The sequence below is a fragment of the Mauremys reevesii genome, linkage group 1, assembly GCF_016161935.1.
Source record: "Mauremys reevesii isolate NIE-2019 linkage group 1, ASM1616193v1, whole genome shotgun sequence".
In the NCBI taxonomy this organism is placed as follows: domain Eukaryota; kingdom Metazoa; phylum Chordata; order Testudines; family Geoemydidae; genus Mauremys; species Mauremys reevesii.
In genome coordinates this window covers 111,519,147-111,573,850 of record NC_052623.1, presented here as the reverse complement: position 1 = coordinate 111,573,850, position 54,704 = coordinate 111,519,147, and the positions used below count along the sequence as shown (strand labels likewise).

At 42.5% G+C, this 54,704-nt stretch overlaps 1 protein-coding gene across 1 annotated transcript; it reads left to right on the top strand.

The window, feature by feature from the left end:
• The first annotated feature begins 14,652 nt into the window (after nt 1-14,652).
• Nucleotides 14,653-54,432, top strand: RAB20 (RAB20, member RAS oncogene family). Its single transcript, XM_039491097.1, has 2 exons — nt 14,653-15,456; nt 53,255-54,432. Exons 1-2 carry the CDS (start codon nt 15,288-15,290, stop codon nt 53,785-53,787), a joined length of 702 nt encoding a protein of 233 aa, XP_039347031.1. The 5' UTR covers nt 14,653-15,287; the 3' UTR covers nt 53,788-54,432.
• Nucleotides 54,433-54,704: the final 272 nt, after the last annotated feature.

The following is a 54,704-nucleotide window of genomic DNA, read 5'->3' as shown; positions in this document are numbered from 1 at the left end:
TCAGCTGGGGGCGCATGGACAAAAATGGGAATGACTCCCCAGGTCATTCCCTTCTTTAAGTTTTGTCTAAAGGGAGAGTCAGTCCTACTAAAAAAACAGAGAGGCAAACGGCCGCTCTGGGTCACAGCCCCAGACATCTCGCAGAAATGATGAGCTGCATGCCATTCTAGGGGGTGCCCCTGCAACAACACCACCCATTGCCTCCCTCCTCCCACACCCCTCCTGGGCTACCGTGGCAGTGTCCCCCCATTTGTGTGATGAAGTAATAAAGAATGCAGGAATTTGAAACAACATTGACTTTATTGCCTCTGCAAGCAGAGATCAAAGAGGGGAGGGGAGGGCAACCTCCAGCTGCTATGATATTCCAGGCAGGACTGAATCTCCATTAGACAGCACTTAAAGAAGAGAATGACCTGGGAGTCATTCCCATTTTTGCCCAGGCGCCGCCGGCCGACCTCACTGAGGCCAGCCAGGAGCATTCACGGGACAACAATGACGGATATCAGTCATAATGCACCATTTGCCGTCCGCAAGGCAAGGGAAGGGGATACTGCTGTGTAGCGCTGCAGCTCCGCGTCTGCCAGCAGCATCCAGTAGACATACGGTGACATTGAAAAAAGGTGAGAAAGGATTTTTTTCCCTTTGCTTTCATGGGGTGGGGGTGGGGACGGGGCTCAGCAAGAATTCAAATGGTTTTCAGAGAGTGCGGGAACTGTGAAATAGCTACAGTCATCAGTCGCCCCTCCCTCCGTATGTATCCCTTTCATTCTTTGTCTTTCTGGTATGCTTGTCTCAGCTCCTTAAGTTTCAGCACTGTGTCGAGTCCCTGTTGTGGCCTCTGTCCATCATAACCTTGGAGATTTTTTTCAAATGTTTTGGCATTTCGTCTATTGGAACGGAGTTCTGATAGAACAGATCCATCTCCCCATACAAAGATCAGATTCAGTATCTCCCGTACAGTCCATGCTGGAGCTCTTTTTTGATTCTGGGGACTGCATGATCACCTGTGCTGATCAGCGCTCCACGCTGGGCAAACAGGAAATGAAATTCAAAAGTTCGCGGGACTTTTCCTGTCTACCTGGCCAGTGCATCCGAGTTCAGATTGCTGTCCAGAGCGGTCACAATGGTGCACTGTGGGATAGGTCCCGGAGGCCAATACCATCGAATTGTGGCCACATTAACCCTAATTCGAAATGGCAATATTGATTTTAGTGCTACTCCCCTCGTCAGGGAGGAGTACAGATATTGATATTACGAGCCCTTTATATCGAAATAAAGGGCTTCGTTGTGTGGACGGGTGCAGCGTTAATTCGGTTTAACGCTGCTAAATTAGAAATAAACTCATAGTGTAGACCAGGCCGTAGATTTCCAGGTTTATTTTCTCTTAATGATTTAGAGAGTGAATTTACAAATAAAATTATGGTTTGTCTAACTGCCAGTGTTGCAAACTCAACCTGGGAGTTAAAAATCAAGCTGTGTTCTTTCTGGCTCACGCACCAGCATCGAAGCTTCTGCCATCAGAACTTAAGCCCCAAACCTGCAATCAGATTCACGTGGTTGAACTCCTGTATGCAACTAGAGCTCATGGGACTTGGCATAGGAGCAAAGATTTGCTGACAATGGCCCCAGTTGCAGGATTAGGATGTTAGTTAACCATTCTCCTGATGATATGTGAGCCAGGTCAGACTCTAGCTCACTCTCATATCATTAAATATGCCCTGCAGTGCCAACAGGAGTAAAAAAAATAATAAAATGTAGTGTAGGCACCAATCCTGCAACTTCTGTGAAGGCTGCTGTATCCACACAGAACCCAATAACTTCAGTGAACATCCATACAAAAATACTGAAAACATGTTTAATCTTTAACACCAATGGAAGCTGGAAAATTCACAAGAGAGGCAGCTGTGTGGACCTTAACATATCCCATTGTACCTAACAAACACAGAGTCATCTGACATTCCTTTCAATACCATGAAATCTAGATGAGATAAGGAGGAAGCAAGAGCCCTAATGAATTTCTTTGTTTTTGTTGTTTGTCAGGCTCCTAAAATGTGACTGCAGTTGCGGGCGGGGGGTGTCTCTGTTTGCGGGCGGGGGGTGTCTCTGTAAGGCTCACACTTCCTTACTGAGGCTATGTCTGCACTGCACTTTTATTAGTAACACTTTTGCCAGTCAGGGGTGTGAAAAATCCTTCCCGACCGACAAAAGTTTTTACCAACAAAAAGCGCTGGTGTGGACAGCACTTTGTTGGAGGGAGACACTCTCCTGACACCACTTGTTGGGGGTGGTTTTATTGTGTCAGCAAGAGAGCTTTCTCTAGTCGACAAAGAGCGGCATGGCTGAAGCAGCAGAGCTGTGCCACTGTAAGGTGTGCAGTGTAGACATAGCCTTAGAGAGACGAGGTGGGGGAGGCAATATCTTTTATTGGACCAACTTCTATTGGTGAGAGAGACAAGCTTTTGGGCTTACATAGAGCTCTTCTTCAGGTCACTCCACCCACCTTGTCTCTCTAATATCCTGGGACCCATATGGCTTAGAACAGCACTGCCTACTTACTTAACAGAACTGCTACTCTGTGTATTGAGTCATATCTGCTTACTTCAGTGATTAAGGCACTGATCCAGCAATTTCTTTGATATGGGTAGACTGCTCCATACCGCCAGGGCTCCATAAATTCTATGCAGCTGCTCTTCTGTGGTTCACTTTTGTAGCCTAAATACTTTCTTTTAGCATTTTTTTTTGGTAGTAATTACAGCAATCAGCCCAGAAAAGGTAGCAAAGAGCTGAGTCGCTCATATACCACAATGATGGATGCAGCATAAGAAGCAGTGTTACCAACTCTTGTGATCTGATCACATCTCTGGATTTTTGGTGAATTTCTTATAGTCCCAGCTCCTGAAATCAAGAGAATGCCTGACAATTTCAGCTTTCACTTAAAAATGTAAGTTTTTAGTTCTCTTAGTTGTGAAAATGTGAAGTGAGTATACTCAAAAGGTTCAGGAATCAAAAGTCAATAAAAAGAACTCCACATTTATTAAATAAAATCTATGTTTTTTTTCAGCCAGTCATGTGATTTGAGGGGCCTGACATGATTTTTGAATGCTTGGGGCTGGCAGTACTGAGAACTTTAATAAAACAGGAAAAGTAGAGCAATTTGTACACCATGGGCAGGTATGTTGTGGGGAGAGAGTTGAGGCAGCAGCCCATTTATGACATCACTCCCTTGTTGTTTTTAGGGCCTGATCCAGCATCTATTGGATTCAGTGGGTGTCTTTCCATTGGCCTCTATGAATGACACAGTGATAAAATTAATTTTTTGTATTTAATATAAAATAGTTAAGCAATCGAGCATTACAATAGAATCACACACTGTACTGTACTCACATTCTAAAATGAAATGATATTTGTAGGGATGATCAGTCCCTAAATGAACAGAGTGGGTATAACCCTTTCTCTAATGTTTCCTTGATGATGGATGGGCCTGTCTAATCTAAAATTAGCATGCTACTCTTTTTATAATCTCGTATAATAACACTCCTTAATCAACAATAAATCCACCTTTTCACCATAATTAAATATTTTCTACTTTTTCATTGGCTGTTTAAGATTAAACATCATCTTAATTAACATCTGCAGAAATATCCTGCAAAGAACTATCAATACAGACCACATTTTCATAAACATTAACAACATATCTAAAACAATTGTAAAAAACAGGACAAAAACAGGTTTACAATATGACCTGGGATTTATGTCCTCATTTATCTCTCTAACTTGCCTCTGAGCTGTCTCACTTTACTTCACTCATATTTTATCAGGCCTCACTTGACTATTGTCAAGCCTATTTTTAGGAATTAGATTTTTCAGCCTACTTACAACACATTTCTATATAACATAAGCAAGCCTCATCTTTATAGGCTACAGTCTCCACCTTTGACCAAAAAGTCAATTGCTATACAAAGAGAGACAGGACATTTGCGGAGACTTGTTTAGTAATGAACTTGTGAAGGGTTTTTCATGTTAAAGATTCAACAGTGAAATTCTTAAGTGCTTTGGGAGCCCTCCAGTTGCAAGGTTGCCAATTCTCACAATATTTGTTGTTTTTCTTAAAGACCCAGCTCCTGGAGTCAAGTGATTTTGTGAGAGTCTCAGCTTTCATTAAAAAGAAAAAAAGTAAACTTGTATTCTTCGTGGTAGCGAAAAAAAGTTTGAAAAAGTAGTAGAGGAGCAGAAGTATACCCTAAAGATTCAGATTTTGAAACCAGAAGGCAAATGTAAAGAACCTAACATTTATTATTTTAAAAATCATGATTTTTAAGATAATCTTATGCTTTTTGAGCACTTTGGGTTGGCCACATGGCAGATGAAAGGTGCTCTACATAAATGTAAGATCCACACTGGCAGTACAATGCTTATCATAGAATCATAGAATATCAGGGTTGGAAGGGACCTCAAGATGTCATCTAGTCCAACCCCCTGCTCAAACTAAATCATGTGCAACCATACATTAATAAACTAGTGTGTGCAAAGGCCATATTGATGGGACTGAGCAAAACCCTAAAAAAGCAATCTGATATGTGCATAGACCATATGCACTGATTATCCTTATGGTAAAGGAGCCAGGATACACTTCCCTTGTAAACCAACTCATATCTGACATTTCTTGGGTCCGGATCACTACTGTGTAACTCCTCTCCCCAGATACAGGTCACCCACGACCTTGGGAAATTCTATATTACAACAGCTTAGTTCCTTGAGTTTCTACATCTGAGAGCAATTTACAGGCTCTTCTTGTCTTCCAGAGTTTTTGCAGATGAGCTCTGTAATTATTTTAATGGTCCTTATTTTGTTACACAGCATCCTGAGGTGCTGGGCATAGGGAAGAGAAGGGCAAACACACTGTGCTCTGCATGATGAACCTGATTTCCTGAAATCAACAGGAACTGAAGGTACTTAACACTTCACAGGATCGAGTTTTTTGTTTACCTGAGCAATGCTACCACACATTACTGTTTTTGTGGGAGACTTCCTTTTCCCCATGGTTACCACTTACCTCCACTGTTGTGTGTCCTCATAACCATCTTCATATAAAGCCAGCCAGCCCTTCCCACACCTACTCCATTGTTAATGGCTGATGATCACAGAGGAGTGAGAATGCTTTTAAATGACAGTAAAGGATGGAGAGTATAAAGTAACGTATACTGCCTGAATCAGCCCGTAGTGCTAGTATCAAGGTCCAGCTGAACTGGATATTGGATTAGAGGGACCTACAATCTAATTTCATAGTGCCAAGGCTGTGGTTGGCATGATACATGTGAAACATCTAAAGAGCTGAGTTACAGGGACTATTCACTGCCACTGAAAATTTGTTGATGTCACTTCTCCCTGATCTGCCTGAATTGCGGTGTCCGGTTGAAATACATGGTCAGAAGTGCTGAGATATAGGTATACCTCTACCCCGATATAACGCTGTCCTCGGGAGCCAAAAAATCTTACCGCGTTATAGGTGAAACCGCGTTATATCGAACTTGCTTAGATCTGCTGGAGTGCGCAGCCCCCCCCCCCCCGTGTTATATCGGGTCACGTTATATCTGGGTAGAGGTGTATCAGTTTCACACAACCACAGAAGCTTCTTGCAGATACAGCATTTAATTGCTTGGCTGCATGCGATCTCTCCACCCAACATGGATATCAAAGGCATAGTATCATAGTTATATTGCCTATTATATTTTAATGTATTTGTTAACACAAAACATAAAATCCCCACTGTGGTTTCAAATGGCTATGGTATTCCAACCACTTTCTGCTCTAACTTCTGAGCAGCACTGTAAAAAGTCTGTGTTAAACATCTGCACTACCCTACCCCAGAGGCATCTGCATTTCAGCAGTAGGTAAGTATCAGAGGGGTAGCCGTGTTAGTCTGGATCTGTAAAAGCAGCAAAGAGTCCTGTGGCACCTTATAGACTAACAGACATATTGGAGCATGAGCTTTCGTGGGTGCATGCATCCGACGAAGAGGGTATTTACCCACGAAAGCTCATGCTCCAATACATCTGTTAGTCTATAAGGTGCCACAGGACTCTTTGCAGCAGTAGGTAAAAAGATCTCCATGTGCAGCAGAATCTTACTAATGTGCAAAAAATATTCTCACAAAAAAACCCAAAACACATTGGTTTCACTCCACTTAGCAGCCATGATTTAACAGCAAAGACATCAGTTAGTCAGGACTCATGACTCTTACTTTTCAGTACTTCTCATTATATAGGCAGTAAGTGAATAGGACAACATGCATGAGTAAGGATATGGGCTGCGGACCCCTTTACAGATTCAAGATCTCAGAGTACAGGATCCTTGGGGAAGGCACCTTTGTTTTCTTACCTGTCTGCAAATAGCCTGTCACTTCAATGATATACAACTGTATATTGTATACTGTGGTTTGAATAAAGGCAACACAAAAAGGACTCACTCAGTATGTATGAAACTAACAGTGGGTGGTATATTTTAAAGGGGAACAGGTCCAGTTACAATCTGATCCAAAATGATTTGTCATTTATTTAGCAAAAAAAGGAGACGGAAGGAAGAAATCTGAAAAAGTGTGAGAGTTACTGTACAGGTTAACAAGCATCCATCCATGCAGACCTCAGTGATCTGAAGAGAGAAAAACTGGGGAATAAGGGGGATGACAGAGAAAGAAAGGAAGCAAAAGAGATTAAGACACAGCAAAGAAGGCAAGTGTGAGAGAAGAATAAAAGAGTGAAAGGATACAAAATAATAGCAATACAGCACTCTTGGGTTCTACTTACCCCGGCTGTGCCAATGACTCACTGTTTGACTTTGGGCTAAGTCATTTCCCTACTCTGCACCTCAGTTTCCCAATATGTAACACAGGAATGCTGACTTACATACTAGGATGGGCGTGAAGGTTTCACAGACCGCCTAATACAAATTAAAGGTTCTACTGTACATAGACAGTAATGAGTAAGGCTACAATTTAGTCAAGGGTATTTTTAGTAAAAGCCATGGACAGGTCACAGGTAATAAACCGTTACCTGTCCATGATTTATACTAAAAATGCCTATGATTAAATCTTGGGAGTGGGGCGCTGGGGGGAGACACTGGGGAGCCGCTTCTGGGGGTGTGTGCGCTGGGGCCACTGGAACCAGCTGCCAGCGGCCATGGCCCATGATTGGTCTGACCAGCGTGGACCGTGGCAGCTTTGGCTGGCTGGCTGGGGACCACGGCCCGGGGCCATGGACTGCAGCTGTTCCGGCTGGCCAGAGACAGCTGCCCGGGGCTGCACCTGCTCTGGCTGGCCAGCTGGGCGGGGACCACTGCCTGGGGCCATGGATCACGGCTGCTCCAGTCAGCTGGGTGGGGTCCTCTGCCTGGGGCTGCAGACCATGGCTGCTCTGCCGGCCACCCAGAGACCACTGTTGGCCTGGTGGCTGCGGACTGTGGCTGCTCTGACTGTCCTGGGACTGCTGCCAGGGGCTCCTGGGGCAGTGGCCAGTGTGGCTGTCCTGAGGGCCACCTGAGCAGCTGGCCCCAGAGCCAGCTACTTGGGCGGCCCTGGGATCAGCCACACTGGCCCCTGCAGAAGTCACGGAGGTCACGGAAAGTCATGGAATCCATGACTTCCACGACCTCTGTGACAGACACGGAGCCCTAGTAATGAGCTTTGTGTAACCAGGGGAATGATCCTTGTTCCTTGACAGAACAAGGAGTAATGGTCTCAAGTTGCAGAGGGGGAGGTTTAGGTTGGCTATTAGGAAAAACTTTTTCACTAGTAGGGTGGTGAAGCACTGGAATGGGTTACCTAGGGAGGTGGTGGAATCTCCTTCCTTAGAGGTTTTTAAGGTCAGGCTTGACAAAGCCCTGGCTGGGATGATTTAGATTGGTCCTGCTTTGAGCAGGGGGTTGGACTAGATGACCTCCTGAGGTCCCTTCCAACCCTGATATTCTATGATCCCACTATTGTGGGGAACTTTCCTGGCTTATGCACTAACCCGGTAGAATTGGCTAAGGAAAGGATCTAAGTCCTCATTCCCGCTCCCTTTACCCAGAAGCCTGTCTGACCTCGAGGGCTCCCCTTCCACTCTCCTGAGTGACAGAGTTCTTGTAATACCCAAAAGGCTGGGCCCAGGATTCCTGGGGGTTTGACCCCCATTCTTGCTGTGGTCACTTAGGACAGGGGTACTCTCTCTGCTCTGGATGCTTCCCTGACCCCACTGATCATTGCATATAGTTCAAAGCAAATACGATTTATTAAACAGCAACTAATTAAAAAATAAGGAAAAATTAAAGGAAAACAAACAACCCTGCTCTGTGGACACAGGTGAACCACAAATAGCCGTCTCTGGAATATAAGGGAAGTTCAGTCTTTTCCTCACACATCCTTGGTCTTCTGCCCAGGCCCTGGCTGTGCTCCAGGGATGCAGCGAGTCAGAAACTTGCTCTGGCAGTGGCCACATGCCCTCAGGCTCCAGGGAGCAGGATACTTCTTCCAGTGAGCTCGCTCCCTCCGCAGTCATGCCTGCGGACAGGTCCGGTCGTCCCGATCCCTGACCTCCGCAGGCATGACTGCAGCAGGCCTGCTTGCATTTTAAGGCCTTCAATGTCCTTAGCTCAGGGGCTATCTACCCAATGGGACTCTGTGTTCAGTCTAGAAGATGCAGTTCTCAATCTGTGGATTTGTGTCTGGCCTGCAAGGCCTCTTGGCTGGTGGCAATTAACAGCAAAAATGTTTTAAAATAAATAAATAATATATAGAGGTGAGAAATAACAGCCCTCAACCCTATTGTCCCTCTGCAAATTTGTATACAAAGAGTCAACCCCTTACCTCTCTCTAAAAGTGCAAAGTTTAAAAAAGTTCAATGAACAGAAGATTGTTGTGGGCAGAATAGATCTAGAGAAGAAGTCTGGAGATAAATGTGAGGAGAGAGGGACAGGCAGTAGAAACAAAAGTGAAACTATTTGAGCAGCATATTCCAGAAGTATTGAGGTCTTTCTGAGTGTAGCCTTCATTGATTTGAGATCTACCATACCATTCTCTTACTAGAAGGGAAAACCTATAATGGCAGCAGGCTGTAAAAGAGACCCAGTTTGGGAATAAGAACCATTCAAGAAATATATGTTTGCTGATGATGTTTTAAAGAAATTCACACTAGTGAACTGGTGGAAGTCACTTAAGCACTTGGATTCAGAGACTTGTCTATAAGGTGGATAGGTGGATAAACTATTGGACAATATATGCTAGGTGGACTGTTAGGATAGACTATAAGGTGGATAGACTGTTGGACTATAAGGTGAATAGAAAGCTGGCTAGATTGTTGGGCTCCATGTTTAGAGATCAATGGCTCTGTGTCTAGTTGGCAACCAGTAATCAAGCGGAGTGCCCCGGGGTTCGGTCCTGGGGCCAGTTTTGTTCAACATCTTTATTAATGATCTGGATGATGGGATGAATTGCACCCTCAACAAGTTTGCAGATGACACTAAGCTGTGGGGAGAGGTACATATGCTGCAGGGTAGGGATAGGTTTCAGAGTGACCTAGACAAATTGGAGGATTGGGCCAAAAGAAATCTGATGAGGTTCAACAAGGACAAGTACAGAGTCCTGCATGTAGGAAGGAAGAATCCCATGTACTGCTACAGGCTGGGGACCAACTGGCTAAGCAGAAAAGGACCTGGGGATTACAGGGGATGAAAAGCTCAATATGAGTCAACAATGTGCCCTTGTTGCCAAGAAGGCTAATGGCATATTGGGCTGCATTAGTAGGAGCATTGCCAGTAGATTGAGGGAAGTGATTATTCCCCTCTATTCGGCACTGGTGAGGCCACATCTGGAGTATTGCGTCCAGTTTTGGGCCCCGCACTACAGAAAGGATGTGGACAAATTGGAGAGAGTCCAGTGGAGGACAACCAAAATGATTAGGGGGTTGGGGCACATGACTTATGAGGAGAAGCTGAGGGAATTGGGGTTATTTGGTCTGGAGAAGAGAAGAATGAGGGTAGATTTGATAGCAGCCTTCAACTACCTGAAGGGGGGTTCCAAAGAGGATGGAGCTCGGCTGTTCTCAGTGGTGGCAGATGACAGAACAAGGAGCAATGGTCTCAAGTTGCAGTGGGGGAGGTTTAGGTTGGATATTAGGAAACACTATTTCACTAGGAGGGTGGTGAAGCACTGGAATGGGTTTCCTAGGGAGGTGGTGGAATCTCCTTCCTTAGAGGTTTTTAAGGCCCAGCTTGACATAGCCCTGGCTGGGATGATTTAGCTGGTGTCGGTCCTGCTTTGAGCAGGGGGTTGGACTAGATGACCTCCTGTGGTCTCTTCCAAACCTAATATTCTATGATTCTATGAAGTGATAATCCCACTTTTAACAGCAGTAGCTTCTTCTGCCGGTGTAGAAGGAATATTTTCCTCCTTTGGTCTAATTCATTCCAAATGGAGAAATTGTTTGGGACCTGAAAAAGCGGGAAAGCTTGTTTTTCTTTTCCAGATTATGAACAAACAGGAAAATGAAGGTGAAGATGATTGAGTTAGCTGCAGAAGCCAATATTTTAAGTTTCTTATGTTGACCTGACTGACATAGTCAATTTAATTTTTTTTTCAAATATTTCATTTAACTATTTTAGTTAAAAACAATTTTAACAAAAACAAACCTCATTTTAAAAACTTTAATGTTTAACTAAATTCAAAAATTCATATGCTTGTTTTGTTAAAATATTATAAGTTTGCTGTTGAAGAAAAAAATCCAGAATATATAATGTTGTTGGTTTAGTTAAATAAAACAATTTAAATGTCTTTCTGGTGATGTTCTCCTCCTAATACAGCATGGCAAGAAAATCCTCCAAATATTAATGATTAACCTGTTGAACTGGAGATAGTTCACCTCTCAATGACTTTATAAATATCTGCTTCAATTACCTTTGGTAAATGAAATAACCAAACCACCATTCATTTTCTGATAGATCTGTAAAACTAATCTGAAAAGTTTTCAAAATAAATCACTTTAAAAATGTATCATGTGTACCTTCTAAAAATGAAACCTACATCTACCTCAGAGTTGTGAAGAATATGTATTAAGGTTATAACAACCAACAAGAATGCACTTTTATATAGAAATCCATGATTAAATCGAGTCTTACTGACTTAGTGATTTAAATCAAATCCACCCTGCCACCTGCCCTATCAATCAGGCTGACCTGGAGCTTTGGCCTCTCCCCATTGCTCCTGGGGACTGTCAATCTCAGAGTCCTGATTTCTCATCAGTCCTTCTCCTTTCTTTTGGTACTGGGAAATGGCCAACCAAAAAACTCCACTAAGTAAAGGCCGACAGTCCCCTTATATTTGGGCAAGTTTGTGAGGAAGGTGCTCTATATCCAAATGCATTTTCCAGAAGTCACAAGACCCACAAACCAGGGCTTTGGAGCGGAGTCTGGAGCTGGAGTGCGGAGCAGCTCTGGAGCCAGGGCTGGCTTTAGGCCGATTCGCCCGATTCCGGGAATCGGACCCCGCGCCTAAGAGGGCCCCGCGCCTTAGGCACCTTTAAAATTTTTTTTACTTACCCCGGCTGCGGTCTGCTCCGGGGTCTTCCGTGGCCCCACTCCCCTGACCAAAGCGCCGGCGGGAGCGTGGCTGCCCCACAGCCCTGCTCTCCCAGCTGGAGCTCTGGCTGGAGCACGGCAAGCCCTACCCTGCAGCCCCGCTCTTCCGGCTGGAGCTCCGGGCCCTTTAAGTAGCCCCCGGAGCCCTGGGGTAGTGGGTGGCTCCGAGGGCTATTTAAAGGGCCGGGGCTCCAGCTGCCTCTGCCACCCCGGTCCTTTAAATAGCCGTCAGAGCCCCACGTCCTCCACGCATTCCCCAGGGCTCCTGCGGCTATTTAAAAGGTCCGGGGCGAGGTAGAAGAAGGGGAGCCCTGGGCCCTTTAAATAGCCCCCAGAGCCCTGGGATAGCGGGGGGGCTTGGGGGCTATTTAAAGGGCCGGGGCTCCAGTTGCCTCTGCTGCCCCCCCTGACTGCAGCCAGCTCTGCACCCCCTGCCCACAGCCAGCCTCTGCCAAACCCCCATGCCCTGTCTCCAGCCAACCCCTGCCACACACCCCTGCAGCCCTGCTCAAAGCCAGCCAGCCCCACACACACCCCTGCCCGCACCAGCCCTGCCCACCCTGAACCCAGCCCCGCACCCCCTGCCCTGTCTCCAGCCAACCCCTGCTGCACCCCCCTGCCTGAAGCCAGCCAGTCCCGCACTCCCGTCTCCAGCCAGCCCCGCACCCCTTGCCCTGCCTGCAGCCAGACCCTACCTCCAGTCAGCCCCTGCCCTGCCTCCAACCAGCCCCATGTCCACTGCTGCCCTGCAGTTCCCAGGGCAGTAACCCTGCACACCTGCTTCAATGAGGGGGGCAGGGAGCAGCTGGGACCCACACATGTGCACACCCCCAGGGAGTGGCAGGCACCCATACGTGTGAAACGGCAGTCATTAATAACCAATCAATAGCATATATGATGCAATGTACATAATATATAATTTTATTATTTATATAGTTACAGAAAGTAAATAATACATGGAAGAAATGAAAGCTTTTTACATGGAAAAAAAGCTTTTTTTTTACACTTTTTTTTTTTTAAGTCATCCCTGCCAGGGCCCCGCTGAAAATGTTCGAATTGGGCCCCGCACTTCCTAAAGCTGGCCCTGTCCGGAGCAGTGGAGCTGCAGGTTTTTGCCTGGAGCTGGAGCGGAGGTGGAGCACAGCTCCAAAGCCCTGCCACAAACAGTTCAGTCCTCCTGCAAGCAACATGAGAATTGCAGGGCCTCAGCTGTGTAAATCAGTGTGCAACTCCAGGGTTGTTGAAAATGGTTCAACTGCTAGTGGAGATGGGACAAAACCGTTCTGAGCACTATTATGGAAAGCACAATTGAGACAGTTCTGACTGGTGTTTCTGTGTATTAACACTGGAAATAGTTTTGTCATGTCCACACTAGCAGCTGAACCATGTTCAGGGCGGATCCTATTGCTGACAACCAGGCAGCTGTGGGTCATTTCCTTGTGTAGACAGACCTTATGACTTTCTGAAAGAATCCAGATCATGCAGAATGAAGCCATAAAATCCTAACAAAGTATTAAAGTTCCTGTCTCAGCCTGAACCCTTGCTTATTTCATTATTTCAGATATAAGAAGTACAAAGGCTGGCTTTCCAAACAATTCATTAGTTTGTCATTGTGTATTCTGAGTAGCTGGCAGATTCCTGTTAATCCATCACTAATACAACATTAATAGCATGCTGCCTTGCACACTTTCCTTGTAGACTGATTTAAAAAAAATCTCTGATTCCATTCTTCCCACACTTTCACCTTGGGGCTACCAGACAAAAAGCAACCACATTATGCTGCTTGGAAAAAGCACTTTGATTCAGTGAATTACCCTTTCCAAAGACTGGAGCTGATAGAATCTGGGCAGGAAATGGGAACCCGGGGGAAGGTTATTTTCTTCATAGCAGCCCCCACCTCCATAATAATCAAAATGAAAACAAAAATCCCTTGCATATTTCACACACAGCCTTGAGTCACATTCCACATTAAGGACCTCCTGAATAAGTTTTTAAAAGTTCTTTAGCCCACCCTCCCTCTTCCTTAGGAATTGGTATGTCCGAGGGACAAATGTCTTCAGATCGTCAGTATTAGGGAGGTAGCTAATGTATCTCTGGGCGGGAACTGCAAGACTAAAGAGTCTGGGGGCAACATAAGCAAAGTTCCTTGGCAGTGATTTAAAAAAACCCAACAACCAGCCACAGAACTATTTCCTTTTTAATAGGAAAGGTAAGTGAAAAGTCAAAGCTTTCTGTAAATGTGAAATCGAATCGTCTAGCTAGAAGAATGCTAGCAATTTCAACAAGAAACATGTGACTGTGTATGTGGGATCCCTTGCTATTAAAGGGGTTGCTGTTTTCACTTGTGTTAGGGAGAGAAAAATTAGCAACTAGCAAGTTACCTTTAAAAAATATTGTTGCTTCCCCCCCACCCATGATTTAAAAAAAACCAAACATACCCTAAGATTCAAGACAATATGTATGATCTTTTGAAATGTGCTTTTGAAATCGCTTAACCTCAGGACTGCAAGAGAGATCATCAAAGATGATGCGCCAACGCCGCGGGTAAATTAGTGTAACGTAATTCCACTAATTTAAATGATGCTAAGCCAATTTACACCAGCTGAGATCTGGCTAAATGGCTCTGAAAATTTAAAATTTGCTACTTGGCGGTAAAACAGAGTAATACAAAAATCTATCACTTAAATAAGGCGGAAGGCACCTCTTAAACTGATACCCACAACTCCTCCTGGAACTTCCTAATTCAGGCTAACTCTCTTTAGTTTCCACACTGTAGAGGAACAAAAGGAGGAGGAATTTGGATAGGGTTAGCCTGATTTCCACTTTGCTAGCTGGAGTCTGGTGGCCTTTGAATTCAGAGCATGAATGAAAGGGAAAAGTTCCTCAGTTGTGTGAGCACAAGAAAAGCTGTGAAGTAGGTTACCCTCCCCCCTTTCTAATTTTAGCCTTTATTATTTAATGACTTAATGTGTGTAAAGCCTCTGAAAACCTCAGGGACAGATCTTATTAATTAAATGCCCCCATACTATTTTTTCTACCCCTGCCTCAGCTCAGCACACAAGATAGCCAGTGGTGCTTACTGAGTAGCTAATCGATATTTCTTTTCATGCTCATTATTCAATGTGTGGCCTTATTTACTGCCCATCATTCAAACTCTGGCCTGAGCACAGAATTGTCAACTTCTTCATGGGTCTTTCCAGGGGGAACATCCCAAGGCACAGGGCCGAGCGGAATACAGAGCTCTACCTAGAAGGGGGCTGGAATCTGAACTAGACTCCACGTACTCCCTGTTTGGTTTCAGTGTCTCCTACTGCAGCCACCGTGGCGGGGTAGCCGAGGGGCCGCGACAGAACTGGAGGAGGAGTAAATCTGGGCTGCGGGTAGTCCCACGTGGCTGGCTCGGCTGGATCCCTGCTCCGGCTCTTCCTGGCTTCCTCTTCCGTCCTGCCCGGAGCCTGTCAGGGGGGCTGGGGCCAGGCGGGAGCCTCTCAACTTTCAGCTGCCCGGGCGGGGCGAACCCTCCCCCTCGCTCGCGGCTCCGCTCGGCCGGGCAGGGATCGGCCAGGCCAGCTGGCCGCAGGAGCTCGGAGACGGGGAAGGGGCGGCCCGGGATGCGGGCGCAGAGCCGAGGCTGCTGAGCTCCGGGCAGTGCGCGGCGCTGCACGGCGGAGGCTCCCCGCACGATGAAGCCCGACGGGAAGGTGGTGCTGCTGGGGGACATGAACGTGGGCAAGACCTCCCTGCTGCACCGCTACATGGAGAGGCGCTTCCAGGACACGATCAGCACGGTCGGGGGCGCCTTCTACCTCAAGCAGTGGGGGCCCTACAACATCTCCATCTGGGACACGGCAGGTAACCCCCCTTTCTGCGGGGCAGAGGCGGCCGCGGGGGCCTGAGCGGAGTTGGGCTGCGCTGGGGGGAGCCCCGGCAGCCTGGCGACTCCGGGCTGTTGCAGTCTCTTGTGTAAACCAAACGGAAAAGTGAATTCCGCCCCCCCCCCCCCTTTGGCGCATGGACTAGCGGCGGTGCGGGCGACTGGCGAGCAGCAGCACAGCGTGTGTAGCCCGGAGTTCGCTCCGCTTCGCTCCGGCTGCGTTCAGGGACCAAACGCCGGGGTGGCGTGGAGGTTGGGTGCTGGTGCTGGTGGGGTGTGTTGCCGCAGAGGGCCCTTTGGTGGGATGGGAGAGCAGCGGCATTAAAGTCTGGCCGGGGTCGGTATTTGCAGGCTAACCGGCTGCTCCCGCACACCTGAGCTTGGCTGCCGCAGGATGTACAGTCTCGTGTCTCGGAGGGGGGACTTCTTTTTCATGCCGTGAAGTAAAGGGGTCGATGGCTTAGTTGCATGAGTCGCTGTTGTACTTGTTATGATGTTGTTACTTTAAAAAGCACGTTAAAGGGGGTGGGGACGTGTCTGTAACACAGTCTAGTACAGCGGTTCTCAAACTGGGAGTTGGGCCCCAAAGTGGGTCACAACCCCACTTTAATGGAGTCACCAGGGCTGGCGTTAGACTTGCCAGGTCTAAGCCCCAACCGCACCACCTGGGGCCAAAGCCCAAGGGCTTCAGTCCTGGGCAGCGGGGCTCCAGTTACAGGCCCCCCCTTTGGGTTGGTGCCCCCACCAAGGGCAGCAGGGCTTGGGTTTGGCTGTGTCCCGCCTCCCCCACCTGGGGCAGCAGGGCTCTGGCAGGCTCAGGGTCGGTCCCCTCTCCTGGGGTCATGCAGTAATTTTTGTTGTCAGAAGAGGGTTGTGATGCAATGAAGTTTGAGAACCCCCGAGCTAGTAATTATTCTCCACTAAGTTCCAAGACTCCAAATGGGGGCACAACAGCGGGGAGAGGAACTGCTGTGTGCAGTCTGTTGCCATGTTGAGTATGGTAGGACCCCCCACCCCTCCATGGTTTTGTAACAGGAATTATTTTTTCCTATACATCTGATGCCTAGCCTATTTGGGCACTAATATGATATAAAAACTTAAAATAAGTAGTAAGTCTAAAATGAGATGTATTTGTGATTGATTTATATGCATTTGTAAGGTTCTTGTTACTGATATTTTGGGCAGTTTTTACAAAATTTAGATGAAAATTAGAGGGGGTGGCAAATATGCCCCATCTCCTCACTTTTGTCTACCTATAGTAGTGGTCAGAACACTTTTTTCCTGAAAGGCCAGTGCCAGACTCTTATCCATCCACCGTAAAAATTACAAAGACATTAAAATACTCGTAGCTAGTTAGAAGCTAGAGCAAATGTTTATGTTCTGCAACATTCTTTCCAGGATCAGATATACGCACCCTACAGATAATAGTGGAGAGCTCTGGTTTGAAAAATGACACTCAAGTTCAGTGAACACTCTTGTATGTTTAATATTGAATCATTCTTTAGAACAACTTGTGCAGGATTCAAGAACTTCTCACAGTATCATCACTGAAGCAAGACCAAGGTTTTATATTTAACTCAATAGTGTCCAAGGGGAGAAAAAATGAAAACCTCTAGTACTGTTCATGCTTGTAAAACTTTGCCAGAAATGGAGAACTACAACAGCATGCAATACCCTAGTTTCCATTTGGTGACGCGGAGGCATTAACAGGAAAGTCTAATGACTTTCCGCATGTTTCATCAATACCAGTGCAATAAATATACTGTCCAGTTGACATAGACTTAATTGTTTAATCTAGTCCATCTAAAGTGGCTTTTGCTGAACTGTGTGTGTGGAGAAGAAACTACTGAAATTTCTTAAGGAAAAATATTTATTTGGATAAGTGATCAAACAGTGTCTGATTTATTTGTTTTCTACATTTGTGTTTCTAATTTTATATAGCAAAATGCAGTTAAACAAATATTATTTCCATACCAATAGCTGCACGTATTTCAAGCTCCTTATCTCTCCTTTCTGGAGTTTACTCTTCTCCCCTGCCTTTCCTCTTCCCCCTCCCTCCCCCCCCCCCCAAAAAAAAACCCAAAAAACCTTAGGACACTTAAAAGCCAGTTACCAAACTGACTTTCTTAATGTGGTAGTGGGGAGTATGTGATGTTGGGGGTAGCTGATTCTCTCTGCTGTGACAGACCCATGTAAATGCAGGTAATTGATTGATAGGTGGAATTTGTTTCAACAGAAGAAATACTAGTTATATTACAGCTACAGTAAGGCTGGTCTCCAGTTATTTTTCTCAGTTGTCTTCTGCTTCCTTGTCCTTGAGAGGAAATCTTTATTTAAATGAGATGAGAGTCAAATTTAATAACTATATGATGAAACAAATACCAGGAAGAAAAAGAAAATTGAGGGAATAGTAGGAAAAGGTGAAGGGATCCTCTTGGCCAGGGTTTCTCAAACAGGGGTTGCCGCTTGTGTAGGGAAAGCCTCTGGCGGGCCAGGTCGGTGTGTTTACCTGCCCCGTCCGCAGGTCCGGCCGTTCGCGGCTCCACTGGCTGTGGATCGCTGCCGGACTTGCGGACGGGGCAGGTAAACACACCGACCTGGCCCCCTAGGGGCTTTCCCTACACAAGCGGCGACCCCTATTTGAGAAACCCTGCTCTTGGCAGTATCACGGCTCATGGCAAAAGTGGGAATTTCACACTTACATCTCATGTTAATATTTGAGTGCAAATAATATACTGCATGTACCTATAGAATCTGTACACTATCCCAGGGTTCTCAAAATAATTTTTTTGGTGGCCTCAGAGTGCGGCCACCAACTCTTGCTGGTGGTCACTCTGACAATTTTTCCTAAAATAATTAATTTTAGGAAAAACAAATAAATATGCACATGTCCATGTCCAAATCATTGTAATTTATTTATGCAGGTTTTTTTTTCAGACTCAAGAGTAAAAGTAATGTGCAGTTATCTCTATTCATTATTGGACCTAAACAGAATAGAAACACAAATAAGGTGCTTTGCATGTTTTGCTTTTTTTGGTTGATTTTGTTTTTTAGATGTGCTAGCTAGTAAATCTGCTACTGTGAAAAGTGATATTTGTATATTTGGTATTATCACTTTTCACAGGAGACTGACTCAGCCTGGGCAAGCAGGGGGACAAATTAAGCCCTAGGTGGGGAGGGAGGCAGGGAGGACCAGGGGCGGTGTGGGAGTGAGCCCGGGGCTGGAGCTTGAAGCCCTGCAGCTGGGAGATGGAGTCTGCCACCACACGACTAATGCCTGCCAACCCCCCCCCCCCCGCCCCACCCAGGGACGAAGCCTGAGCCCCACCGCCTCCAGGAAGGTGGGGAGCTCACACTGGTCGCTTGCTCCTACAGTGTGTGTGGCTCCAGGAGGGGGCAAGGACCAGCCACTGCTGGTGGCCTTTGGGAGGGACAGCTGCTTTGCTCCACTTTTCCCACATCGCAATCTAGGAGGCTTTGGCCACAAGAAAAGCCCCTTGTGGCCACATGCGAGAAACGCTGGACTATCCTAATATGTGGTTTAAAAAAACAAACCAGTCAACCCAAGGAAGCTTTGGATTATGAAACAAGAGGAATGAGAAAGTAAATTGACTGATCACTCTGACTGCAAGAGTAACACAGATTTGAAAAGTACATACTGCTGCTACGTCAAGTTAATCACTGATCTCCTGAGTCACTTAAAATATGTTTCATGTTGATCAGGCAAACCTGCACATCCTGCATTGTCACTAAAGCATAACCTTGGCACAGAACTAATCATATATCTATTTCCAGGAAAGAGTTGAATTTTCATGCCAGACAACAGCTGATAACAGAACATTGAGTCAAACATCTAAAATGTGACACTCAGTCTTATAGCACCTTCACAGCCTACTGAGTACAGGTACCTTGTTTTACTTGGAATCTTTAAAAGCTGTTGGCTAGACATTTTGAAACTCTTAGCAAAATTTCCTTTGACTCTTGGAATTTTTCAACAAAATACACCAGTTCTTACCTCCTCTTGCTGTACTCAGTAATCTCTTTGGCAGGTTCAGCCTGAGAGGTCATGGACCTAATTCAGCAGTCTCGTAGACTTTAAGGTCAGAAGGTACCATAATGATCAGCTAGTCTGACTTGCTGCACATTGCAGGCCACAGAATCTCACCCACCCACTCCTGTAATAGACCCATAATCTCTGGCTGAGTTACTGAAGTCCTCAAATCGTGTTTTAAAGATTTCACATTACAGAGAAACCACAATTTACATTTCAAGTGACCCAGGTCCCATGCTGTAGAGGAAGGGGAAACCTCTCTGCCAATCTGACTAGTGGGAAAATTCCTTTCCAACTCCAAATACAGTGATCTGTTAGACCCTGAGCATGTGGGCAAGATCCAGCAGCTAGAAACCTGGGAAAGAATTCTCTCTAGTAACTCAGAGCCCTCCCCATCTAGTGCCCTGTCTCCGGCCATTGGGGAGTCTTGCTACTGGCAGTTGCTAATGGGCCACATGCCATTGTATGCAGTCCCATCATACCATCCCCTCCATAATCTTATCAAGCTCAGTCTTGAAGCCAGTTAGGTTTTTTTGTCCCCACTGCTCTCCTTGGAAGGCTGTTCCAGAACTTCTAACCATCAGAGAAGTGAAATCATCTAATTTCCAAGCCTAAAACCTGTCGATGGCCAGTTTATATCCGTTTGTTTTTCTGTCCACATTGGTGCTTAACTTAAATAATTCCTCTCTCTCCCTGGTATTTAGCCCTCTGGTGTATTTTTAGAGAGCAATCCTATCTCCCCATAGCTTTCTTTTGGTTAGGCTAAACAAGCCAAGCTCTTTGACTCTCCTCTCATAAGGTAACTTTTCCATTCCTTGGATTGTCCTAGTAGCCCTTCTCTGCACCTGTTCTAGTTTGAAATGATCTTTCTTCAATGTGGAATACCAGAATTGCACACAGTATTCCAGATGAGGTCTCACCCTGTATAGTGGTACTAATACTACCCTATTTCTATTGGAAATACCTCGCCTGCCTGATGATAATGCAGTACTAGGATGCCTTTGTAATGGCCGCATCACATTGGTGGCCCATAGTTATCCTGTGATCAACCAATATACCCAGGTCTTTCTGCTCCTCTGTCTCTTCCAACTGATAAGTCTACAGTTCCCTAAATGCATGACTTTGCACTATTAAATTTCATCCTGTTTCTGTTTTCAAAGTCCTCCAGATCTTCTTGTATGATATTCCGGTCCTCCTCCATATTGGTAATACCTCTCAGCTTTGTCATCTGCAAACTTTATTAGCACAGTCTTCCTTTTTGTGCCAAGGTCAGTAATAAAAATGATTGGTCCTAAGACTGATCCCTGAGGAACTCCACTAGTAACCTCCCTCCAGCCTCACGGTTTATCTTTCAGTATGACCTGTTGTAGTCTTCCCTTTAACCAGTTCCTTATCCACCTTTCAATTCTCATATTAATCCCCATCTTCTCCAATGTAACTAATATTTTCCCATGTGGAACTGTATCAAATGCTTTACTGAAACCCAGATGGATTTGTCTAAAAAAATCAGTTATCTTCTCAAGGAGGAGATCAGGTTGGTCTGGCGGGTGCGATGTATTTTTTGTAATCAGTCAGTCAGTCCCTATGCTTACTCCTAAGTGTTGTGCTGAATGATGATAAACTTAAGTACATTCATAAATGCTCTGCTAGACTGGGGCCTAACAGCAGGTCAGGTCTTTCTGGGTGAGGCCCTGCTGCTCCAATCCCTCTCCAGTCCTTTGCACTCTCATTCTTACCTCAAAAAGATCAATTGCTAAGTTAAGTCCACACCTCTTATGTTTTTCTCTGTGCATGCACTTTAAGATGGGAGTACAGAAACTGAAAGGGAGCTTAAATTTTTGCTTTTTATTTTTCATGTAGGATTTTTCACAGCAAATAGTAAACTTAACCTGTTTCTGTTGAACTCGGATGGCTGCTAAAATAATTAGGCTTTGCTCTATATAGGTAATTGAATATTTGAGTCTTAACAATACTAAAATGTCAAAGCCCAAAATTACTTTACTATTAAAACCTAACTCCATGCATTACTTTTTAAAAAGACTGTTTAACTCATGAGAATTTTCTTCCTGAAGCTACTAACTAAAGTGTGAACTCTATGTCTACAAAGTACTGCACTATTTAAAAGATAATAAATTGCTGGATTGGAACCTTATTTTCAAAAGCGTAGGCCCAGATTTTTAAAAGTATTTAGGCATTGCAGTGCTCAGTAACACCTAACTGATTTAGGAGCCTAGGACCTTTTTAGAATGAGATTTAGGCTGCTAAACTAGGTCAGCATTGGAATGTTGAGTGCTGCAATGCCTTAAATACCTTTTAAAAATCTGGGCTTTAAGCATGTGGTGTATTGAGATCTCCTTGGTAGTCGGGGAGGGGAGGGAGCGGGGAATCAAAACCAAGCAACAGAGGTGAGATCCTCAGCAAAAGGATCTTTCTTTGACAAAATGGCTGTAGAATCAAAAGCTGGAGAATGAAGGATGTTTATATAAAAATATAATATACATTTTTTTCTGGCAGCTGACAGCAGTCAGGGAATAAAAGAAGATCTTCCTGCTGTGAGTAAGCTGTGTGCTTGTTTGAGTTAGAGCCCATAGCCTTTCATCTTCTGCAGACTGGAGTTCAAATGCAGATTGAAATAATTCTGGTGGCCTTACAGGAGCCTGGCTTGTTGAAATGGAAAATTACCTTCTGGTTTGTGCAATTAGTGTTTTAGAGGCTGCTAATTTCTTTAGGAAATTTTGTCTCTATGCTAAACTTAAATGACTTGCATTTGTACTGTTGACAGATTAAAGGAAAGTTCAGCAACAACAAAACTTCTCAGTGACTGTCTTGTCTAATGCTGGCTCATTGTCAAAGTAACAGACTTGCAAGTTGATGGAAAGTATTTTACAAACTGTATTTGCTGAGGCAATAATAGTATTTTACAAAAGGAGCTGGCTAATGAATTTACCACCAGACAGTCATGTGTTTGCACAGGAATGACGAGGCGCGATGGTTAGAACTGCCCCTCCCCCACCCGTAGGCTTAGCTGTTTCTGCATGAGAACAGACTCCTCCGCAGCAAAAAATAATCAGCTATGAACCAGTTGTAATGCTTTCCTTCAGCATCTGCGGATTTCTTCCATGATTGGGAGGGGGAATCATAAACATGCCCTCAATTGCAATGTATCCTCTTTCTTTTGGCAACAAAGCTGACTTTTCTCTGCAGAACGAGCTCACTGCATATGATCGCGCTCTCTTATGATGATCATGGGGGTGGGAATTGAAGGCAAGAACAGGAAGTTTGCTTTAAGAAAAAAATCTTTTCATTTCAGAGATTTTTCTGCCTGGGCACAGTACAGACAGTGGGCTGGTCTACACTACACTACCACTTAAGATGGTGTAACTTACATCACTCAGGGGTGTGAAAAAGACACCCCCCCCCCAAAGCAACACAAGTTATGTCAACTTAAGCGCTGTCCACAATGGCGCTATGTCTGCAGGAAACACTTAAGGAATGGGATGGAAAATACTTTGTGCTCTACTGATCACCACATCTCAAAAGGAGATTTCAGAATTAAAGGCGGTTCACAGCAGAGTATCCAAAAATGATTAGGGGCATGGAAGTTGTCTTCTATAAAGAGATAGAAAACTTTTGCTTTCCCTGTCCCGTAACTTGAGGGCATTCAGTTAAATTAAAAGCTTGCAAATTCAGAACTGATGAAAGGAAATACTTTTGCATGCTGTGTGTAATTAGAATGTGGAAACTAATTACAACAGGTTGAGGCCAAGAATTTAGAAAGATCGAAAAGGGATTGGATGTTTGCATGGATAATGACACTGTCCAGTTAACGCTAACAAATTTTGTAGGCGATGCTAAACCTCATGTTTAAGGGGTTAAGCCACCATTTACTAGAGTTCAGGACGAGAGCTAATGTGGGGGCCATGTTACCCCACATCTGCCTACTTTGTGGTTCTTACACTTTCCTGTGAAGTGTCCGGAACTGGTCACCGTGAGAGACAGAAGACTGCTTTAGATAGATTAGGGGTCGGCAACCTCTGGCATGCGGCTTGCCAGGGTAAGTACCTTGGTGGGCCGGGCCAGTTTGTTTACCTGCTGCGTCGGCAGGTTCGGCCGATCGTGGCTCCCACTGGCTGCAGTTTGCCGTCCCAGGCCAATGGGGGCTGTGGGAAGTGGCGCGGGTGAGGGATGTGCTGGCTGTGGCTTCCCAGCAGCCCCATTGACCTGGGACAGCGAACTGCGGCCAGTGGGAGCCGCGATCGGCCAAACTTGCCAACATGGCAGGTAAACAAACTGGCGCGGCCCGCCAGGGTGCCTACCCTGGTGAGCTGCATGCCAGAGATTGCCGACCCCTGAGATAGATCATGTTGGATCCAGTATGGGAATTCCTGTTTTCCCAACTCTGGATTTAAACTCTTTCCCAACTTTGAGTTTAAATCCATAATTGGCCTGAGGTATTTAAGAATACAGTGTTAAAAAAACCAGCCAAACAAAAAACCCCAGCACTGTTCTAGCATACACTCACTGAACTATCATGTTATTTCTCGTGTATCTCTCTGACTTGTTCATAACTGAAACTTTCCAGAACCAGTAAGGCAATATTTCACAAAGGGGAACAGCTTAGTGGCCACAAACAGCTCAGCTTAGGTAACTGAAGACTTCTTGTTGGCTTTTTAATTTTGAGAGGAGGCAGGAGGAGATTTGTGGAGATGATATACTCTGAGACGATTATAGGAGTTAATTTTGATTGAGATGTCCTCAAGAGAGAGGGGGAAAATACACTTGTTCAGTCTTTGGAGAACAATATTTTAATTTGGAATCCTGCTGTTTAGTATAGATGAGTTTGAAAAAGTCTGAGGTTAACCTTGGATTGAATGAAGATGTATAGTTCAAGACTTATTCTTTTTCTGTTTGAGTACTAAGCTGGGGTTGAGGAAGGCCTGGAAAAAATAGCAGAGGGTGCTATGTCTGCACTGTACCCTTCCGCCCTTCCCCAAAATGAATAAAGTATTTAAAGAATGTGACTAATTTCACAATTTATAAATGGTCAAATTTCAATTCAGTGTTTAATAACCTTGTACGCTTTCAATAGTTAGTGGTGAATGATCAAGAGACCGTGTCTGTGTGTTGTGGGTTTGTTTGGTGTGGTGTCTTTTGTTTTTAACTATCATGAAAACTTTTTGGTGGGGATGGGACTTGCAGGAGAGAAACAGATGGACTGTGAGATGTGCAATGAGGTATGGAGCCTTTCATTTAAAAAAGAACATGAGTACTTGTGGCACCTTAGAGACTAACAAATTTATTTGAGCATAAGCTTGCGTGGGCTATATAGCCCACTTCTTCGGATGCATAGAATGGAACATATATTGAGGAGATATATACACACATACAGAGAGCATGAAAAGGTGGGAGTTGTTTTACCAACTCTGAGAGGCCAATTAAGTAAGAGAAAAAAACTTTTGAAGTGATCATCAAGATAAGTAAGATGAATCTATCTCCCCTTGTAAGTATTCTCACACTTCTTATCAAACTGTCTGTACTGGGCTATCTGGATTATCACTTCAAAAGTTTTTTTTTTCTCTTACTTAATTGGCCTCTCAGAGTTGGTAAGACAATGCCCACCTTTTCATGCTCTCTGTATGTGTATATATATCTCCTCAATATATGTTCCATTCTATGCATCCGAAGAAGTGGGCTGTAGCCCACGAAAGCTTATGCTCAAATAAATTTGTTAGTCTCTAAGGTGCCACAAGTACTCTTGTTATTTTTGCGGATACAGACTAACACGGCTGCTACTCTGAAACCTTTCATTTCAAAGTCACTGATTTATAATTTGGCTCAATTTCATCACAAGCAGAAGCTGATTGTTTCACTAGCTGTCTAATTGCCAATATGAAAAGTGTAAAAAATTGGCACCCTTGTTGGCATTCTCAGGAAATGGGCCAAAGACTGATTTACCCTCCTTGGTAAGGTTGAAATGTGTTAACTGGGCAGTGTGGGGAAGCTTACACAGCTGTTGCCTGTACTGTATTTGTTCTGTTCAGGAATGCAAAATGTCAACCTCCTGGAGCACCTTTCACAAACATAAAACTCAGTTAAAATGTCTGTTGCCGCTTTGTAAGAAATTACCATCTGTTGAGCGATATTTTTCTTTTGTTCTTGTGCGAACAATACTTTTTCTACTTTAATATTCTCTCCATTCTTTTGTGTAGAAAACAGTGTGGAGAATAGTGAATTTAGCAGTTAATCTGCAGCATAAAGAAGAGTATGTAAACCTGACTTCATTTTGTGTGCCCAATAGTAATTTTAATTGTCTAAGTTTTATGCTAATTGGATACCAATTCAAGAATGGATCCTAGATATTTACTTAAATGACTTGGCTGTCCTTATATTCCCATTGAACTAAAAGCAAAGTGTGGTGCATTCATTTTTATGTTCAAGGGACATGGTATTTTCCAGCAGTAGCTTCTTAGAGTGCTCAGGAAGAACAAGTACTCTTCTTCTTGTACGTTGTATACTGTTTATGGACAATGAGCCTCCCTCTTGAGGACAGCTCGCTAATACAGTAATTAGTCTCCTAGGTGAACTGATGTTTCATTCACTGCAAGTGCCACATCTCTGCAAGTTTTACCAAGTGATTGGTGTATGTTGTAAGAAATTGAAACAAGCCCTTAAACATAGTTTACGAAACAACCACTAACTGCCACTTTTCTAAACTTCTCCTTTTAAGTGATTTAAGGGCCTGATGCAGGATGATATCACACCCTAGAGCCATATGAACTTTCAAGCAATTCTAGCTGTGCCAGCATTTCACCTTCAGTTGAAATTGTAAACTTAGTAATTCCACACTTGACTAGTGCAATATATTAAACAAGACATTCTTTGTATGGAGTTTCACAAGAAAAGGCATTGATTCAACAATAGAGAAAAATGTAGTATTTGCTCTCATTAAAGAAGATGTTGGGAATGAAAGGATCCTGTTTTTTTCCCCCCCCCTGAGTTGAGTCCCAGTGACCACCTGTCTTTTCAGGGAGTGCTGAATGGGACTCTCTTGGAATTTGATCAAAGCTTTTCCTATAGATCCTATGTTAAGGTTCTTTCTCCCACTGCTGTGGGTTGTAAGATTCATCTGCAGTGACTGAATGCTTGCAGATCTGGGAAGCAAGACTTGGACCAGGTGATTAACTTTAGGTCTTGCATGTGGCACTGCAGAGCTGGCCAAAGGAAGTGGTTTTTTGTTTTTTAACTTGAGTGAACTTTAGCACACATGCAATTTGGCACTCTTCACCGTAGGCGCTGCAGACTGAAGTTTTTAATAGCAGGACAAACTAGGCAGTGGGCGTGCAAGCTTTTCCTACCCTGCCTCATCAGTATTTCTCTCCTGATTTGGAAAAAGCAACTCCAGAAGTGAAAATATTAAATCTTCATGTCTCTTTTGAAGTTTGGGCTCTCTCTGCCTGTTAGAGGCTGGGACTGAATGACAGGATGGATCACTCAATAAATTACCCTGTTCTTTTCACTCCCTCTGAAGCATCTGGCACTAGCCACTGTTGGAAGGCAGGATACTGGGCTAGATGGGCCATATATTCTTATTACAATAGAGCCAAATGTGGTGGTGAGTCTTACAATGTAGACATCTGTCTCTTAAGTATTGGACTGAAACCACAACTTGCTTCACATAGGCCATCAAATGTCTTGTGTGTGAAGAACTTTGACTGCTACTAATCTAGACCATATTCTAACTAGTGACCTGAACGTGCGCTCCAATATATGCGTCTTTGACATAAATGTAAACCAGGATGCACGCAGCAAGTCTGAGCACTTCACTTTGATTTTACATTCTTTTTGCAGATAAAAGGGAAGCTCTCACTATATTGCAAATTAGTGTTACAGCTCTGTGAGAATTTTTATAGGACCTTGTACAGGAACAGAAATTTAGAATCCGTTAATTTCATATCACTAAAACAGGCTAAAGACTGTACAAATACTTTACAGTGAACCAAAATTTCTATATTTCTGGGGTCTGTTTCTTCTGTTTTCTTTCTTAGTCTAGAAAGGGTCATGTCTGTGAGAAGCAAGTACCCATGTTGGATTTTTCATGAGCTTTTCCATCTTGAAAACACCCCATTAGTCTCTTGCACCACATCATGTTTTCAGACAGATTCCTTCCTCTTCCAAAGTTTTGCCAGTCCATAGCTTGATGCTGTCAGAAGATGAGAGCAGCTTTGTATAATGAAGTGGATAAGATTCTATCAGAGAGACCCAAAAGCACTTCCAATGGATGGATTAATATATCCATTTAGAGGGAAAAAACCCCATTGGGACTTAAAATATAATCGGTATTCCTGTGTTTTGGGACTGACTTTCCTACCAAATATGGATAGTATGCCTTTCATACTATATGCTGTCCAGCAGTCATCCAACACACTCTTGTACAGTTTTTCCAAAAGTAGTGATGTAAGGTACTGCTGAAATAGTAAGTTATGTTTTTATTTTGCTGTTAACATGTCTCTCCAGTATTTAAGAGTTCTGCATTATGTGTGGCAATGTGTCAAAAATTAATAAGTAAAATAAAATCCAAGCTATTTCATTTCACTAAATCATTGTGTCTGAAATAAAGGTCTGGGTTGGTGAGAACTGCCGATGAATGCCTACCCTCAAAGTTGTCATTATAGGACTCAGTGAAGCATGTTGATAGCAGGAACAAGGGAAATTAATCTGTAGGTCACCTTGAACAAGGGAACTCTTTAATTGTGGTGTTCAGTAATAGCCTTCAAAATGGAATGTAAATGTATATCTGACTTATGCTATATAATAGCTGTTCACTTGGATACTATCCAAGGTTCACAGTTACTTAAACTTGTCTTGCCAAATCCACTATCCTTCCATATAGAGAAATTAAGCCATGTGTGGGCTTTGTGTCTGGGCTGACTAAACCAAAGCACAGTTGGGGCAGGTAAGATCTCCTGGCCTAGGGTTAGGAATGGGGCAGGTGAGGCTCCCTGCCTAGGGCCATAGGTCTGCTGGCTGTTCTGCTCAGGCTGCTTGATGAAAGAATTCTCAGGATCAGTGCTGCAAATTTTTCCTGCTTTCTATGGTCGGTTAAAAGTGCTCAAACCAACCAATAAGGAAGACTCTCTTTGAATTGACAACTTGATATTTTATGACTGTCAGGGATTGAATGAAACAGTTGCTGTCTCTTCAAAGACAAATTATGTTAGAATAAATTATTTGTATATCTGTCAGGACTCCCAATTCAGAGTCGTTATGTGACATTTTTTTAAAATGGTTTACTTTGTCATGGATCCATTTGGGTGTCTTCATAAATTAATGGCTCCAAGGTTTTACCCCACTTTACTGGTTTGTGTTGGCCTCCAAAAATAAAAAATAGAGACTTATTCCCTTCACTCTACTTATGTCCATGTTGCAAGGCTGCAGCCAATATTTCAAGACTCCATTAAGGACTGTTTAAAATAGACCCAAAAGGGAAACCAACTTATGCCTTATTTATCTGACCGTAACAGCAGAGTTTCATTTTACCACAAGTCATAGTCTAGTTGTAACCTTAGAGAAGAGTCACTTGCAGCTGTTATCTGCCCAGCCAGCCCATCAGCCTGTGCTCAGTATTGATCATCACTTTCTTATGTTAAAAAAAACAAACAAACAAAAAACTGTATTACGAGTTAACTTGCAAGACTCACTTCTTGGTTTTTAATACTACCGAGACTGGTCACTTGTGACACCAGCTACCATGCTGCCATCAACTGATAGAAATCTCTCCAGCTGTTCCTGCCAGATCTAGCCTCTCGGTTTGTCCGGTGATTAATCACTAGGGGAAGAGGAAGAAAACTATGGTTTGTTAGTATTTTTAGGGTGTTGCTTTCTTTTTTTTTGGTGGTGGTTTATTCTTCTGTATTTGTACTAGTACCAGTATTTGCTGACCAGCTTTCTTGCCTCCTGGCTTTTTATGGTCTAATTCCTTGATAACTTTTAAAAGAGGCAGTTCAATTTGAAACACTGCCTTCCCACTCCTGTAAAAATGGAAAGTGACTGCCCTGCTAAATACTTCCTTTGTTACTTCAAATGGTGTGCACCTGTTGGTGTAGCAATGTACTTCATTTCACCTTGTTTGCTTTGACTTGTAATTCATACTCTTCCAATTGAACATGACCAATTTTTAGAATGTAAACTCTTTAGGACTGCCTTCCTATGTGCATACAATACCCAGTGCATAGGAACCTGATCCTCATACTAAGTATTTAATTTTGCCATGCGCAAGGGTGGGGGAAGTTTGATAGTGTCACTGCTGTATTAAAGAAATGTGGCAAAGGGAAGCCCAGAATGGACTTTATGTGCTCACGTGGCTTTAAAATTCAGTGATGCAAGCCAATTTCTGATAGATGAAGGTTGAAAAATAGTGTATTGTAAGAGTGGATGCTACCTCTCATGCCTCAGTGCCATGGCACATGTAGTCTGTCCTTTCAGTGACATCTCTGAAGTGTGTGTGTGTGTGTGTGTGTGTGTGTTTAAATGCCTAGTAATGATCTCAGATGCCTATTCCCTAGTCTAGGGAGGACTAGTATAGATCAAACTATGGTAGGAGCATTACAGGATATATATACAAGTCAGTGCTCATTTCCTTAGTTTCCAGTATTGGTACTGATTGTAGGAGAGTAAGTATTACCCATAAGGGGATGGTGGAAAATAAAGCGGGGTATTACAAGAAAACAAATTGGTGGTGAGTGTGTAAGTTGAAAGAGGAAACTGTTCTAGTCAAGTTCTTATATGGCAGTGCTTACCATAGTATTTGAGTGACTTCTAGAAAGCACATTAGACAGTGTGGCTAGGCCCCTTGTGTGGCTCTCTTCCTCTTCCCAAGGGGAAATTGTGTGGGGATTTTAAAATCTATTTATATTATACAGTACAGTATATACATGCTGTTATGAAAGCAAAGGGAAGGCCATAGAAATACGCCTTGTGTGTGGAGTGGAAGGTGATGTTTGTAGTGGTTCTGAGACCCTGCAAGAGTTGGTTGAACAGTCATGGACTGGCCCCTGAGAAAGCTCTGTGTCCTGCACAGGTGAATTTCATCCTTGTGCCTGAGGAGCAGAGTTGTTGACCACAGACCTCATCCCAGGACTTCTAGGTGATCTTTAGGTATCCTGGACCCAAACTGTGGAGTGCTTTGAATATAAGAACGGAGACTTTGAAATTGACCCTGTATTCTAGAGGGAGCTAGTATAGAGAGCAGAGGACAAGTCTGATGGACTTACTGTAGGGCTCCAGTGGGCTCCTGTTTCTGTGAGACTCACTACTTCATTCTTGAATAATTGGAGTTCCCTGAGAGCTGATTGCCTCATGAGTGTAGTCCAGTCAGAGGGTGGCAAAGTTGTGTGGTACTTGATTGTCTATCAGGGTGGGATGCAATCTCCTAGCCAGCCATAGATGGTAGACTGCATTGATTGCAGATGCTGCTATGTGAAAGCTTAGCATCAATAAGGACTCCAGGGGTACTCCTAAACTCAACTGACTTGTTGTTGGGCATCTTCAAGCAATGGAGAGTATGCTGTGGCTGCAAACTCCTCCAATTACCTTCTGCTACTAATTAGCACAACCTCTTTCATGCTTTGGTTCAGCTTCAGCCAGCTGTTCTTCACCAGAAACTGATCTCAGTCAGTCTTGGGAACAGCTTGGTGGTGGTGATGATGATGATTGTTATGAAGGGTAGACAGAGCTGTGGGTCATCTGCATATTGTTGCCACTCAGGTCCATGATAACTCTCTAGTTTTCCTAGTGGATATGTGTAGAGGTTGATTAGTTCCGGAGACACTAAGGAAGTCACTGTGAATGCAGTGGTCTTGTTGGTCGCAGGAAATTTAGAGAGAGAAGATGGGTGAGGTGATATCTTTTATTGCACCAAGCTCTGTTGGTGAGAGAGAGAGAAGCTTTCACACTTGCACAGAGCTCTTCTTCAGGTCTGGGAACCTACTCAGAAAGTCACAGCTAAATACAAGGTGGAACAGATTGTTCAGCATAAGTAGTTAACACTTATTTCAAAAGATGATTCATAATGAAATGGCAACAAAAATCAAATGTTGCTCTTTAATTTCTAGAATGCGGTCTCTTCTTAGTGTTCTTGCCAGGCTGATTAAAAATACCTGTATATGAATAACTCAGTGTGTTAGAATATGTTAGAAACAAGATTAGCAGGGCCGGCTCCAGGGCGGCCCATGGAAGGGGGTGGCACATCCGGCTCTTCGGCGGCAGGTCCCTCAGTCCCTCCCGGAGGGTAGGACCTGCCGCCAAATTGCCGCTGAAGAATGAAGTGGCGGCAGTAGAGTGCCGATTGCGGCTTTTTTTTTATTTTTTTATTTTTTTATTTTTTTTTTTTTTGCCGCTTGGTGGCAAAAAACCTGGAGCCGGCCCTGAAGATTAGTATCTCATTTAATGCATTTCAACTCAGAAGCTTGAAAGGTGTTTCACCCATGGGGAAAAAAAATTAGCTGGTGCTTAGCACCCACTGGCAGCCAAGTTCTTCCCCCCACCCCCGAGTGCCTCCTGTCCGCCAGCAGCCCCATAGATCAACTCCTCCCTCCCAGCACCTCCTGCCCACCGTGATCAGCTGTTCTGCGGTGTGCAGGAGGTGCTAGGAGGGCGGGGCAGGAGCGGGGATGGGGTGCACTCAGAGGAGGGGGAGGAACTGGGCGGGAAGAGGTGGAGTGGGGGTTTGGGGGAAGGGGTAGAGTATGGGCAGGGCCTCGGGCTAAGTAGGTGTCGAGCGCACCCGTGGGGAAAGTTGGAAGCCAGCGCCTGTGCCTAAAAAACAAATGATTTAATTCAGATGCTGAAAATTAAAACTAAAATAGGAAGGATCCTTAATCTGTGAGGCAGCTGATATTAACTGATTTGCTAAGTCTTTTAACTGTAGTAATATGAGAGCAGTAACAACAAGGTCATTTCTGTTATACTGACTGACTAGAGGGAGGAATTTCAGAACGACTATTGATTTAAAAGAAGAAATGATGTCTTGCAAAGTGACTGCCCCCAACTAAAATTAACGATGTCAGTATCTGTGTGGGTGATTGAGAGGGCAAAGTTCACATTGCTAGTTACTTGTTGTCCAACATACTACTAACTAGTGAGTGGTTTTTTTATGTCCTCTGAATTAATGCTAGTCTAACTGAATTGATCTCAAGATAAACTTGCAACCTAAGCAGAAGTAAGAATTTTTAAATTTAAAAGCAGACAAGATAAATGAAGCAGATTTCCCATATTGAGCAACTTGAATGGAAACAAGTTAGCCCAGGAAGGTTTTGTTAGCAGGATCTTTGCTGCTACTGATCACTCGTTAAGGGTGGAAACATCAGAAGTGTCTGTCCTTCTCTAAAGCAGACCAAAAGATAATTTGAGGTAGAAATATCTGTTTCCAAGCACATGTTCATGCTATTGCTAAGGAAAGCAAACTTTAAATACTCAGTATATTAATTAAAAGAACATTTCCTCTTCTTGGATTGCTGGCTTCTCTTCAAAGAATTGGATCAATATTCTAGAGGGCATTGAGTGTTTATGGTTAAAGCATGAGTAGGATGTTTTCTACATTTTCAAATATATTGATTTCAATTACAACACAGAATACAACGTGTACAGTGCTTACTTTACATTTGATTACAAGTATTTGCACTGTAAAAATAACAAAAGAAATAGTATTTTTCAATTCACCTAATACAAGTATTGTAGTGCAATCTCTTTATCATGAAAGTTGAACTTACAAATGTAGACTTATGTACAAAAAAAGCTGCATTCAAAAATAATGTAAGATTTTAGAGCCTGCAAGTCCACTCAGTCCTGCTGCTTGTCCAGCCAATTGCTCAGACAAACAAGTTTGTTTACATTTCCAAGAGATAATGCTGCCCGCTTCTTGTTTACAATATTACCTAAAAGTGAGGACAGGCATATTTTCATGGCACTGTTGTAGCCAGGATCACAAGATATTTACATGCCAGATGCGCTAAAGATTCATATGTCTCTTAAGACATATGTCTCTTAAAGATTCATGTGTCTCTTCAACAGCCATTCCAGAGGACATGCTGATGACGGGTTCTGCTCGATAACAATCCAAAGCAGTGCGGACTGGCGCATGTTAATTTTCATCATCTGAGTCAGATGCCATCAACAGAAGGTTGATTTTCTTTTTTGGTGGTTCGGGTTCTGGAGTTTCTGCATTGGAGTGTTGCTCTTTTAAGACTTCTGAAATTATGCACCACACCTCGTCCCTCTCAGATATTGGAAGGCACTTCAGATTCTTAAACTGTAGCTATCTTTAGAAATCTCACATTGATATCTTTGCATTTTGTCAAATCTGCAGTGAAAATGTTCTTAAAATGAACAACATGTGCTGGGTCATCATCCGAGACCGCTGTAACATGAAATATATGGCAGAATGCGGGTAAAACAGAGCAGGGGACATACAATTCTCCCCCAAGGAGTTCAGTCACAAATTTAATGCATTATTTTTTTAATGAGCGTCATCAGCATGGAAGCATGTCCTCTGGAATGGTGGCCGAAGCATGAAGGGGCATACAAATGTTTTAGCATATGTGGCATGTAAATACCTTGCAATGCCGGCTACAAAAGTGCCATGCAAATGCCTGTTCTTACTTTCTGGTGACATTGTAAATAACAATCAGGCAGCATTCTCTCCTGCAAATGTACACAAACTTGTTTGTCTTAGCGATTGGCTGAATAAGAAGTAAACCTGAGTGGACTTGTAGTCTTTGAAGTTTTATATTGTTTTCTTTTTGAGTGCAGTTATATAAAAAAAAAAATTGAAAAAAATCTACATTTCTAAGTTGCACTTTCATGACAGAGATTGCAATACAGTATTTGTATGAGGTGAATTGAAAAATACTATTTTTACAGTGCAAATATTTATAATAAAAAATATACACTTTGATTTCAGTTACAATATACAGAATACAATATATATGAAAATGTAGAAAAACATCCAAAATATTTAATACATTTCAATTAGTATTCTGTTCAACAGTGTGATTAAAACTGCGCTTAATAGCGATTAATTTTTTAAATAATGATTAATTTTTTTGAGTTAATCATGTGAGTTAACTGCGATTAATCAACAGCCCTAATCTAAAGATAAAAGTATGACTCTGTATCTAGCTTCTTTGTATGTGAACCAAACAGTCAATATTTGAGTGTTCAATCAAATTCCCTGTTACAATAAATTATTAGGTTCTGCCTGAAGTTGCAGCTCTGATCAGAAATAAGTTCTGCTGTTTCATCTATACTGCTTTAAAGAGCAGTCTGTTCCAAACCATATGTATCATGTTAATCGGGCTAATGATTCTGTGGATTTAGGCACAACTTGTTTAAGCTGTCAGTCTTCCGTCAAAGAACAGACGTAGGTAGTTTTTGCTTTACAGCAGTTAAAATATAAGCATCAGTATAAAATTATTTGCAATTATTTGTTTCAGAGACTTTCTTAACCATAATCTCATGTTACCATCCTATCTGAAATCCCTACTGTACTACATTTTTAAATCAACTGAATGTCTTGCATAAATCAGTTCTCTGATTTTTTGCAGTGATTTTTTTTTAAATTTGATTTAGAATCAACATCTGTGCAATGTTCCTTATAAAGGCCCAATGGTGTAATCCTTTTAAAAAGCATAAGAATGCTCTGTGAAGTTGGAATCCTGTCATTTCATTCTACACCCGTTGCTTTCATCAGACTTCAGTGTTAAGATAACATTTTTTCATTCATCTGAAACCTCATTGTGGGTCATGGAGGTGGGGTATGTAAATATTAGCCTTTCTCTCAGTTTGTACTGTAAATAAACTGCAAATAGAACTGTCCTCCCTGCTGCCAGAGTTGTAGGTTTAAGGTTTTCACTCTCAATTGGCTGTTGCTGTATTTTCCAATACCTGGGGAGTCCTTTAGCTTCTAGAAGGAAAGGGACACCTGAGTCTGAAGTCTCTGAGATGCTTCCTTCCATTTTAGAACCTGCTTTTACATCTAAGGCAGCAGCCCATGAAAGTGTCTTAGTCAAAATGGGTAGCTTGGGGCAACGTACACACATTCCCTTGCTAAGGGTATGGCTACACTGGCGAGTTGCAGCGCTGGAAAGCCTCCACCAGCGCTGCAATTAGTAAGTGGCCACACCTGCAGGGCACTTCCAGCGCTGCAACTCCCTGGCTGCAGCGCTGGCCGTACACCTCACTCAGCATGGGGAATAAGGATTCCAGCGCTGGTGCTGCAGCGCTGGTCATCAAGTGTGGCCACACACCAGCGCTGTGATTGGCCTCCAGGGTATAAGGATGTATCCCAGAATGCTTTTATAAATTACTCTTTGTTTTGTTATGCAGCCTCTCTTTGTTTTGTTGTGAACTCTGATGGGAGGTTGAACTGCTTATCTAAAAAAACAAACACTGATCACAGCAAACAGGAGCTATCTGTACCTGGCTGTGAAAGATCAAATGAGAGGCAGGGAGTGAATGTTTGCTTGACAGAGAAACAGCGTTGGATGCAGGCTGTTTGCAATTAGGACTAAGGGCTCGCGAACATTTTGTGATTTTTCAATCCAGGAAGCTAACACACAGTGTTGGCTGCAAAAATCCACTCTCTCTATCTTCCCTGCTCCCTGTCACAGTACACCACCCTCCACCCCCCTCTTTTGAAAAGCATGTTGTTGCCACTTGAATGCTGGGATAGCTGCCCATAATGCAGCACTCGCAACAGCGCTGTAAATGCTGCAAATGTGGCCACACACCAGCGCTGGTAGCTGTGAGTGTGGCCACACACCAGCGCTGCTCCTACACAGCTGGATGACCAGCGCTGCAAACTACCAGCACTGCAAACCGTAAGTGTAGCCATACCCTAAGTGAAAGCGACTCTGTTAGAATGGTGTCAGGGTCAGTTGGAAGTTTGGCAGCAAATGCAGTTTTCTACAGTTCTATCCTAAGTCTTCACTGGCTGGAAAGATGCCACGTAGGGAGAAAGCAGGAATATTTGCTGAATAGTAGGTCACATTAATTATAAGGTATGACAGGAGGTAAAGACTCATCGCAAGGCATACATGGAAAAAGTGGAAGTGAAATTAAAGTTTCGATGGGAACTTTGACTTTTTTAACTCAGTGGTATGTGTGTGTTTAATAGCTCAGAACTTAATATTTCATAAATGAAACCTTAAGCCTACCTTTACACTCTTGAACAGGAAATTATTTTGGTGTGTTCAGCAGAATATTTGGCTGATACTTCGGATAATGCGGAAGAAACCCTCTTCTTGGGTCAGGCTCCTTGGTGAGCCGTGCTATTCATAGTCTTCTCAGAACAGCAGTTCTCTTGTGTGTCTGTAACCACGCTTGATGTTCATCCTCTTTTTCTCTTCTCTATCTGTGGCCACAGTTTCTCTTAGCACACTTTACCGAGGATCTTCGCAGTTCCTTTGCCCAATGAGTAAGTTTGGTTTTGGCCCAGTGCTATTCAAAATGTTAATCACCAAACTGGAGAAAAACACAAGTTCATTGCTGGTAAAATTTGCAGATTACACAAACTAGCGGAGCTGTAAATAATAATTGGTTGATTCTACAGAGTGATCTGGATCTCATGGTAAACTGGGCTCCCTTGGGCAACATGCTTTTTAAAAAATGCAAGGTTGTACATCTAGGAACCAAAACTGAAGGTCACACTTACAGGATGGGGGGTCTGTAATTTGGAAAGCAGTGACTCAGAAAAGGATGTCAGGGTCATGGTGAATAACAAGCTGAACAATGTTCTCTTTGCCACTACACCACACTGAGAGCACAATGTTATTCTTGGAAGTATAAGCAAGGGTTTATACAGTAGAAGTAGGGTGGTGTTAATAGCCCTGCATATGGTGCTAGGGAGACCAGTGTTGGAGTACGGTGTCTAGTTTTGGTGCCAGCACTCGTAAGAGGATGTTGATAAATTGGAGCAGGTTCAGAAAAGAGCTGCAAGAATGTTTGTCAGTCTGGAAAATCTGCTTTACATGGATGGAGAGACCAAAGGATCTCAATCCCATTTATTTTAATGAAGAAAAGTTTAAGAAGTGACTTGATCATGGTCTAGAATTACCTCCATGGGAAGAAAACTTCTGATAATAGACAGTTACTTAAGTTCGATAATAAAGGCATACCGAGCTCGAGTTGGTGAAATCTGAAGCTAGACAAACTCAGATCAGAAATAAGGGGCATGTTTTTAACAATGAGAGCAATTAACCATTAGAACAGTTTACCTAAGGATGTGGTAGATTCTCCATCACTTAGTCTTTAAATCAAGATTGGATGTCCTTGTAAAAGATAAACTCTAGCTCAACCTCAGGATATGGGTTTTGATGTATAAGCCATGTAGTGAAATTTTACACCCTGGAGGTCAGATTAGATTATCATAATGGTCCTTTTTGGCCTTAATCTATGAACCTATTCTTATTATTCAGCTGTTGTTCTCCATTGACTCAACTTCCTGGAAGGTGATTAGGTTCTTTCTCTAGGAATGTCCAACAGGTCTTGCCTTTTGAATGAAAGTCTTTACCATCAATTCCAGAATGATCATGGAGACAGTAGTTAAGCAGGATAATTTAGGTAGAGAAATATGATCAATAAATTAGTACAAATGAAGGAATATAACTTCTGATGATGTATATCAGTAATTGTTAGACTCAAGGGACCAAGAGATTAGTACAGTGAAAGGGAAGCCACTCTTAAAGATTGTGTTAACTAGTCTTAAAGACTGACCGTCTCCTCTAAACATTGAGGCTATCAACATTACTGTATGTATGTTGAGAGGGATTACTTGTAAATGCCAAAAATGTAAAGAACATCAGGATATCCAGTGAAAAAATAATGTGGAAAACACACAATGATTATTCAAATAGGCTCCACTGAAGAACATTTTTATTGGGCTCGAGTGGGAGGGTAGACTAAAAATGTTCTGGGATTACTTTGAATTATTCTACAGTTGAATAATTCAAGATATGAAAATATCTTGAGCTGTATTTGCTAAACCTGAGTCAAGAGTGTGTTTGTACCCCAGAGAGAAATTTGCTGGAATGCTGTAAGATTTAACTGTAATTAAGCTTTTCTATGTATACGCTGCAATGTGGTTAACTCTTTTCTAGTTTGCCATCGTAAATGGTATCCTTGTACACCCTGTGAACTATCTCTGTGTTTTGGTCTTTATATATTTCAGTTTTTGATAGCTACTGTGGTGTGACATTGCATACCTTGAAGGTAGTGCTAATGCAGGGGTCAGCAACCTCTGGCATGCGGCTCACCAGGGTAAGCACCCTGGTGGGCCGGGCCAGTTTGTTTACCTGCTGCATCGGCAGGTTCGGCTGATTGCGGCTCCCACTGGCCGTAGTTCGCTGTCCCAGGCCAATGGGGGTGGTGGGAAGTGGTGCAGGCGAAGTAAAAAACCGGCCCAGCCCGCCAGGGTAAGCATGCCAGAGGTTGCCGACCCCTGTGCTAATGGATCGATCCATTAGCAGATTCTAGCTAGCTAGCGGTGTGTGTGTGTGTACGCGCCCACGCTTTAATTTAGCAGTCTCGTGGTTTAAAAAATAGCGAACCCAGTTACTATCTGGAGAAACAAAACCAATTTTAAACAAATTCACATTGTGTTAATGATTACTCTTTAAAAAGCTAAGCTGTGTGTTCAAAATTTATGCGATCTCAGTTGTAATGTTCTTAAATGTGGACTTTGATCTAGGTGTTTGTGTCTTGACAGTTCTTTCTCTGGAACAGCAGAATATTGTTATGGATCAATTCATAGGGGGCTTCTGCCAGCATGTGTCCTTAAAGAAAATCATTCCTGAGTGAATCTGAAACATGACTGCGGCCCTGTAGCAATATATCTTAAAGCAACTGCTCAGTAAACCAGATCTTTCAGAAAGTAAGTGGATAAAGAAAAATAACTGATACTTGGAAGCTTTGGGGCTGCACTGTCGGTTGTATGACAGCCCTAGCATGTGCTATGCAGATGTAATTTTTTTAATCAATTGTGAAAAAAGTTTTTTGTGCTTTCTTCAGAAACACAATAAACTAGGATGGACGAATTTGGCCTTGAGGAGCTCATATGTCACTATCCATGTCTACTAGTGTGTGGCATATGGCTCTTAGTACAGCATATCCACATTAATTTTGCATATGGCTCAGCACTAGCAGTTTTAGGAATTAATTCAAATTGGTTATTTTATACAAACTTTTTGTATTAATCTTGCCAAAATATGGCTTATTATGCACTTCTTGAGTGGTTCTATAGCAATTGTTAAACAGATGTTAGTTGTGCCAATTGATTAAACTGTCGTACCCAGGTGTACACATCTGTTTGACAATAGAGTGTTGGCCTCTGAAAAGGCAGAAGGACCACTGAAGCGACATTGGTAGGACTGTCTGATAGTCCCTTGTACATAAAAGGGCAGAATACGATTCTATCTTATTAATAAAACACAGTTCAGTTGTGGCCATAATAAAAATGTTTGTTGTTTTTTAAACTGAAGAAAGGGGAAGCAAAGCTAAGGACACTTGATGTCATCCACTTTTTGGTGTTGCTTTGCAATGAACCCTGTTTTGCTTTATTTTTCTTTTAAAAACAATAAACTGAGAATAAACAGCCATGCTTCTATGAGGAATTACATAGGGACACTTCTGTTTTTTGTGTGACTTTGCTCTAATTCTGTTATATTTAGACTGAAGAAGTAGTCTCATGATACTTCTGTTAAGGGGGAGCTTTATTTATTTACTTAAAGTTCCAGCCAATTCCTTCACCCACCCACATCCATACAAAGTACAGAATCTTCTCCCTCCTCCCTATTTGACAATTTGTAACCTATCATACAAATCTTATTGGTAACATGTCAGTCATTTAGCTTAGTAACGTATTGGGGCTTTGGAATCAGAATATATTAGTCTCAGCTATATTAGAGTCTTCCAAGTTCACTAAGTAAACTTCCTTTTTCTTTGTGTTTTGTCTCTTCTGTCTAGCAGTTATATGGTTAGTGTCTCCTGTTTCCAACTCATGAGATACCATGAAAGTCATGAAAGTAGGAAGTGCTTTTCTTCTAATGCATTCTGGTTCTTACCATAAATAAATATTTTGTCAAAACAAATTGAAGTTAAATTAAAGGAACTTTGGGTAGTGTGCATTTTGTTGGTGGTTGAATCTGTTACTTAATTTTTTATTAACCAATATTCTTAAGTGAAGCTATCTTTCTCCCCATAATTTTGCCAGCAGATATCTCTGTAGAGGTGTGTATTTTCCTCTCCTCCTCCTCCCTCCTGCTTCAGATACTACTGATTGAGGTGTCTTGCACTATTTTCTTGGAAGTTGTCAGGCATTATAGCTCTATTTTTGCCGTTCTCCCTTTGATGTTCTCTGTGAAAAATAAACACACATACATACAAAGTACCTTGTATGAAGGGTCTCTAAAAATGTGTAGATGTTAAAGTTCTTTTTTTTTTAAATGATTGTATAACTAAGGGATTTTTACATACCAGCTCCCTTTTAGAATTTAGCTAATTAGAATGTAGTCTAATCAGTAAATATTGAAAGAATAAATGAGAATTCTTAAATTTATAAATTTATATTTAATCTATAACTTCTCAAGCATCTCCTCCCACCCTCACCCTCCCTGGAGCTGGGAAAACCTATTAAGACATTTCTAGTCTTCCATTTCTTAAAACTACCCAGTTTTGAATTCAGGTTACAATCTAAGACCCTAGTGCTCCAAAGATACCTGCTTACATTTTCTTAGGTAGCCCCAAGGAGGTCCTGGAATTCTTCAAGAGTAAAGTTAAGCACGTGCATAAATGTTTTTAGGATCAGTTACCTAAATTTCCTTCTGTGGAGACTTAGAAGATGGGGGAAAGAATTAAGTTTACTGAATGTCTTATTCCAAATGTAAAAAGCTGTGCTAATGTATATGCACTGTGCTAGATGTATTGAAAGTTTTGGGGTCTCTGTTAATTTAGCCATGGCTAACGTCTGCCCTTTTATCTTTGGCGTGTTTTCTTCCAGCGTGTAGTGGCTGTTTTGGGGCTTCACTGTGAACAATAATCACTTCAAGGGTGACCTGCAAAGGATTTTTATAAAACTGGATTTATGCCATCTTTTTGCAGTAGTGTTTTGGTTTTGGTTTGGTTATTTTTCTTTCTTTGTTTTTAGCCTGCTTGTTTTTAACTTGGGAATATCTTGGATTTTTTGGAGGAACATAGTGGGAGGTATTTTTGTTGTAAGTCCTTTCCACCTTTAACTGAATGGCCAAGAGTACTGAGTCTTTTAAAAAGGTTTCTTTTATTAAAAATAGGAATTAGAACTCTAAATGCTGCTTTGTGATGCCCTCGTGTATACTACCTTTCCAGTCACATTCTTCCAGGGTTGGCAGAACCTAAATGTCTAATATGTAAAACTGTTTCAGGCCTTTAGAAATACTAAAGAAGCAGAAACAGGGCATAAGCCCAATTCTGCCCTCCATCCCCCATAACATTTAAGCAAACGTGCCCAGTAGTAGGCCTTTATTTGGTAAAACCAACCTCTCCTCTGTCTTATTTTTTTCCCCTAATGCTTGTACCTTTTATTCTGCTTTTTATTTTACCATATTAATTAATTTGACATGGGATGTTTGTATTAACTCTGAGATGAGGACCAGCAGAGTTTTTTTTGCGGGGAAATGATCATCTCAGCAGGTTAATCAGTTCACTGTATCTATGCTGCTCAACTAAGAGCTGGCATGCTCTAAAATGACATAGAGCTTGTCTACACAGCACCTCAAAGCACATTACGGGAGTGTGATTTGTAAAGAGCGCTAACATATTATGTTCTATAAGTGCCTCGTGTAGACCCTGCTGCACACTCTCTAAATGGTACCTAGTTTGAGTTAATAGTTCTGTTAACACGAACTGGATACCTTTTTAGAGCATTATCCAAAAGATTATCTGTTGCATAAAGATGTTTATACAGACACTCCCCGGGTTACGCAAGACCTGACTTACACAAATTCGCACTTATGGAAAAAGTTCCATAAGCCAGAAATAGGATTTTCGAGTTGCGGAAATTTTTGCATAACGTATGGGTATATGTTTCCGACTTATGCAAAATTCGAGTTATGCAAGGCTTTCCGGAATGGAACGATTGTGTAAATCGGGGGGGCATCTGTAATAGTTCCTGTGTTCTCTTTCTTTTGAGAGGAGAGAGTATTTGACTTCCTGAATTCCTAACTTGTGCAGGGGACGGATTCCGATGATGTAGATTCACTGCATTAATATAAAGACCCCTAATATTATGCCCATAGCTGCTAATGTGATACAAGTTTTGTTCAAATCCATTTCCATTAGCAGATTCTAGTGGGTGGATGGATTGGTGGTGGGTTTTGCGACGTCTCTTCAACTTCTGTGATGGTTGTTTAAGATGGGAGAGCGGGAGTTCTACTGATAGACCTCCCATCATCACTTCCCTTGCATTCATTGGAATAATACCTTTCTCATATTATTGGATGGTGGTCTAAATAATTATGTCTGGGTCATGCCATGTGGACAGTTCAGTCTGTAGCTTTCTGTTAAGGGCTTTTTTTGGTTCAAATAAACTATTACTTCAGTTGGATCATGATGTGACCGTGTGATATTACCTATGTGGTGGTTGTAATCTGTCAAAGGAGATATTAGATTTAATTATTATTACTATTTCAGAAAGTTTAAGTGAATACACTTTTTATTCAGGTGCCTCTGTTTCAGTCCCACAGTCCTCATGCTTACAGAGAGAAACAGTGTCCTGGGTTTGTATCACTCTTGTTTAGCATCTGAAGTAAGAAGCTTTAGACTCTAGAGTTCCAGACTCCTTCAGAGTGTTTGTTTTAAAAAGTGTTTTTGACTTTGGTTAGGGCCATAGACTGTTTGTAACTTTCCTGCCATCAAAATCCCCTTTTAGGATAAGATATAGGTGTGTTTGACTTGGTTTATCAATTGAAAGCTAGTGTGTTTGGAAAAGAAGTTGGTTGAGAGATAATGGCCTGTTACTCTTCAGTGCTAGAGACTTGTCCCAAATGTTTTTTCCTTGAGGCCGTTTTTTCTTGTCCCTGTTTCAAAGTGTTTCCTATGGGCAGATATGTAATAGGGTCGTCTTTAGTTTTGTGTTGACTTTTGGTGTCTCTTAATCATATTTAGTCCTTTGAGTTAAACTTCATATCTTCCACTATATGTTTTTACCTCCTTTCACATAGATGAATGTAAACCCTTTTGGGTATTAAGATAAGTTTTTAATACTGAATTCTAATGCAACCAAAGTGCACTTTGCTGTATTAATTTGAATTGATTTAAAACAAAGATAATGTTTTCTGAAACCACTTCATAATGACTAGAGTCACTGAGTAATAAGTAACTTCTTGATTTAATAGGATTTCAAATTTCAAAATGCCAGAACTTCCCACACAATGGAAATGCCATCTTCTGCCCAGTTCTAATTATACTATATAATAATTCAGCTAACTGTTGATTCATTCGTCTTCACTCATTCTTTTCCCCCTTCTCCTCTCATTTTAACCCTTCTGTGTTGTCTTTTACATATTTCTGTCCCCAAACTACCAAAACTGTGTACCTCTCCTTGCCGTTGTAGACTTCCCGCTACTAAAGTGCCTACCTTCTTGTGGCAGGTCTAGGGAAGTGGAAGAGAACCCTTAGAACAAATAAACTGCCACCTTTGATGGGCAACTAAACACCTCTGACCTCTTTGAAGTCAATGGCAGAACTCCCAGTGACATCAGTGAGGCCAGGATTTAATCCTCTGAGTCTCCACCCCCACATTTCCTTCCCCAGCATGACTATCAAAGAACAGCGTCTATATATTTCTTTTGTGCTTATGCAAACAAAAATCAGTGTGGTCAATCCCCTCATTTGTTTCCCCATGGTGTCACTAACACATTTATTATTTCACTGGTTGGCCTCACACTATTAATGAATAACATTCTGTTGAATTATAGAAGATTAGGGTTGAAAGAGATCTCAGGAGGTCATCTAGTCCAGTGGTTCCCAAACTTCAACGACGTGTGAACCCCTTTCACTAAAATGTCAAGTCTCGCGAATATTTCCAGGGATTTTCTCCTTTACCTGAGTATAAATGATAAAAGCAGTGATCTTGGAAATATTAAATTTGTTTTTATAACATGCTTACTACACACTATTTTTGTTAATTATTATTTATCATTACAGTATTTTTATTACATTATGAAAACAGCAACACTCTTCCAAGATCTCACTTTCGTAGCTTGTATCACTTTGAATAAGCCCGTTATAAGACAAAGCTCCTATGTTTCATCAAGTAGTATCAGATGTGAAACAGCATGAAGGTATTTAAGAAGCTAACTCCAAGAATTCCTCCTACACAAGCATTCAGGTCTTGAGCAGTCCAGGCAAACAACGCACGTTGCAACAAAGCTTAAACTTGTTCTTCATAATCATTTTAAAAACAATACTAGCTGCCTATTTAATTTTAAAAACAGCAAAAAATATCCACCTTATTCCATTACTTATAAGGAGTCTTGAAGTTTAAATCTCCTCAGTGTGATAGATATGCTTGCTTTGATCTGCTTAGCTCTTGGAAGTACAGGCGCTCTGGGCTGCTCTGTCCGCCATTAGGGAATTTTTCCCTGAGAACCCCTGTAATATTTCACGAACCCCAGTTTGGGAACCACTGATCTAGTCCAACCCCCTGCTCAAAGCAGGTCCAACCTCAACCAAATCATCCCATCCAGGGCTTTGTCAAGCTGGGCCTTAAAAGCCTCTGCGGATGGAGATTCCACCACCTCCCTAGGTAACCCATTCCAGTGCTTCACCACCCTCCTAGTGAAATAGTGTTTCCCAATATCCAACCTAGACGTCCCCCACTGCAACTTGAGACCATTGCTCCTTGTTTTGTCATCTGCCACCACTGAGAACAGCTGATCTCCAGCCTTTTCGGAACCCTCCCTTTCAGGTAGTTGAAGGCAGCTATCAAATCCCCCTTCACTCTTCTCTTCTCCAGACCAAATAATCCCAGTTCCCTCAGCCTCTCCTCATAAGTCATGTGCCCCAGCTCCCTAATAATTTTGGTTGTCCTCCACTGGACAGTCTCCAATTTGTCCACATCCTTTCTGTCGTGGGGGTCCCAAAACTGGATGCAGTATGCCAGATGTGGCCTCACCAGTGCCAAATAGAGGGGAATAATCACTTCCCTTGATCTGCTGGCAATGCTCCTCCTAATGCAGCCCAATATGCCGTTAGCCTTCTTGGCAACAAGGGCACACTGTTGACTCATATTGAGCTTCTTGTCCACTGTTAATCCCCAGGTCCTTTTCTGTGGAACTGCTGCTTAGCCAGTTGATCCCCAGCTTGTTGTAATGCATGGGATTCTTCCGTCCTAAGTGCAGGACTTTACATTTGTCCTTTTTGAATCTCATCAGATTTCTTTTAGCCCAATCCTCCAATTTGTCTAGGTCACTCTGGACCCTATCCCTACTCTCCAGCGTATCAACCTCTTCCCCAAGCTTAGTGTCATCTGCAAACTTGCTGAGGGTGCAGTCCATCCCATCATCCAAATCATTAATGAAGATGTTGAGCAAAACAGGCCCCAGGACCAACCCCTGGGGCACTCCGCTTGATACCGGCTGCAAAATATACAGTGAGCCATTGATGATTACTACCCGTTGAGCCCGATGATCTAGCCAGCTTTCTAGCCAATCCATTCATCCAATCCATACTTTTTTTTAACTTGCTGGTAAGAATACTGTGGGAGGCTGTATCAAAAGCTTTGATAAAGTCAAGGTATATCACATCCACCGCTTTCTCCATATCCAAAGAGACAGTTTTCTCTTCATAGAAGGCAATCAGGTTGGTCAGGCATGATGTGACCTTGGTGAATCCATGCTTACTGTTCCTGATCACCTTCCTCTTCTCCAGGTGCTTCAGAATGGATTCCTTGGGGACTGAGGTGAGGCTGACTGGTCTGTAGTTCCCTGAATTCTCCTCCTTCCCTTTTAAAAAGATGGGCACTACAGTAGCCTTTTTCTAGTCATCCAGGACCTCCCCGGATCGCCATGAGTTTTCAAAGATAGTGGCCAATGGCTCTGCAGTCACATCCACCAACTCCGTTAGCACCCTTGGATGCAGCGCATCCAGCCCATGGACTTGTGCTCGTCCAGTTTTCTAAATAGTCCTGAACCGCTTCTTTCTCCACAGAGGGCTGCTCACCTCCTCCCCATACTGTGCTGCCCAGTGCAGTAATCTGGGAACTGACCTTGTCTGTGAAGACCAAGGGAAAAAAAGCATTGAGTACTTCAGCTTTTTCCACATTATCTGTCACTAGGTTGCCGCTTCCATTCAGTAAGGGTCCCACACTTTCCCTGACCACCTTCTTGTTGCTAACATACCCATAGAAACCCTTCTTGGTACCCTTCATATCCCTTGCTAGCCACAACTCCAATTGTGTTTTGGCCTTCCTGATTACACCCCGGCATGCTCGAGAATATTTTTATACTCCTCCATAGTTATCTGTCCAAGCTTCCACTTCTTGTAAGCTTCCTTTTTGTGTTTAAGCTCACTGAAGATTTCTCTGTTAAGTCAGGCTGGTCGCCTGTCATATTTGCTATTGTTTCTGCACATCGGGATGGTTTGTTCCTGCGCCCTCAATAAAGCTTCTTTAAAATACAGCCAGCTCTCCCGGACTCCTTTCCCCCTCCTGTGACATTGCACTCTATATGATTTTATGAAAATATGCTAATATAACTGGAATGTGCTTTGCATGCAAAAGGTCTTTGTAAGGTATCGTTACAAAGTTTATAACAGGGTTCGGCAACCTTTCAGAAGTGGTGTGCTGAGTCTTAATTTATTCACTCTAATTGTTTTGCATGCCAGTAATACATTTTAACATTTTTAGAAGGTCTTTCTATAAGTCTATAATATATAACTAAACTATTGTTGTATGTAAAGTAAATAAGATTTTTTTAAAATGTTTAAGAAGCTTCATTTAAAAATAAATTAAAATGCAGAGCCGCCCTGGACCAGTGGCCAGGACCCGGGCAGTGTGAGTGCCACTGAAAATCAGCTGACATGGCCCCATTGGGAGTTGGGCATCTGAGTGTTAAAGGCAGGAACATTTCTGTGAGCTGCTTTCAGTTAAGTCTGCAGCTTTGGGGCAGGTAGTTCAGACCCTGGGTCTGTGTTGGAGCAGACTAGAGTGTCTGGCTCAGCAAGACAGGGTGCTGGGGTCCCGAGCTGGCAGGGAAAGCAGGGGCAGAAGTAGTCTTGGCACATCAGTTGGCAGCTCCCAGGAGGTTTCTGTGATTCAACTCATCACAGTCTCCACATTAGCCTCCCATGGGATCCTGCCCATCAGTTCCCTGAGGGAGTCAAAGCCTGCTTTTCTGAAGTCCAGGGTCCTTATTCTGCTGCTCTCCTTTCTTTCTTTTGTCAGGATCCTGAACTCGACCATCTCATGATCTCTGCTGCCCAGGTTGCCACCCACTTCTACTTCTCCTACCAATTCTTCCTTGCTTGTGAGCAGCAGGACGAGAGGAGCATGGCCCCAGTTGGTTTCTCCAGCACTTGCACTGGGAAGTTGTCCCCAACACTGTCCAAACACTTCCTGGATTGTCTGTGCATTGCTGTATTGCTCTCCCAGCAGATGTCAGGGTGATTGAAGTTCCCCATGAGAAGTTGAGAAGTAACTTACTGAACTACTCATATCCATGGCCTGCCCAGCTTTACGTATATTGACATATCTTTACTTATCTATAAAGTCTTTTATGGTCTGTCTAATGTTGCCATTTGAAGCTCAGTCTCACTGCAGCAGAATTCTTAGGGGATTCCCCCCCCTTTCTTTTATGAGCTTGGCTAGATGCCAGGGGTTGCTACAAGTGTAATGCTGCAGCTTTCTTCTTGAGAATCAGATTCTTCCTCTTTCGTTCACTTAGGATACAAGGTACTTCTTGCTTCTCACAGATCTGAGAATTAAGATACCGATAAAAGAATTGTGTCTGAAGAGAGAACTCTAGTGATATTTTATGTTCCTTTTTCTTAATTCCTCTCTAATCCACCATCTGTGTCTCCTTTGTTTCAGAATTGCAGTGGAAAAGTCTTGGACAATCAGTATATGAAAGACAAGTCAGCTACATAGATCCTTTCTTTAGAAAGTGTCCAGACCTCTTTCTTGTGTGTTTAAAAATAGTGCTTTTTGACTATCTGGTTCGTCCTCCTCCTACTGAAAAGTTACAAAACCCTATATGCTTTCCTCAATTATTATTTCTTCATGGGCCTCCAGATTAAAGACTTGCTTTCCTAAAACTGACACCAGCCTGGTGTTACTTTTCTCAAGGTTTTCTGGAAGACTTTTCTTCTTGAGTTGTGTGCCCTCTCTCTCTCTTTTGTTTTGCGTTTTTTCCCCCCAGGTTTGCAACAGCCCTTTAACTTGCTCTGCCGGAGTATAATTGCTCTGGAAGTCCTCTTATGGATACACCAATTTCTGTGACTTGAATTTTTGTTTTTGTTTTCATCTCTGATGGTTCTGGGTATTATCAGAGAAATATGTTTTATATAAAAAATGGGTTTGCCATTAGTTTAACCTACTGCTTGAAAAGCTGTGTGTTTGGGTAGGTGATTTGTTAACTTTCCCTAAGCTCTGAATGGTCACAGACCAGTGATGTTCATTTCTGTGAAAAACTGGCTTTTACTGTAGTAGTAGTAGTGGTAGTAGGGTGGGGTTTTTGTTTTTGTTGGAGCTGGGAGCCCGTCGGTGGCATCTTGTAGTCACGAGTCAGATTTGTTTGATTAAATTCTTTGTCTATATTCTGTTTCTCAAATCAGGGTTGAGTTGGTTTAATTTAAATAATTAATTTTGAAGAAATGTGACAAATGTCAGGAAGCAACAGATGGCACAACCCAACTAGAAATCAGACATTTTTGCAGCATGTTTAAGTAGATTATGTTGTGGGCTGACTTGCTTTATGTGTGGGGGAGAGGCTTTATTTTCCATTCCATAGGCATATTTAATGCAAAGAAGGAGAAAAGCAAAGTTACAGTCAACTTGCCAGTTCCATTCTGAGTTCTAATTGAAGATTGGCTGCAATCAACTTCTGGAATGTAACTAAGAATTTCATGGTTCATGTTCTGCTGTACAAGAGAACAGATTAGATTTGCTTATGTATGCCATGGAACAAATACCTGTATTGTTTCAGTGCCGAATAGTTGGAGCTAACAATTTTGAGGCTGGATTTTCTGGTTTAGATAAATGAAGTGGGAAAAACAGAACTATTTGTGTCTTCCAGGCCACATTGTAATATAAGGGTTCTAATGAAAATGATGTGATTATTTTAAAGCAGGGGTCGGCAGCCTTTGGCACGCAGCTCGCCAGGGCAAATACCCTGGCGGGCCGGGCCGGTTTGTTTACCTGCCGTGTCAGCACGTTCTGCCAATCGGGCTCCCACTGACTGTGGTCGGCCATCTCAGGCCAATGGGGGCTGTGGGAAGCAGCACAGGCCGAGGGATATGCTGGTTGCGGCTTCCCGCTCCCCACTTGGCCTGGAGTGGCGAACTGCAGCCAGCGGGAGCCGCAATCAGCTGAAAGTATGAAAAGCAAAACTGGAAATCTAGATCTCTGCAGATGTTTCCAGTCTAAACATACTCCAATTGGTCTGTCTTTCAAATACATGTGCACAAAGAATTGCACAGTGCACCTCTAAGCATGGATTTGCTGCTTCTGAAGTCTTGTAAAGTCTTGTGAAATACCTTATTTGTCTTCCTAAATTGGCACATATGGCCTTGTAATCTGGGACATGAAAATATTAATCTGGTGTCAGTGATCATCTCTTTGTAAAGTTCACATCCCTGAAGGACTGTGGACTTGATTCAAGACCTTTAAAAAGGGATTAGGTGAACTAACGTTTTACTGGGAAACCTTCTGTCAGACAAGCTTCCCATCAAAGTATCTTGCTGCTGCTTCTTTTTGTTTGTTTAGGTGTTGAACTGGATAGTTCTGGAAGTCATCTAAACTTAACCAGCCCAGTTAGTAACTTCATAAATCATTCTTTTTCACTTAAAATATCTTATGGGCAACACTTGTATTGCCTGACATTGACTGAAACTACACATCTCAACTGTGCTTAATTTTTGTATCTTCAATAAAATCTTAGTTTGCTTTCTCTGGACTTCTATTAAAGAGCCTGACTTTTTTTCGTCGGGCCCACATACACTGTAGGATCTTCCTGGAAAGGTTAGACTATATTTGAGATCATCTTGTGCAAATGGTCATGTGAGCATGGAAGATATTCTGCTTGTCTGTTTAATGGAGGGCCCTGCTTTTGAGGATGGTACCAGTAGACTCGGTAGGTCATATTATACATAAATCAATGTTGAAAAAGCAAGGGTTGAGATGACATCCCTTTCTTGCTTGAGAGCCTTGGTTGGCATGTCTTTTTTTTTTTTTAAATCCTTGATTGATAAACAGATACACAAGGTTGTTTATCCACTATTGCATTTTCTAGCAATTTAAGTTAATGCCTAGATGCTACATTGAGTCAGATGTTTTTGTGCACGTCTGTAAAGCAGTCTAATATCTGCCTTTGTACTTTTCACATGATTATGCATCTATGGGATTAAATAATGGGTCTAATTCATTCCAGCTTCTTGGAAGAGTCGACAATAGTAGAAAGCTTGCCCAAGATGAGTGACTTTATTCAAAATCAGTAAGCCCCCCACCCCCAAAAATTGTGCTTTTCTGGGCTGCTAGTGCACACTTTGGGAACACCAAGATGCAGGGAGTGAAGTCACAAGGGCCTGCAACTCTCCCAGTCTAGGAGCTACCATCTTCATGAAAGCAGTTTCTGCTTTCTAGGGACTCGGCATGGCTAGGGCAGCTGATTCAATACAGCTCAAAGACTTGATGGCCAGAAGTGGCCATCATGACTATCTAGTCTGACTTCCTGCACATTGCAGGCCACAGAACTTCACCCACCCACTCCTGTTAATAGACCTATAACCTCTGGTTGAGTTACCGAAGTCCTCAAATCATGGTTTAAAGACTTCAAGTTACAGAGAATCCACCATTTACACCAGTTTAAACCTGCAAGTGACCCATTCCCCATGCTGCAGAGGAAAGCGTCACATCTGGTGCAAATAGCATCATCTGTCCCACCCAGGGTAAACTTGAGTTTCGCTTTCTCCCACTTGCTGAACCTGATCCTGTGTTACCAGGATCCTGACACATTTATGGAGAGGAAACCTCTAGGAAGTGATCTCCGCTCCTGTGATCTCTTTGTTCGCCCCTCTACTCAACCCTCCTCAACCCTTCTGGTTTTAAGAGGAGTTGAGGCATGGGTGCATGGAGGTGAGTGTTACAAGGTTTTGGAATTCACCCACTCTGTCTCTCGCTGTATCTAAACCAGTGACCCTGAAACTTGTCACCTGTTTGGGCTTACTGATTTTGAATGAAATCTGGTATCTTCTAAGGCTCAATAGAAAAACCTGTCATGAAATTTTATATTTGTACATGCATTTTGAGTAGGCTGCAGTTCTTTGTAAATCAGTGGCAATATTTTTACTTCCTATTTTCTGACTGGTGTTTCCCTTAGTACAATATTCTCAAGAGGCTACTGGTAGACTGCTGTTTTCCTTCCCTCCACTATAGAAAGGTTCAATGAATAATGCAACCATCACATTTTAACTCAAAACAAATGTTTAAAAAAAGGGTGTAGGTCCGGGGGCCAGGACTGCTCTTTCCAGTGGGCCAGGTAGAAATTTAAAAACAGTTACACGCTGAGTGAGGAGGAGACAATGTTCGTTCCTACTGGTTACTGAGATCATATTAAAACTGTGCCACTTGGTGGTGGCTGTAGGCAGCAAACTGAAAGGGGTAATTAACGGTGATAAAACTGGGGCAGGCATCTAGATCCTATAGCAATAGGTGTCTTGCAGATTTTATAGAGTGTTTATGGAGGGCACCTTAGTATATAGGTTCTGCTATAGCAGGTGTTAAAAGCTCTTGTCTTGTTAAGGTAACTGTTGGAATATTCACTGATCTGAGAGTTGTGGAGATGTACAATAAGATTAATTTTGTTTTGCACAATTCCTCTAGAGTCACTGACTTCAGAGGCCAGAATTTCAGAACTGCATGTATTCAGAAAGCTTGTGTGCCTGGGCTGAATTTTCACACTCAATCAATTATAGCTGAGTATGAAGTCATGGTACCTGCAAACATAAATAGTCAATTAGATGCAACTGACCTATTATACATACAGAGCCTAGCTCTGATGGTGTGTCCTTTTGATTTTTGCTTTTGAAGCTTGCTTGTGATAGTATGAGGTTTTTATTAGTAATTTAGTTCACGGTTCATTATAACCGATTACACAACTTGACTGAACTAATATGCACATTTTTGCTTTTACAACATGCATACAGTTTCTGAAAACATAGCATCAAAAGCCTTGTTTAATAGCCCATTAGTAAAAGTCACCAGTGCATAAGGCAACTAGCCTTTGGACTTGGCAATTTTTCACTGCAATATTATTGCACTTATTAGCAAAAGTATAGAAAAGTTGAAGATACTGTAAATGGTAGGTTTTCCCCCTTGGGTGCTGCGTCCTTTTGATTTTTGTTTTTGAAACTTGCTTGTGAAACTAGGCTCTTTGTTATTAATGCTTTAGTTCAATTTGTTAATTTTTTTTTTTAATCTTTGCCAGGACGAGAGCAGTTTCATGGCCTTGGTTCTATGTACTGTAGAGGAGCAGCTGCTGTGATCCTTACATATGATGTAAACAACTTGCAAAGCCTGATAGAACTGGAAGATAGATTCTTGGCGCTGACCGACACTGCTAGCACCGACTGTATCTTTGCTATTGTTGGAAACAAAGTTGACCTCACAAATGAATATGCCTTATTACTAGAAGCAGAAGAGGAAAATAGACCTGAAAAGCCTGTCACCAGTTGCATCTCTACCAAGGTCCAAAAACAAGTCCACCTGGATGATGCTGTTGCACTCTACAAAAAGATACTGAAATACAAAACGTTGGATGAGAAGGATGTTCCAGCAGCTGAGAAAATGTGCTTTGAGACCAGCGCAAAAACAGGCTATAAGGTGGACTACCTCTTTGAAACCATATTTGATATGGTAGTACCAATAATTTTACGGCAGCAAGCTGAGGGGCCACTACAAACTGTAGACATAACCAATTACAAGTCAGCAAAAAGGACAAAATCTGGTTGTTGTGCCTAAAACACTGATGATGTGGGGAGTGAGGGGATTGTGTCTGTATGTTATGCTAGTGATCATGAAGTTAGAGATGCTTACAGTTTGAGCAGAAAGGGAAAATCAAGGAATAAATGATCTAGAATGAAGTATGCAGAACAACTAATCTTTTGAAGATTAAAGGCTTTTGGAAAGTCCAATCTAATTTATTTATAGAAACAAAAATCTGAATGGAATCATGTGGGAAGCCTTGTAAATTTCATAGGGCCCTTGGGATGGAGGAGAGATCATAATGAATGTACAGAAGTGGGAATCTATGCTATGGTACTGTTTCCATACAGATCGGTACTGACAATCAGTTAAGCACTCTCAAAGGAGTCCTGCTTTATTTTTTAGAATGCATTATTTTCTCCACATTTAGTCTGCAACATCTAAACCGTCACTGGATGTAACTTTCACTTTTGTCCTGGATGTGACTTTCACTTAAAAAAAAATCATTCATTTTCTTCTGAGGAATATTTAGATGCTGGGTACTTTTTTTTAAGCGTTACACATTATTTTTTTTCCAGAATATAAATTGTATAGAAAAGTCACTAATCAAGCAATTAAATTATCCTTTTGTACCAGATACTGCAATATAAGATGTACTATTAAAGTTACTATGGAAATGAATTGTTCATTCTGAGGATTTATTAATGTACATTCTGCTACCTTAGCAGTCATGCCTTCTCTACATTAACCAGGGACAACACTGTCCTGTGCTACTTGGAGCTAAAAACTGCAAAGGGTGGTAGGAAAAAATATATTGGCACTTACACTCCTGCTTCACTTACACTCCCACATAAAGTATTTGATACACTTCCATGTTCCTACCCCCTCTCAGCTGGGGTCAGGAAAAATTGCAGTTCTAATTTTGGCAGGGCGTGATTTCACCATCCAAGTTC

Excerpts from the sequence above, each read along its gene's own strand:
- RAB20 (XM_039491097.1), top strand. The coding sequence starts at position 15,288 with ATGAAGCCCGACGGGAAGGTGGTGCTGCTGGGGGACATGAACGTGGGC. Across the intron at positions 15,457-53,254 it reads CTCCATCTGGGACACGGCAG|GACGAGAGCAGTTTCATGGC; the intron begins GTAACCCCCCTT and ends AATCTTTGCCAG.